Genomic DNA, 72,089 nt, shown 5'->3' on the forward strand with positions numbered 1-72,089 from the left:
CACCAAAACACCTGGTGGGGACCTTCCAGAGGAAAGAATTTCATCACTACTCAAAGAAAAGACTCCTCTTCGCCCCACCCCCAGAAAACAACCCAGCTCCCATCAGTCTCCTTTCCCCCAAATCCAGATTCCTGGTTCCATTGATAAAGCACATTCCATTAACAAAAAAAATTATTCATGTTTACAGTGTTATATAAACGTCTACAATGTTTCTTTAATGTTGTTTGACTTGTGGGTGACTTCAGAGCTCCTGATGGCATGGGGAATTAGTATCAGCTGGAGCAAAACCAGTGGCGGGCAGGTATTGTGCCAGCTTCCTCAGCATTTTGCCAGCTGACCTCACTCCTGACACACCAGTTGGCTGCTGTTCCCTTCCCGTGCCAAACTATGCAGTGGTTTTCAGATGCATACAAATAAACTATCCAACACACTGAATAAACCAATGTTTGAATTCAAGTTCCAGGATGAAGATATTTACACAAACCTTGAACTCTGTCGCAACTAAATTTGGGCATTTCAAGGACACTGGATATCACTCTCGTAGCTTTTATTACTTACCGTAGAGAAATAGCAGATGAAATACTGGGATGCAAACTGTAATGACAAAGCTGCAAATGGGCTCACAGAGCAGCTCACTGGAAAACCATGGAAAAGGGAGCAATGCTGCAGACTTGAAATAGGCATTTTTCTTTCACTTTCCAAGTACAACTTCAAGAAAAACATGGATGGTTTTGTCCTTCTCCTTGCACACAGCATTAAATGGTGCATTCTTACGTACAGAGACATAAAAGATGGACTCTGCTTGCAATCAACATGTGCATCTGGTCTCTCACAAAGCCTGTATGTGAACAGTAAAATGGAACCAAATCCAAGATGTGAAACCCACATCTGCCTCAGGTGAAACCAGATGTTAATTGATGCCTGCTTTTTCTCCTCTTTATGTATCCTGTCTCTTTACAACATATGTAATGTTCATATTTCATCTTCACTGTAGTAGTATGAACATGTTTCAAGTCTGTCAGAGATGGAGGACTAAGCAGCCATCAGTACAGCCTATGAACTCCTTTCTGTTAAAGCAAAAGGTAAGTCTTCAAAGTTAACGAGCGCCATTTTCTTTAAAAAGTCTTTTGATCAGATTTGTTCCACTGTCTGTGGAACAAATCTGATCAAAGCTGCCTGTGGAAGTTAACTCAGCACTATTTTCATAAAAAATACCTGGCCACATAATCTTGAGTAATAATTCTTTTTTTTAGTATTTACTGGAATATCATATGATGAACTGGATTATTCACTATAAACTTCTTCTGCCATATTGTCTTGCATACTATGAACTCATCTGTGTTTTAAAGAATGTGTAATGTTACATCTTCACTTTTTCAATCATTTTTATTAATTATTTTACTCTGGGTTTGGGACTTCTCCCCTAGTTCTAGTTCTTAATCCCATTTTCAGGAATACATTATGCCTAAAGAATATCAGCATGCAAAAGGTATTATTTCAAGGAACTGTCTTTTTTTTTTGGTGGAGAAATTAATCCAGAGTTTGTGTTTGGAGAAAAACCCCAAACCTGAGAGCAGCAGGTAGAGAAGGAGGAAGCAGGGCTTGTTATGCCTCATCCAGACAGACACTGGGATCTCTCCTTGCAAAGCATGACACACCAGATCCCAATCCATGGCTTTTTTGGCGCTGGGACGCACTGCACCTTTCACAAGCAGTGAAAGAAAGGTCGCTGTATGGTGCAAACGGGATTTTATCGCTATGTCAACAACTGTGTGGGCCCCAGCATTCAGCAAGAGATGTTTGCATTGGACCTGAGAAGTTTCTCATGAGCTGGGGCAGACAGCACACACCACCAGTTTCACCACAAGGCCCCTGTTTGTTTTGGTGTCCATACAGCAAGGTGCAGAAACACCATGTCCAGCTGCTGTATTTCTCAGCTGGAGAGTTCGGGTCAAGCTCTCGCTGCCCAGTTAGGCCCCATGGAGAGGGGACGGGGAAGAGGGGATGGCTGTGGGCTAGAGAGCACAAGGAGCTGCCTCCCATCCACACTGTTTGCCAATGTAGAAAGGAGTCTCACAAATAGGTCACTCATTAAAACTTTATATAGCTGAATTCAGGAAGCCTCCTCTCACTAGAACAAGAGCAAAAGGAAAAAAACCAACAAAGCAGGTTTTTATTGAGCCTTCTGGGTGGGCACAAACACCAGGGATGAAGACAAAGCTCAGGTGAAGCATTACATTCCAGATACCCATCCAGCCCCCCAAAGAGCAATTGGTTATCCTTTATGCTTGTGCCAACAGTTCTGCCATCCTTTCCGTACCTCATTACAGAAAACCAAAGGAGGAAAAACATGGCTAAAATATTAAACAAGTCACATTTTCTGTGCTTGTTCTTTAACCAGAAACATTGATTTTTAAAAAAAATCAGACGAAGCCTCAGTCCCACAAAGAAAAGCACCTCTTCTAAACTCCCCCAGTCTTCAAGAGCAGGGGGACCACTTACAAATGCAAAGCAAAGATTATGTGCTAATACTGGCAGGATTTGAGGCCTTACAGCTTGTGAAACTACCCCAAGTGTGGTCTCTCTGCCTGGGCAGGGCAAGTGTATTCCATAACACACCTTCCTTTCATAGTTGTTTGGACCTGAGGGTATTTTCAGAGCTCTCTGAAACTTCCTTCCTTTGTACGGAAAGTGTCCTGCCAGAAGATGGGATGCAGAGTGGAGGTGGGAGCGGGCAGGCACTCCTATGTCACACAGTATGGAAATTAAATATTAACGTGCTCCTTCTGCTACCTGCCTGGAAGTCACACAGTCACAGCATTTTAACTTGCATAGTGGTGGCAAGGGTAAGTCTGAGCTTAGAAGTGGTGTTAGACTCTCCCATTCCCCATTTTGGATGACTTCTCATTTCATGTAACAGATTAAAACATTCAGGCTTAACGTTGTAAATCACAAGAAAATCTTGCTTATTTTGGAGCAACTGAATCAGTTTTCCAGAGTTGAGAAGAGTCTCCACTACTTCTTAATATGGAGGTTTTTCTCAGGTTTTACCTGATTGAGCTTGCAGCAAAGTAAATTTGTGGTGTCATGAAAATAGGTTTTAAGGTTATGCCCGCATTGCTCAATGAAGGAATCATGGATTGAAAGCAAGCACCAGAGCCCAAATCTTCTGCACTGAGGAGCTGTTAGGTCATTCTCTGGTGCTATTTTGGACTGCTCTGAGTAAGTTCTCTCCCCGTTGACTGAACTTGGATGCAGTTCAGGCATGAAACTATTCTAGAGGAGGCTCCCAACAGGCAGTATGATTGAGACTGCAGCAGGTTTGACTCTCTTTCCTCTTCTATTGTCTCAGTCCTCCAAACACTGTCTCAGAAGTCCTGGGACAATTGAGCATTATACACATATTCAGCATGGATGCAGTCAGTCTGCTGCAGGTCTGCTGTATCTGCACAAATGCAAGCTGTTCTGCACCACTGGCCTGGGTGTCAAGGATCCCTGTCTGCAGCTGCACTGCACTGAGTGTCCCAGGCTGCCTCTGAAAATCAATTTAACTCATGTCAGTGCAAGTCCCTAAGCCCCATCTGGAAAGTGTTGCCTAGCTGCTGAGCAGCACTCCTGCAGCAGGATTGTTGTTCTTTGTGCCAAGTGTCTAAGTAAAACTCAGAACTGGGGGAGCTCTCACTGTTACAGGGGAAGGATTCAAGAATCAAATAGAGCTGTAGGCCTCAGAGCACTTGGGTGACCCCTCAAAATCTCAAAATTACTCAAGTAGCAGTTAATCCCAAAATAACATCTGGAAAGACTGTTCATAAACTAAGTAAATGAGGCAGGAACATGAAAATTTTTGACCAGCAGCTTGCTGTGTGGCACTCTTAACACACCTTGCCAGGTCTATCATGGAAACATACAGCCGCCACAAGCCATACCAAAAAGTAGCCTGGCCATGGAAACTGGTTGCTTTGGTCTTTGTAAAGAACTTGGCCACTTTAATCACAATAAATACCAAAATACTGGGGGAAGGAGTCCCACAGCTCAATGGTATGTTTTGTGAAAAAATTTTGACATCTGCATACTTGCTCCATTATGTCCTGACAATTCTTGGATCAGAAGGGAGCAAACAGCTGATCCTTATTTGCTTATGAAACAAAGTCTGTAGGAAAACAGGATTTCACAAACCCAAACCATTCCATTTGAAACACCACAGACTGAAGTCTATTGCCAAATACAAGGCAGGATCCAGGAGGCACCCAGGGGACTGGCAACTCTGGAAGTTGTGGTATCCTCAGCCACAGGACAGATGGTCCTGAAGGGCAGGAACACTGGAAACCGTGGAAAATTGCACAACTGAATTTCACAGAAAGAAAAGCAATTTTCCTATAAATGGGGAACTCTTCAGCAAGCTCCAGAGAGACCAAAAGCTATTGTTTTCTTAGACACATTTTTTGAAAGGTACATTTTTTGAAAGGTACTGAAAGGCACAGTTTGCAGTCCCAATATTTTAAATGCTGATTCCATTGACTCCATTTTGGACATATGGCTTCGGGTGGAAAAAAGCATCATTTGAAATTGCATTTCTTGATCTGGTGACAGAGTAAGCCCTGGTAACTAGCTTAGACTAGATGGGAAATTAATGCAAACTTTTAGGCAAATGAAATTAGATGACATGAGTCCTATGGCAAGTGATTCACACACTTAAACCTACAGCTAGTCTGAAGCAGGAATCACAGGAGAATACACAGCTGCCAGGTATTGAGGAAGAGGCCTCATGAGGGAGATAATTTCAGGAACAATCCAGTACCTTGAGTGCTACAATGCTTAAACAAGTTGGCAGGACATAGCAAAAGACCCACAATCTTTTTTCAGTGTTGGAAATGTGAGCAATTCATTAGAGTTTCCACTCTCTTTCCCTCCAAATGCCTTCTGCCCTTTGTCACTTGACAGCAGAGCAGTTTTCAGGGCTGCTGCTGCTCAGTAACCCAGAGACCTGGCTTACATTTCTCCTCATGGCAGGATTCCTCTGTCAAGAGAGAGCTCAGAGCTCCGGGGTGCTGTGGAAGGAGGCACTGAGCACATCCCTCATCAAAACTTCAGTGATGTCAGTGGGGTCAGTGATGACAACAAACGAGGATAATCAAGCACTGGGACAAGTCACCCACGGTGTGAGGAAAATCGTTGTGCTCTAGGGTTTTTAAGATCCATCTGACAAAGTCTTAAGCAATGTAGTCTGAATTCAGCACAGGTCCTGCTTTGAACAGGAGCTCACACCAGATTACCTCCTGTGGTTCCCTCCAACCTGAATGACTGGTTGTGTAGTGAGTGTGGAACCTAGTGGTCCAAAGAAAAGCAGGTAAGAAGCTGCCCAACCCTGTAACCTAGCTATAGGACTCAGATAGGAGCTGGTATTCTTGGGAAAGGTGATTTTTATTTATGTTAAATGTAGAAATACTCCTGAAAGCAGGAATTCAGGACAACCAAGCAATACACCCAAATCTGGCTTCATAAAGGAACTTAAATGTAATATACATCAGCATGATACTCATTTCTCACTATAATCAAAAAAGAACTGGTTAATATGGATACTCAAATGTGCTGAAGAGTGAGATGCTCATGCTCAGCCTGACAAAGGCAAGTGCTTCAGCCTCACCAAATCTGTTTTACAGATTGCAACCAGCCACATCAGACCCAAGCTGGCTCCATATCTAAATTTCTGCACCATAATTCCCAGTAGTCCTGATGATACTAGTCACAGTCTAAGAAACTAAAGATGGCTCAGGATGCAGCTAGATCAGTTGCAAAGGACTTATTAGCCCAGGATCAGGGACTTTGGGTGGCTGTGGTAACTTTTCCAAACTCAAACCTAAATCCAAAGCTCTTAGCTCTTAGAATGGTTGCTGTGACTAAACAGATCCAAGCACAGACTTGGGCACCAAACAAGACCAGTGCAGGTGTCAGTCCATGGGATTCACCATGCAGATAAGCTGCCTCTGGATAGCTGAGAGTTAATAGTATGGGGTCTATCATTTGAAGTGCAGAACAACCGTGTACTAATTAGGAGTACAAATAATACTGAACTGGATTCTATACATTTCACAAGGACCAAATCTGGATTAAATCACACACGTGATTTGTAATGTGAGCTGTTTAATCACTTTTGTAACACAGATGCTCTAGAATTAGAAGCTCTATAAAAGATGGGCAGTGGGATTGAGCTGAACACTTGCACAAGCATTAACACAGGCATCAAAAAAAGAATGAGAAAAATCCAATGAAATAAATATACAAAAATCACCATTACCAATCAATTAACAATTTAGGGCTGAGATGCAGAAGTAATAAACAGTGTGCTGAAACTTCTAAAGCAAAAAAAGCAATATTCACTAGACTTTTTATTAAAAAAAAAAACAAAAAAACAAACAAAAAACCCACACACCATCTTTTCTCTTGATAACTTAAATGTATACTGCCCACACATAAAATACAGTAGGTCAACTTTATAGACAGGGACCACAGACAGAGATCAAATTCTATATATAGTACTTATATAGCCCAAATACCATGAGTAAATCTTTACAAAAGCCACAGGGAAAAAACAAGAAGTACTAAAAATGCTGTGATACCATTTATGAAGTTTGTTGTAAGAAATCTTTAAAGGGCATCTAGTCCAACCACTCTGCAATAGGAAGGAACATCCTCCAACCCAGCCTTGAACGTTTCCATATATGATGCGTTCACCACCTCTCCAGACAACCTTTCCAGTGGTTCACCACCCTCATAAAAAAAAAAATTCTTCCTTAGATCTAGTTTAAACCTAACCTCTTTCAACTTAAAACCATTATCCCTTGTCCTGTCACAACAGACCTTGCCAAATATTTATACCCCATCTTTCCTGTAGGCCCCCTCTAGGCACTGGGAGGCTGCCATAAGAGCTCCCCAGAGACTTCTCCAGGCTGAACAATCCCAGTTCTCCCAGCCTTTCTTCATAGGATGAGGTGCTCCATCCCTTTCACCATCTTGGTGGCCTGTTGTGGTGTGTGAGACCGCACTGGTCAGGACCAGTGGGCCAGTTGGCCCAGGAACAAAACAGGTCTGCTGGTGGGACAGCCCCTAAGTCCTGAACCGCCCCCAAGGTTGTGGTGAGCACAAGGAGCTTTCCCACAATGCATTGTTTCATTGTGTTGATATATGCTGTTTCTGGATTCTGGATTGGCCCCTTGGCCCCCACCCCTTTATACCTTGTTTGGCCCCCATCTAGAAAGTTCCTCTCTCCTGGTTCTCCCATTGGTTTCTGTTCTCCTGCCCACCCCTCCTACTTTCCCCCTGGTTGTTGTACCTTTGTTCCACCATCACTCTGCCTTCTGGCCCTCAAACCATCGGTTCTGATGTTTCCCACCCCCGCCAGCCCCATATATAAACCTGCACCCTCATCCTCCATTTTGTCTTTTGCTCCTGGACCCTCCCCATGTGGAATAAACCCTCGTTGCTGGAACCCCATACAAAAGACCCTTCTCGCCTCTTTTCCACTGATCGCCGCCTTTGGACGTGTGACTGAGTGGTTGTACCACCTAGGGGGTGTGTGCCTGTGCCTCCATTTGGCCTCAGCGCCAAAGCAGCTCCCTCTATCTGGGGATGCTTTTGGGAAGGTCACGGCACCCAACACTTCAGACTCCAGGAGAAAGCTGGAAGTGGGCAGAACAGAACAGTAGTAGAAGTGGACGAACCAGCAACACTACTGCAAATATATTAAACTACCAGACCCAGTTAATGAATGCATCCAAGTGAAGCATGCTTTACAGTTATTTAACTCATAAACAATTTATAGCAGCAGGAGTCCACGTTCCATGTGTAACTGGGCAACTGAAAGTCACGGGACTACACCATCCTAGAAAATTAAGGATGGGCACCTGTGTAGCCATGTATAATGAAGAACCAATGAAGAATTTCTCGTATTACACTAAGCAGATCCACACACAAACACAGTGTTTCTTTGACCACAAGAAAAATTAGGAGTGAAGACTACAAGAACAAAAGTAAAAACATAAGGATAACTATGACCATCCCTCAGCATGAAAGAACCAAAACTTTTTAAACTTTTTTTGAATAGGCACCATTCTTGTTTACACAGTAAAAAAGGAACAAGAACTGGATGCTGTTTGCAATACTTTTAAGCCTCATTGCATTCCACTTACCTCAAACAGAAAATATACCACATTAAAAATCCAAGAAAGCTGACTATTTCATTTGAAAAGGGTTGACAGCGAAAGGCAATTACCTATCAGAAATAATAATAAAATATGGATGTATCGGGATACAAATCATCACTGCAAGAAATAAAAAACCCTTCAGAATTGCTAGGTGCTTTATTTATTAACTGCAGCCCACATGCAGTAGAGCAGTCTTCTGCCCATCCTTGCAGGAAGCATAGCCAGTGCACAGAAAAAGGAGAAGGGATGTGGAACTGGAAAGTATATGCTAGGTAGAGAACATACAGATGGTAAAAGTATACTCAGAATTACAAAGAAAAAAGAATCTCTGGATGGTGGAAAAGAACAACATACACTGGAGAAACAATACCCTGGACTCTGCTGTTTCTGGGTAGTTGTGCACATGTTGATCATGCTACAGCATGATTAGAATTTTTTTTTTTTGCCTTACTGAGATAGTTATTTCCATACCAGAGGTTATTCATCTTCTCTCCAAAAGTCCAGGAAGCTATCTATAATCATTTCATGAAATGAATGCATTTTGCTCAAGTGAACAATGCAAGCAACCACACAGGAGGGACTAATGCAGAGTATTACAGGAAAACATTCTCAAAAAGTGGAAGAGAGATTAAAAGGTTTCTGATGTTATGATAACACATGAACAAAGCCACTTTTCCTCACCTGCTGTCATCATTCAAAGGGAGGGAAGCGGACACAGAAAGAGTAGGGTGTTGAAAAGGTGTTGCAGGACGAGGACTGCATCCATACTTCAGGTGAGACAGCAAAGCAGAAGCTTGGAGACAACCTCTGCTCTGAAAGAGGACTGAAAGTGTGAGTGACAGATCATTTCTGAAATGTGTTAATAAGTCCCACAGGCTACCTGAATCACATTCAAGATGTCAATCTTCTTGTGGTGTCTACATCAATAGAAGTAGATGACAAAACTGGAAAAATTATGATAATGCCATCTGCTCAAATAAACCAAAATTTTCTCTCCCCACCTCCCCTCTTCGGCTGTTTTTGCCCCAAGCTTCAAAGCCTTATTTGCATTCATACAAAATCTGTTTACAGTCAACTTCACTGTGATACTGGAGCTTCTCCCCCTGCACCCCCAAGACACAAAGCAAAGCTGGCCAGGTGTCTCTAAACCACAGAGCCAGCTGCTCCAAACCAAGCTCACAGGAAATAGCAAGGAAAATATGCGGCATTTGACACATCTGGAATAGATTGCAGAGTCTTTGAAAATAGTGTCCCAGTTCCCTTCCTCCTGCTGATGAGATTTCAGGCTTCCAAAGTGATGCATCAACTATAGAGGATTAGATAACGTGTACATTTTTAACCCTACATATTCTTTCTGACCAAATAAGAATTTTTCCAAGGTAGTACACAAAGTATCTGCATGAAGCTTTCTATAAAATGCATGGATCAAACAGAAGTAATTCTACCAGAAGTTGCTACTTAATATGGGAAAATTGATATAGTTCAAAAATAGTACTAGTTGGTTGTGGTAAGCATAGAAAAAGCAGTATCGCCTGCTTTGCATGGTTGCATTAACTCCTTAAAATAAATGTCCTCACAGTTTGTTGCCATAAAACATGAGATGAAAAAGAGCAAGGATGATTAGTTAGTACCTATTTTGCCAAGTAATTTGTCTGTAATTCGATGTTGACAAAAATACTGCAGTGTGCATTTTTCGACACGAAGTACAAAAAAACCCCAAAAGCATTAAGTCTTAATTAGCAAAACAAAGCAATGCTTTATTATTCGCTTCTTTTTCATCTGGACAATGAATGCAAAAGAACACAGAAACAAACAGAAGTTTAGAAGGAAATCTCAGTAAGATATTGAACATAATACTTAACTTTCTTTTTTCCTTAAAATGCTGAGAAGTAGAGGTGCCCCTAAAATTTTAGTCACTATCAGTTATCTCTGAAAGATTAGGAAAATGAAAATGTTTACATATGTATATTTTAAACATTCATTATAGATACAAAACTCAATTCAGCACTAGCTTAACACAACATTAACCTCACTGTTTTTAATGTTAGTAATAAAAAAGCAGAATTCTAATTAAAAAGAAAAATGGAGGAAACTATTTGTACTTTTTTCCTCAAAGGTGCAACCAACAGCCAATGTAATTTTGCAACTGAGATTCCAGTTGTACAAAGAACTGAGAGATGTCTTCTTCTATTTAAAGAAGAAGGATAAATTTCACAAACTTTAAAAGAAACACACATGCATGAACAGTAGACAGTACCCCTTAAAGAGATGATATTTATAAGAACATAATTGTATACCTTAAATGAATAAAGGGAGAGGTAAAATATACATTTTCTACTTTCAGAGCTTTAAGATTTTTTTCCTTCACAGATTACTTCCAAAATTACCTTGCATTTAAACTAGTTTGTTCTTATGAAATGGCAAAGTATTTATTCTATACAAGCATTATAAAGTAGTTGAATGATTTTTATTGAGAAGCCTTCCATGTGGATGTTGTATTTATAGTGACCTCAAGAATGCAAACCTCCAAAATTACATCTACTACTAACTCAACCTTTAATAGCCAATTAACAAAAAATATGTATATAGCTCTAAGATGAAACAAAATTTAGAGAATATGCTGTTACAAAATATATTTTGACATATTTCCTAGGAAGCAATTAAAACAGTCATTTATGCAGAGTTATTTACAGGGGACTCAAAGTGTATCAGTTTTAGCACAAACCAGTATATTGGTTTGAATTTAATAAAATATTGGTGAATATATGTTTGTGACAAGGAACTTTGGGGTTTAGTAAACTTAAAAATGTTCTATACAATTATTAGATGAATCTAAATTATATAAAAAAGAAACCTGCCTGAACCGGTTAATCTGAATCATTTAATGCATTTCATTGTACTCATAAGTTCAGATCACCAAGTCAGTGGTACATACAAGCTGTGAAACAAGTTACCACTCAAATCTTTCAGATACAACAAGCACAGATTAACTGAGTCTGACTGTACCTAATCTATACTTACAGAGTTTGTTCTTATTTCAGTACTATCTTTTTAACAAGCACATATACAAATGTGCTAAAACAAAAGGCAGCAATTATAAATATTTACTGGAATGACCAGAACTGGTACTTGAGCATAACCATCCTGTCATTCATTTTTGGAGCCATATTTTCACTAATTTGTCTTCTGGTTTTAGTAGTCTTCTATTTTATTAACTTGGAGGGTTACAGATCATCTGGAAGTTTCACACCAGCATAGGAAAGGAATGTCTGTTCGATGCAGTCTGGAGATAAAGAAAAAGTTGTACTTCAGTTCATCACCGTGACTCACCAGAAGCAGCGTTGCCAAGTGACCAGCAAACCTGAACTGCAAGCAGAACAGCAGCCTCCCCACCCCCTATGTCAGGATGGGAGAAAAACCCCAAAAATTTACTGTTATTTTGTTATGATTTCAAAAGAACACCTGAGAATATTTTTTAACTGTAGGGGTGTTATTTGTTATTTATTAAAACTAATAATCAGTGTACAGGAGTCACTGTAACAAGGACATTTTAACGTGATAGCAATTAATTTGAACTTCTTGTTTCAGTACTTAAGATGCTTCAAAAACATAATATTTATGTGTTCATCTCTCTAAACACTACACAGACCTTATGAGCCCACAACCCATACATCTCATTGGTGCTTACAGGTAAAGAAAAAATTCAAAGCCACTGAACTTAAACAGGACAACTCATTAATTTCAGTAAATGCTGGGTTAAACAGTGTTTTGTCCCAATGCAGAATCAGAACTAAAGAAGAGCAAGGAATCCCAGAGTGCATTATCTTACACTCCCACTGTTCTCTTCAAACTACAGTTCTCAAATACCATTTAGTCCTAACAACTGTTTTTAAAATAGTATTTTTAAACAGAATTGTACTGAAAGCTAACAGATATTTTCAGTCTCACCTCAACAAATTTCAGTATTCTGAAGAGATTACCACAACACTAAGAAAAGAAGCCATAAAGGCAAAAAGGCAATGCTGCCATGTAGCTGCCAATTTAGATTGGTTACTAAAAGGCAGTATAGGCCTCAGTTAATTAACTCACTGCATAATTTGGAAAAAATGGCACATTTAAAAGAAATACTATGTCACAGCTAACAGATTTTTTTCATGATCAAGTGTATATTGTATACCACACATTCATCATTAGCTGTTTTTACATGTTTATCATTGTTTTATTAATCCTGTGACCGATCCTGGAGGAAATTTATAAAAAACTTTTCATTTTTTTGCGGCAAACATAGCTTCTCAGGTATGTGAAAATGTCAAAATGCAGTCTTTAAGCATTTTTAGTCAAGTGCAGAGAAATGAAAATGCTGCAATATTTGTTTCTAGGCTTAAATTTATCTTGTCATGCAATTTAAATAAAAGAAGTTGAATGCAAATAAAGACCCCTGGTTTAAGTTACATAGTGAAGTCCAATAAATCCACTTAACGGATAAATAGCATTAAAAAAACCCGAGTGGATATGTGCCAGATTGATTAGTCAGCTACCTGAAGGATACATAAAGCACATTGTTGCATACACAATAATCATACTTGTACATGACTGTCTTAATCCAGTCATGTAAAGAGAGACAATACTCAACTATTGTTTGCATGTTCAGATCCATGTCAATCAGATTTAATATGCAGGCAGATTAGTGCTTCCTAACTTGCTGACAACAGGTTGACTACTAAAGCCAGTTTTCCAACACAAAGGACAGTATCCTGACAGCAGCAGATACTGTTTCTTGGGGAAAAACAACATGTTCCTCTTAATTTTTGTTACTGAAAATGAGTTCCAGGGAAGACTGGAGGCAATGAGGATGCATTATTTACTTTCAAATAAGAGACTTCACACATCTCCAAGCCCATGAAGAATATATATACAATATTCATGACAGATGTTCAAAAACCATGCAACTTCTACTTTGTGACAAAGTTTGGTTATTTATTTTTAATATTTCATTCTTCTCCATTTTCCTGGGAAAGATAACCTCATCACTGAAAATTGCTTACCTTCAGTACAAGAAAAAAAATCTTGTTCTGTGAGCAGCTGCCATGCTTTCAGACATATTTCTGACTTTAAGATAATTAACAAAGCCTCGGAAGAACAGAAGGAGTCCTGAAAGTGTAGAAAATGCACAAAATTCAGTATATTAACATATATACATACTATCCCACATTATTCTTACTAGCATAATTTTTAAATTAGCCTAAAAAGTAAATTGAAGACTTTATTTATCATTCACAAATTCACCAAGCAAGTCAACTTTTATCTTGTGATACAAAGATTCAATTTTATGGAAGCCTTTTCAGAAATGTTTAGTTTTCAGAATTTTCAGTTCAAGTATCATCTGCTAAAAAGACTGCATGAAAATACTTATAAAGAAGAAAAAAAGTCCTGAAAATAGTCTGATTTGCAAATTCTTTTCAAGCAGAATTCTCAAAATAAATTACTAATGTGTTAGAAGACTACCTGGTTCACAAAATGTACATTTAGCAATGTTTACAGTAAATGTACTGCAAGTCAAAAGAGGAAAAAAAAAAAGACATAGTAAGGATTGCTGTAGCAAGAAGCCAATAATGAATTGTAGTAGATTATGACTTGGGATTTAACTATCTATGAAAAATCACCTGTCCAAGAGGAGGAAGAAAAACTGCCAAAGAAAATTACTCAACATATGTCAATATTACAGTTTTTGTCAACTCCACATTTCAAAATCTTTTAAAATATTTACATTTTACTCCATTTGAAAGAATATTTCAGCTAAGAGGAAAAAAGATGTACACAATAGTCACAGAGAAGTTACATTAGCAATAATGGTAGCTTGAAGATATATGCTTACGTGCATATACACATGTGCATTAAAACTCCAAAGGTTCAAATGAAAATCTACACCGAGATTTTACAAGTTCAGCAAAGGATTTAATTCCTTTCTTTCCTGCATTATGCATTTTTTCTTCCTGCTGTCCTGGATGAGCCCCTGATTTTTTCCAGTGATCATTTCTTCTCTAAATGATTTTTGTTTGTGGTTTTTTTAACTTTCCTTTTGCTTTTTTAAACCAAAGCTTCATCAGGATATGCATGCAAGCAAAAAAAAAAAAAAAGAGAAGACAACAGAGAATGCTCTGCTAACCAGTGGAACTTCAACTAAGCCGGACACACTTCTGTGATTAAGGTGAATTCTGCACAGAGAAGAAAGCAGTAAGTTCTTGACCACAAGTCTACTACAAAACCTGAGCTACCAAGAGGCTACGAGAGGTAGTCCCCCTTTCAACTGAAAAGCAGCTGAAACAGCAAATTAGGGTAGGCAGCTCTTTAGGTGCTTGATAGTATACCTTCTGCATTATACATGTTGGAAAAAAAGTCCAAGCTCAACCCATATTTTAAATTTCTCTGTTAAGGGAAGAAAAAAAACCCACCCCACTTTCCATTGTGTTCCTCAATAAGAAAAATTGGCTAGCATTTAAATTTAAAATTTAGAATTGTCTCTCTCCAATTTTTTCACTGTCCATGGCAGCTCTTTGGAATTAGACCACTTTGCTTTTCCGTGACGCAGAAGCAGATCTTTGCAGATGCTGAAAGAAGGACAGTGAGCAAAAACAGATCAGTGAACACCAGAAGAGAGAAGATAGCAGTAAGTGGGCTCAAGGATGTCAAAGCACTATGCAAAAGAAAGGCTCCAACTCATTCATTTCTGGAGAGATGCTGGACATCCTACTTTGTATGCTCTAAGGGAAGGTTATCGAAAACAACAAAATACAGATCTGGTTGGCAGTGTTCCTATGACATGATAATACTCCTCCATGTCCTGATAGTAGCTTTTTTGGGTTGAATCCTTCTGTGGTGTCCTAGCAATCCCATATAGCCACTTCATCAGTTTAGAAACATTGTTGGCATATTTCATGCAAAACATACATAAGGGAATGCTGAGTGTCAGATGCATACTGTATGCCTCAGAGTGACTTTTATTCCAAGGCATATTATAAACTTTGTAATTTAAAGTAAAAGCAAAAAATCCTCAGACACATCAGAGCAAAAATAAGGTTATCCCAAATTAAAGTGAGCTACTTCCTGAACATGTGCAAAAGACTAGTAAAAAGAAAAACTACAGCTTTTTCCATAGACATGTGGGGGTGGGGGGAGTGCTAGGGGAAGAACACTAATTTCATCCTAGTGAAAAAAGGTGTAAAACCTCAGTGTCGAGGCACCACAGGGCTTGGTTTTAATTAAAGACTTATCTGGAGATGTTTGTGCCTGCAAAGTCATTTCACTTCAATGTCTGTTTGTGCCTGCAGAGAGTCATTTCACCTACTTCAATACAGTAACCTCAAACAATACAAAAACATTCAAGGGACCAATGCTGTGATGCGTTAAACATTTGCAGTTTCTACATATTTCAAGCAACCAAGTGCACCACAGTAGAGCAAGGTGAGCATTAGAAAGTCTGATGAATGTCCTTGAACACTAAAACACAGATAAAGTTTTAGGTAATGTTATTTAAGACTTTTGGCATTTCTTGCAAGATAATTAGCAAGTCACAAACAGTCAAGATCTCAGAATTGGTGTTTTTTCTTAATTTACTCAACACTTCATTCTATCATTTGCTGTCAGCCACTTGCATCAATTGACTCAAAGGGAAGAGTGCCACCTACTGAACCAGCAACAGTTTAGCATGCTTCCAGAGCTGGAAACAGAAATTAAAATGCATAGCAGCATTCACTTCTGTAAAAGAAAAATCATTCCAGATTCCATATTCAAATTACAAAATCCACAGTTGGAAAAAAGGTATAGTGGTTGGGGTTTGGTATGCCTTCATTACAAACAAACAGAAGAGCAGAATTTGATGTGCATAAGACTTTGAACATGGGCACGCAGAGCTCTTAAGAGAAAGCTGACATCATGGGACCACTGTGATCAGCAAGCATGAAGCCATTCTCTCATCCTACTGAGCAACTGCTCATGCAGTTTGCATTTCAAAGGACTCAAAAAGGACGTTTTGTGACCTGTGCACAAGACAGCGGACTCCACCTTCCTGGGTTCAGTCCTATTTCTTAAAATTACAAGTCTCGGTTTTACACATAATCACTTATGCAGAAGAAAATTTTTTGAGCTGAAGTGTATTTGAATAGTCCATAGTTCACACAATAACACTACTATGGTAACCAATAACCTCATGAATACTGTGGAAATCAAAACAGCGCACAAAACTATCAGCAGCTAAACATGTGACAAAACTTACTTACAATAACATGATTCATCTTTGAGTACTTCCACATCAAAACAGAAATTAATTCAACTGCCACTTACCAAGTACGAGAAATATCCACCAAAGCCAGTACTGCCCATTGAAATATCCAGTAAAATAATCTGAAAACTGAAATTCATACATGAGGCTTAGCTGCAGTAAAGATAGATGACTAAGACATATTTAATGCAAATAGAGAAAGCACAGAGGAAAAACGCAAATTTAAATAAAAGTAATGTATCCTACTAAAATGCAAACCTAGTATTTGTGCAGCAGTTTAATACACAAAACACTTCTATTATCAGTTGGTTTGTGGCAAAGTCATTCAAAATATCTAAAAAATGTGTGTACCTACATAAAAATACATATATTAAAAAGGCACTTGTATTATTGCCAGTAATCCAATGTTTTTTATTACAATGAATCACCACTTGTCGATTTTCCTTTTTTCCCCCCCATGCCTGCCATCCCAAACACATTACAGCAGCCTGCTGCTTTAGATATTAACACGAAAAGCCACATTAGTTTAATCTTATCAGACAGGGATGTTCTGCTGACCCCACAAAAGAAGAGCTTTTGACCCTCTGTATACCCCCTACTGTTAATCGCTGCCACGAATACCAGCCCCATAAAGACCCCCAACTCATTAAAGTCTTTTCATTTTCAAACCAGCATTCAGTTCCCAGCAGCGAGCTGAACGCAACCAAATGAACCTTGAAGTGCCATTTCAACTGTTCCTGCGAGTGACCATGGCAGGCAGTTTTGTCCTCCCTGTGATGTGGGAGGCAGCTGGAGGGCAGGGTGTGATTGTACTGGAGACAGGTATCTGTGCCTTTACCAGACTCCAGACTTCATGCTTCACTGATAAAAAGGCTAATAAAATGTCTCTAAAACCCACACAAAAAGTAGAAATGGGGACATGTGTGAAGAGTTGCCAGAAGGAATAAAATAACCTACTTAGCAGCTCTGCACACTTTCCATACACTTCCACCCTGCTATCATTCATTATGTTTACTGCATCCTGACAGTACTTCCCGTTTGCCCTTTCTAGGATATTTCAGTATATCAACCAAGAAGTAGTGGGGGAGAAATAAAAAACCCTGCATGAACAAAAGAATGCCCACAAAACCAACAAAAACAACAGCAACAACCAAAAAAAAATAACAACCAAAAAAACCACCAAAATCAACCAAACAAAAGATACTGGGTCACATATGCAACGAGATAAAAATCCAATACATTTAAAGAACTCTAGGCATAGCTGGCTTTTTTTCTTCAATTAATCCACATGTTTTTTCCAGAATAAAGCCAGATCATGTGAATTCTTGGAGGGTTTAATCTTATATACTCTATTCATTTCTATCATCAAAGGAAAAAATAAAACAGAATTGCTAAGTTGAACTAAAGAATTGCTATTTACATTATCCCTATATTAATACTCTATTCATAGGATATTGACAACACATTGACAATGATCCCATCTCACTTGTTAGTCAGTATTTTCAACTCAACATCATATATGTGTGTGTATATATATACACACACACATCAATACACTTTTTGAAAAGTTACAATTTCATTTAACTGGAAAGAAGATTTATGAAAGCCAGTAATCAAATACTTCCCCATGTGCCTTACTCTCCTTGGGCAGAAACAGCCATGGGTGCAGAATTTCCCCAATAGTAAAACTGTGCTTTTGCTCCCCCTGCTCTTCCTTTTCCCCAGTAAAAACTGATACAGATCAACCATATGTGAATTCAGGCTGTTTAGACACTAAAAAGCTTTGTACTACTGAACCTGAGTGAAAAAGGGTGACACAGACCTTCGGAAGAGCTTGAAAGAAAGGAACAGAACAATTTGGTGCACGTAGGCCTGCTTGTGTGCCACCATTAAAATGGCTTTCAACACACACCTCACGAGCTTTCTGCTCTTGTCTCTTGGAAGGGAGACAACAGAGCAACAAGATGATCCTCACTATGAAAAAAACCCACCCCTGAGGTCCTGGAATTGGTCAGCTCTAATATTTTTGAATTAGTAGCAGATTACATACAATAATTTCATTATAGTCTAGAACACAGTAATTCTACAAGGAAGTTTATTACATATTAATTTTTATGTTTGTTTTGAGCACATTTTCCAGCAGAGAGGAATAATAAAGCTGACATAATGAGCAAGTTCTGCACTCTGTTTAGCATGCCTTAAGGGAAGCTGAAAATATCCCCAATGAATGCATAGTTGAAAAATTTATGTCTTTTCTCTCCATTAAGATAAATTCCATCTTAGCCCCTGAATTCCAACAAATACACCAGAATCACATCTGGTCCAGCAGCATTCCCTGCTCTGAATGAGCAAAAAGCAAATTAAAAAAAGCTCTAAGAAGGATGCAGTACATGTCCAGGAAGGACCATGCAACCTTTCTGCAACTTTTTTACAATTGTGCTAAAATCAAATCAAGTCACTAACACACACACAAACAGGAAAAAAAAAATTAAAAAAAGGTCATTGATGGCAGAACATAGAAGTTATCTAAGTTAGCCAAGATCTTTTTCTTCATCAAAAGGGATGAGGTTTTAAATGTTGTGTCTCACAGATATATAGAATTCAAGTTCAGAAAGCAGCGTTACATTTCATCTAGCATCCACTTAGCTAAGCAACTTGCATTGGGCTAATATAGCTTTTGGAAAAGTATCTAGTTTTGCAATGAAAACATCAAGAATCAAGCTTTTAAGATGGTAAAAATGTGACTAACTTAATATTCAAGTTGGATTTGATCCCATATGTATCTTACAAGGAATAAAAGAATCAAATACAAGGAAGTAATGCTTTCTCTTATATTTCCTTCCCAACAGACCAAGACATTTATAAATCTATTATACAGGACACTATAATACCAGTGATATTTTAGGTACTTGCTCCACTTTTTCTGTAGACTTTTAAATACCTGTTCAAGGAATGAGTCATTCTGCATTTATTTTAGTGGAAATGTGACCATCAAATGCTATGTCAGGTAAAAAAAAGAAAAAAATACTTATTTTTAATTCCCTTATTATATCCTTGAATAAATTGTTATGGGTTTGTTCTACAGAGTCTGTACAGTGTGAATCAAGAAACATACCCGTACAATGAGAATCCATTTGATCAGGGAGAGACCAAATCCACAGATTGCACCATACCTTCCAGCTATGGTATTTGTTATACAGAAGGATAAACAAAAGCCAATCCAGTTGAAAATAAACGCCACTATAAAATAAAAGAAACAGTAGCTTCTGTTAATCTGTATAGCTAAGCAAACAGACTTAACAGTAATTTCACTTTTAAACTACTGAGGACATGCTTACACAGTCAGTTAATTCCCTTCCAGTAATTCAGCCTTTCAGAAATTGACTTTGAACCCAGACATTCCCCATGGTATAGTCACTTAATGACAAAGCAAATGGTAAACAGGCTGGAACCTACTACTTTACGCAAGCGAAAATTCCAACATAAAAGAAAGTATTGCACTGCAATAGACACCTAACCAGATTATACTGGACATGAAGGGTAAATTCACAAAAAGGACTATAACATACGAGATTTGGATTAAAACAAAGAAGAGCCTTGGCTACACTTTTATAACCAAAAATACAGTTATATGCACACATATGTGCATGTATCAACTTTATCCAGTTTGGATCGAACAGAATAAAACTATCCACTCTTGCTCTGTAAACACAGGGTAGGAAGGAAGATAAGTTGAGAAGCTGATGTTTCATGGGTCTCCTTTAGATCTATATTCATTCTCTTTTAGATTTATATTCACAAGACATAAGAAGCCTTGGAAGTTTTACACAGAAGTTTAAGAAATCAATGAATAAAAAAAGGACATTGAGCATAACTACCACTGCTGCTGCAATTAACACTTTTACACAACCCCCAGTTTAACAACTTAAATTTTCATATCTGCAGATGTACTTGGCAATCAGCATCAGCATCATCTGTATTGACTTCAGGTTGCATACATTACATCAGAGTGTGAGCATTCACAATTAGGGGAATGTCCCAGCTTGGGAATCAGTGAGGGCATATAAAAAGAAAATCACCAAACAGAAAAGATGGAGGAGCTGGTAGAAGAAGGCACTCAGGAATTCTGGAGAGGACATGACAGTGGAAAATTGAAAACATTAGGGAACTTCACAGTAAACACAAGACTATCACAGAGGATGGAAACAGGAATGGAAATGGGGCAGAGGGGAACAAAACCCCTGCCCACAAATCCTTCATGTTTAAAATCCCAAACTTAGCTACATAAAATTCAGACATTAAATCATGACAGGAAAAATAAGTCTGTCTCTTCACTTAAAGTTTGAACAACAACTAGGAACAGAAAATTCCTCAATAGTTTTCTTTAATTAGAGCATTTTGAAGTATTATCTATAAAAAACAACTATTCTTATACTTTAAAGCATTCTAACAATTCTTCCAATAATCCACATGAAGATGCAATGATATGCTCACAAATGCAAAATTAGTCTTTAAAATTGCAGCAGGATTCCATGAACTGTAAAGAAACTGAAGTTCCAAGAGAAGTTTTGGAAGGCTTCACATCAACATAGTCATTTAGTACAAATGAGAAAACATCTTGCTTCGGTCAGAAACATGGGTAACAGACAGTGGCAACAAGAATTCTTACTTTTATACAAATTACTAATCTAAAAGGACCCCAAAAAAACAAAATGAAAAAAAATTTTTAAAAAAAAATTTAAAAAAAATGCACACAACTTTGAACAGATGCTGATCCAAATTGGCATATGCAGAGGAAAAAAACCAAAACCCTAAAAAAAAAACCCTAAAAAAACACCTGCAGAACAACATTGAGACCCTAACATTTATCTATCTTTCCAAGACACCTTTATATTTAAGGGAGCCTCTATAAACTGTTTTGATTTCCCTGTTTTAAGCAAGCTCTCCAAACCCACCATCTTTTAACAGTAACAGATTTCAAATGCTCCTTATTCAATGCATTCTCTGATCCTGTCTCAGCATAAGAGCTCAACGTTATTTCTCCCCACTACTCAAGCTACAAAGGGTGACTTTGATTATGGTTCCAAAGACAAGTTACCTATGTTAAAAAGGACACAGGATTGGCATGTTTCTAATGGTCTATGAGGACTAGAGGAATTCTCAGAATATGTACAATTTTAATAGCTATATATTTTTTTAAATTATCTCAACTCATTTGTACATGTATTATAAAAATTAGAGATTTCCCAATCATAAATATAGGAGGGGAAAAATTTGGGTTTTATAATTAAAGATGAACACTGACAATTTTACCCTACTTTCAATCTGAACTAAAGGAACACTCAAAATAGAATCCACAGTGACTGCATAGGTATTGATGGATATTTAACATCAAGGTAACTCTTGAAAGTAAAGGCATCAACATGTTCCAGTCTTGTTCACAGTAAGGGTTTTTTTCTCTTTAATAAGTCTGCTGTTCCATCAAGTTACATGAGCAGTTAATGCCAGCAGAAAAGACATACACATTATAAAAGTTGTAAACTATGCAAGTTCACACATCCCAATAAAACTGAGTTATATACAAAAGAAAAATCTTATTATTTAAGTTTTTATCTGCAACCATTTGCTAGAAAACTTCTACAGTGAGGACCTAATCAAAACTTTGTGTCTTCAGCAGCATAAGGAACATGTTACTCCCACCTCTCTAAAACTCAGGCAATGTATTAAGGAGATTTTCCCAACACTGCCTTGGTGTTGCATCATTTTAATAAACTTAAGATGGGCAACAATAATCTATTCGTGTTTTCCATCTTTCCCATTACTTCTCTCTCACAGCCCACGTCCTACTGCTACTCTGAAAATCATTCTCCTTGTCTCATTCTGGTCAAAATACATTATTTGCTTTCAGAATTGCACCTCCAGCTTCTGAGCAGACTACAATTCCTTCCAATTGCTTTTTTCTACACCAAGATCAGCCTCATTTGTTTATCTGTATATATCTTTTTTCTACCATGTGCACCCATGTGTATCTTCTGTCAGCCATGCAAGTTCTGAGCTTTACAGCTTACACTGCATCTGGTAGAAGTTACTGCAGTTAATTCCTGTCTCAACTTCTTATTGCAATGAAAGTTGTTCATAATTTTCATCCCTATGTGGCCACAGAGAAGCCACAGCACAAGTTCCCCCATCAAACTCAATGAGGGAGAAAATAGATTGGTGAGGGGAGTGACCAGTAAAAGGAATTATGTACTAATTTCTCTAGAATTACCAACTTCCTTCTCTATCTACTAGAGACAACTAACTCATTGTACAAGTTCCTTGTTGTAACAAATGCTATCCTCCACTATTTTTCTGCATCCACTCACTTTGTGAAATGTAAATGACACTGCTCAGCTGTTCAAGAGATGACTTCATCCTTCATACCATATTAGCTTCCATGACATTCCCACACAGACAGTGTACCTGCCTTGACACTAATACATGCTAATATAAGGAAAGCCATTCCTAAAAATGAGAGGAAAGCATCTAATGAGCTGCTACAAGCACATAATGACTTCCCCTCTAACTCTGAACTTCTGCTTGCCCATCCTCTTCATGCAGCCAGGTTCTGTGTGCATCCTGTAGATCTCCGCTGCAAATCAAACCAATGCAACAAGAATTGTTTTCTATCCCAAAAGTGATTACATTCCTACTTGAGCCCAGTTTTCAATTATCGTCAACTTTCTTTTAATAAATTCCAGACATTTAGATGAAACTCATGCTAACTGCACTGGCATAATGATTTTAGAGTCTACTTTTGGTACTCTAGCACCATTCAGACAAGTGGAACTGATAAAAAGTCTGGTTTTTGAATTTTATAACTCCTAAGGTGATTACAAGAGGAGAGAGTAAGTCTGTATTAATGTAATTCACATTAAAAACACAAACATTAGCATTGCTGCCTCATGACAACAAAACTCATAATGAAACACATAAGAAATTGCTTTTTGGGAGGAGGAGGGTTGGACTAAAGGTTTTTTTAAATAAAGAGTGTTCTTGATCCAATGCAGTGCCTACATTTATGCTGTATTTCTCCTTAAGGTTTTCAGTAAGATAATTCCAGCCAAAATACAAAGTACAAGACTTTTGAGTTGTATATACTGAAATACATCACATGAAATGATAATGACAAGCACACTACACTGTGATTTTTCCCCAGTTGCTCTAGCACTTCACCTGCTGATCTTTTTTGCTTAGCTTCCCATAGCTACACATTAATCACTTGTTTTAAGTTTATATTCAGTGTCATGAAAAGAAGCCAGCAAAACTGATCTGAAGCCTTATGTTCCAAATTTTAGCCATGGCTTAAGCCTGTAATAAGATTATAATGGCAACTACATATACAAAAAGCAACTATGCTCAGTTGTAGTCTTTATTCCACAATTTATTTGTTCATTTACTATTTTAATATATAGCAAACACCAAAGAGCTTAATGCTTTATACCTGGCCTAGACTTACTAAGCATACTGCAATAAATAATCCTCTCCAGATCTTCATGTGCCACTATGAACTGTTCTTCCCATTCCTGCATACAATTTGTTCCATTCATTAACTGGGACACATCTTTGCTCCAGCCTGACAATTCACCTATATACTGATGACGATCACTAAAATCATTGGCTACCAGTTTCCACAGAAAACAGGCAATTTTTTTCTCAGTGGTTAATGTTCAGAAACATTCCTTGGCAATTTATTCCTACTTCTTCATTACCCTTGTTGCTATGTTTGTCTTACTACCCAACTAGAAGCTTCCTCATTCCAATTGTTTTGTATTATATCTAATGCATATGGAAAAACTATGTAAGTCAAATTGTTTCTACAGTAAGAAAGAAGTTAGGTGATCTGCCTCCCCTAATAACCAGAGAGAAATAAGCACTCAAAACAGTTCCTCTATCTCCCTCCAACATTTAAAATCTTAATGAAGTGACTTCCCCTCAGCTTCTCTTGCATGACTAAGGGAAACCTGCATAACATTTCTGATGTAGGCATACAGAAGTCAGGTTTCCAAAAGTAACGCAGAGGAATCCTCCATAGGAAATTCAGCCATGCTTACCCCTCCTCAGGAAGCATACACCAGGAGGCTGTGCTCACCCTGAGCTTGTGCTACAACTCTGCCTTCCAACTTGGGCCCAACTGAAACCCCCAAAGTACGTATCCCCCAGCTTGTATGCAGTTTATGGACTGTTTGAGGCACCTAACAATTTGAAAACAATATGAACATTAATTTGCAAAACTTTGGTATGGTTATTTTCTGTTTAAATATAGTGTCTAGGACAACATTTACATTTCCCTGTAAAACAAGATTTTATTGCTGTGAGTTGTATAGAGTGCTTAAACAGGCCAGATGTTCAAAAAGAACTGTATGAGAATTTAAGATTCAGTTGTACTACTGAACACTTTTCTCCATTTTTTCCTCCTTATTAACCCATCTTTGAAGTTCAAATTCATTTTTCTGTGTTGTAAGGACAATCCAAAACTCCCCTACATGGTTTCAAAGAATCCAGACAAGCACCACAATTCCTCTTGGGGCCCACAGGAAAAAAAGTTGGGTCTAAAGCATTCCTTAAATATAAAGGAAAACCATATAAACCTTTTGTCAATGTCCAAAAGAACCTTCTTCAGATTAAGTACCAGGATGAGTTTATCATAAGTCAAAAGACTTCCACTAAAGGCAGATTAAGCATGAAAACCAAACCCTTTGGTCATGGCAGTTACTTGCTCTATCACAATTACAGCTGTGTTCAAAATGGAAAGAAACAGCTCAGAAATTCCTCCCTTTTTTGTGCATACAAAAAAATACTGAAAAACTCACCTACTAATAACTTCCTCTTGCATTCTGAAAACTTTCTACTATCCTGCATAAGGCAGAGATGACTTAAAAATACATAATAAAAAACACATGAAGTGGTCTGATAGCAATTTTTTTTCCATTTTGCATTCATAGCAAAATTAATATATTCATATATATATACACATATATATTCATTTCCCTCAAAATGAGAAGCTGATAGACATCAGCCCTGATCATTAGACAGATCACCAACACAATCACAGACTTCAAGAGCAACACCAATTTCTTGAAACACAATTTTCCCATTAGAAATAAAACAGGCTGTTTTCCAAATTTTTTCACCAAGTTTCTGCACCAAGCAAAAAAACTCCACCTCTACATGCAAAAGACTTCTCTTCTTTAGTGTGTATTGTCTCATTCTTTTAAGTCTGCTAAACAGAACAACACTCCATAGCTTAGATGGGAAACAGGCCTGTAACTGGCATGCACCAGACTCCTAGAACAACCAAAACTCCTCAACAAACAAGAAACAGATCTGGCCACTAGATGGCCTCGAGACAGCAATTTTATGCAACGTGGGCAGCTACCACTAGATGGTGGCTACATATCACTAAGTGATTACAATATGCAGGTAAGCTCAGTAAAAAGTTTATTTTACTACACTTCACTTGAATAAAATGAAATTAAAGAATGCTAACTTACTCTTAAAACAAAGCTATCTGTTCCCACTTCCATCCCCAAGATCTTCCAACGCTGTACTCGACAGTCAGGGGGAGGAGGTGGGAGAGCACAATTGGAACAAGCCTTTCGTTCCCTCTCCTTTCATAGAGAACAGTTCCTGATACAGTTCTCCTACATTTTAACTATTTGAGGGAATTTATTTGAGGCTTTCTGTGATCTGCCACCTCTACTTGTAGCATTTAAAGTTATCCCACCCTGGAAAAAAACCCAAAGATAACCTTACTGTAAATTTCATTTTAATTACAGCTCTCTTAAATCTACACACATTAGCTTTCTGGAGACTTTAATCTCCTTATTGGACAAACATGAATACACGACCCACTATATACAACATACCCTCATCATGTTAAGCTCTTTTTTCATTTAATTATCCAATTTCCTAAGAAAAACTACTAAAAACTAACATTATAAGTCTATTACTATCTAGGACTGTTTTTGTGAACTCCTCATACTCTGAGCACAAACAGCAAGTAAAGTTTATCAATTTCCCCATGTAACCAGTATCCATAATAACCAACACATCCCAATTAAACACACACTTGCATAAATACCTTACAATGTGTAAGCACTCATTTTATGCATTTCCTTCATAGGCAAGCAAAGTTTGCAATAAAATAGTCTCAGAACAATCAAGAAAAATTATGATCTACGGAGTATTTTTGTCCAATGTGGAAGAGTACTGCTCTGTGCAGTCAGACTCCACTAAATACATATTTGAAGAGAAAGTTGCCAGTTTATCCAAGTAAACACTTGCATTCTTGAAGGTGGACACAAGGTTCTGGAAACACAATTTTGGACAACTGTGACTTAAAGGACTGACATATTAAAGCCAACAATCCCCTTGACCTCCAGGTGCCGTGCCAATGAAGGCCTGAATCAGAATTTAAAAGCAAGAACAAGTTCACACAATAAAGGACCTAAATCGCTTAAACACAAAAAGTTACAGCACATAGAAAAGGGAGAGGAAAAAAAAGGGAAAAAGAAAAATGAAATCACACTTCCCTTTGCCCCCAAGAATATACTCTTTCCATGCTCCCACACAGAAAGAAGTCACACTACAAAACTCACTACCCTGTGTCTTTATAGATTTGCTATGTGAGGCAGACACATATTTTTACCCCAAGATGCAAACACCACATTGTCCCAGTACATCACACACCAACGTGAAAAAAACCTTCTGTGAAAGCATGGTAATCTGCATCTGTAACAGTTAAAGAGATTGCAAAAAAGATTACAGAAGAAAGAACTAGTATGAAACCTAGGTTGAAAGACATAATGGACATTTCAGTGGAAAATCAATCAGCTTTAATCCTGATGAATTCTCAGCAGAACAGGTATATATCCCCAATACCAAGCTTCCATCCAGGGTGCCAAACACGTTTATTTCAGAAAGGGAAAAAATCCTCAAAAATTAGAAAGAAATAAGTAATTGGTAAAACTAACACAGCTTTCTTGTAGAAACAGCTTCTAGTTGCTAAATCTAACTTTGCTTAATGCAGTACACAAGTTACAAGACGTGCACAGTGTGCACACAGGGTACATGATGAAGAGCTACAGGAGGGCTTGCAATCAGAGGTTACCTGAAGACAACACATTTTTATATGACAGTGGTTAGTTCAACCTGAAAATGAGTATGGTTGGATTTGTTCCAAAAATCCATCCATGGCTGTTTAATTCACTATGCTAACATTAGCAACTTTTACACAGCACACCTCTCTCAATTTTTTTCTAGTAAAAAATCAATTGCCAGATTACTGTGACCTGGCCTTTAATTCAAGCTGGTGGTCCAACTAGAAGATGATAGAATTTCCAGTGCTAGACCTTCAAGCATTTACTATGACTTTGCTTTATCCCCTTATCTGTGACAGATGCCACAAAAAAAAAAGGCAGGATATTTGCTGTATCTGGAACAGGAAGTGTTTATATCTGTGCACAGTCAGAAAAATCTGTTCATTACAGTACATTAATGCAATTTATCACAGCTCTCTTTTATAGTCCATAGAAAGAAGGTACAATTAATATATACCTCAGTAGGTCTGGGATACAAGATAACTTACTGAAAAATGCCAACATGAAGATGCCATCATTGCCAACTCTAAGCTGATCTGCATCACTGAAATCATCCCGTGGTGGATACTCTTCTTCCTGGATTTACAGGTTAGTGATAATTTAGTGAAAAGTTTAGAATAACTACCTATAGGATAAAGTATTAATCATGTTTCTACAGCTAGAAGAAAATTAACATTTCCGTAACATGTCCACATAAAGGAAGTTTTAAAAAAATAATTTATAACTATAAAACAAGTCTTATTTGTTGCTTATATTGACAGAGCCCAAATTTTCTGTAAAAGTTTCTGTAGAAGATATGTACATACTGTCTATTCATCTTAAATGAAGCTAGAATTATTTCAGATTAGTACTTCAACAATCAAAACCAACATAATTTTTTTTTTTTACTGTAACTATCTTGACATGTAGCCAAACTACTAAATATATTTTTTTGAAAAGTCATCACACAGTATGGTCTATAGTTTTCCTGCTGGAAAGGTCTTCTAATAATTCCCTAAATATAAAATAGGTGATAGAATAAGGTTAGTGTCTTAAAATCAAATGTTGATGCAACAGCATTGCACTAACAAATTTTATAACCCACAGCAAAACATAAGCAAGGCAAATAACACCTCCAGGGTCACTAGAGGGCGCGAGGACATTAAAAGTGTCTAAAAGGCTTCTAAACTCAAAAAGCACAGTACTTGAAGTCAAACAAAGCAAACAAATGTCAGTCAAAACGATCCAAAGACTTCTCCCATTGTGTCAAAATGCTGGACCTTAAAATACTGAAAGGGAGAGTTGCTTTGTTTCTCAGCACTCGATTTTCAACAGAACTTGGCAGATATTATATATGCAGTTCTATGCACAGGTGAAACATTGCTTCAGCTGTAGCCTGGCAAACACAAAAGTTTTCACAATGACAGCACTTCCTAAAGAGCCTAATGAAAACTAAGACCAATTAAACACCATTTTTATTCTTAAATGAGTAACATCAAAACAATGCAGGATAACACAAGTTAAATAATGCTGTCAGCAGCAGCAGTAATATGGTCTAAACAGAAGCACATGTAACGTTCTTTTCCTAATTTTTGCTCCTATTAACATAATATATTGGAACTGATATAAGAAATTACCTATAAAAACAAATGAAATCAAGAGAGATCAATTCAATTGAAATTTACTTGGCTGTTTCACCCACAAGCACTTACTACAGAAATAAAGTTTATGACTGAAAGGGCATTAAACAAGCACAGTGGTCTAAAGCTCGGTCACATGCTCCCCTTTGTCAACAGAGCAAAATAATTTACCAAGGTATGGCAATTAGGTTAAAAATGTGCTCGAATGACTGCTGCACCAACTCAGAGCGGACAGCATCACCCTGAGTAACATGGCTGTGAAATTCCAGCTGTGCTCTGTATTTCAGATTAATTAACCAAGACACTGTATCAGATAACTTACTTTAAAAACACTGCTATTCACAGACAATTCCAAGGAAAGCACAAAAAGCCAGTTGAACAACAATCTTAAGGGGCTATAATTCAACTCCACATAATTTCATGTGTCTCTAAATGGTTATCTTAAATGACTAAGAAAGCATTAATTTATTTAGCTCAACTTTGCTGCAGCTACAAGACTGATTGAGAGGAAGGGAATGGGAGGGAAGGAAGGGCTGAAAAGGCATTTAAAAAAGAGCTGCATTTGAATGCATTTATCTCTGAAATGCATGCCACAAAAGTTCCTTTTTCAAGTCAGGACAAAAAAAAAAAGTACTTTCGATTTTAATTTCGCAAGGTCTACAAAACCCCATACATAACAATTTTGGGCTTTTTTTAAACTGTCTGCTAACTACTGTACTTAATACTGGTATTTCCTAAACAATTAGTGAATTATGCTCCATGAAAAAGTTGCCTCAGAAAAAAGAAAATTTTGCTCAATGACAGTAACAAGTTTAGCAGAGGCTTCTCTGAAGCTTACACATGTGAGAAGCACAGGTCAGTAAGTACAGCTCAGGAACATGAGAGCAGATGTTTGCAAAAAGCACTGTTGTATTGAGTGTGAACAAGTAGTAATTTATCACACTCCACAGAAAAGAAGGGGAAACTGAGTTCTCTTTACTGTCTGTAAAAACTGGCATACAAAAATTATGAGAGTGTTTAAGAAATTAAATACTTAGAATACTAAGAAATTACACCAGCCTATATCTACATCATTTAGGATTATGAGGTTTTATGAGCAGTCCTGCAGACAGAAAACCCTAATTGACCACTCCTCAAGTCCCACTAATACTGGCTGTCTTTCAGTGCTCTCATTTGATCTGGTTGGTGTCAATTGCCCTAGTCTTCCTTCAAAATAAAATTGTTTGCCACTATGTACTGAGGAGTGAAAATGGGCAATGAAGAACAACTGTCCTCTACGCTGATGCTTAAACATATTTTCATCAAATACTTCTGTTAGTGACACTTATGAATGAGATATATATTTTATTTATATTTTTCTTTTTAATGAGAAGTATGTAACACAACACACACAAATCTGTTAAGATATTTAACACTGTTTCAGTATCTCATTGATTTCTGACCAATTTAGACAAGGAAGATGGACAGCATTTCTTGCTTTCTAAATAAGCTGACATCTGTAGGAACAGAAAATTTATTGCTCCTATGACCAGAGAAACATCTAAACAGCGAATTATATTATCAACATAAATGGCATGTCACAGAGTAATTTCTCTAAGCAAAAGAAGATCAGTGGTACACAGCATCTATTGAAGTTGAATCTATTAACTCCCCGTAAACTACAGTGCTCTCTGTAGTATTCCGCAAGAGGAGGATTGTTTTTTCTCCGTAATGTTTTTTAGCTTTTTTCAAACTGAAATCTAGCATGGCATACAACCACCTTTAATCAAGTAAAGAACCACTAAACTGATATAACTCTTCCCAATGCAGTGTTTACAGAGAAAAACTTCAGAGGAAAGGGTTAAATTACTTAATAAACCCCATAAATTATACCTTCAGTATACAAACCAATATGGAGAAATTAATAGTGGGGGGGAAAAGGCACAATTAACCCCAGAAGCATTTGTTTGCCAGCAGGAAAATTCATAGCAAAGTCTAAACTAGAGAGAACTATACCATACCTCTGGACGACTGAGGAATATTTCATCAAACAGACTCCTAGATTCCCTAAACTGGGCGTGCTAAGCATGTAAAAACAGAAAAACATAAGACAAATGCAACTGAAAAGCATTAAGTAAAAGCCATTCATTGCAACATACAAACAAGTCATTAAACTGTTAGCAGTATTTTTGTCCATTTTAATTGACCTTCCAAAACTGACCTTGAGAATTGGAAAGAAAAAGCCAGGATAACTAATGCTATCACTACTGATGACACAGGGCTAGTAGAATTTCTTCGTTGAAATGAGACATCTGGGAGCATTTGAAAGGCATGCATGTTTATACACATCTATTCCTATAAGACAAGCTACACAAAGAATTATAAAATTACTGAAAGTTTCAGTAAATATTAAGTTTAGATTGTTCATTTTATCTGTTAATACAGGGCCTATGATGAAGTATTTAATATGATCACATTAAGGATCCTTTTTTTTTTTTTTTAAGTGCCCTACATGATTTGGGGGGAAAAAAATATGAAAGCTGCTTATTAAGTGTCCTGCCCTTTCACGTCATTTTCCTCTCTTTTGCTTAATGAATAGATTTGTAACCTTCACTGCACACTTTGGAGAATACCATGAAAATTATCAGCTTCACACATCACTCAAAGTAACATTTAACTTCTTCCAACTGTTCACATTATTGCAGTAGAGGCAATATATCCTCAGTTTACAAGGAAGAGACCAGAAGCACAGAACACAGCAGAGTTCACATTTGTAAGAGCACTAATTTCATTAAGGCTGAAAATAAAAACTGAAAAATCTACATGTTACATCATTTGTCTATGTTTTGCAAAGTGTGTAACATGCAGGTCAGGTAATGTCTGCAGCTGTCACTTGTGAAAGTGAGAAAACAAACTTTGCACTACTGTTACATAATTAAGTTACTTATCTGTTCTTCCATGGGTATTCAGAGCTAAAGCCTTCCCCCAAAGATGGGAAACCACCACTGAAACTGTAACAAGACTCTTCTTTCTTATTCCAACCATCTGCCACATTAAGACAGTTTTATTACACAGTCTTAGTCTATCTCAGTGTAAGTCCAGAGGTAATAAATAAGGTAGAGATTTTGTGGCAGCATCACATGGTAAGATAATTAAAATGGCAGTAATTAAAACTGCACTGGCACATTATTTTAATATCATCTACAAAACTGAAACTCGGCTTCAGCATTTCTTACTTTTTCCCCAAATCCCAACTTTGCAACCTTAATGCTGTTCCTCTAATACAGCTTGTGTGTGTGCATGCATTTGCTTAAAAAAAAAAAGAAAAAAAACCACAGAAGCAAACTGAGCAGAATTACTGCCAAACTTGAGCTCTTCGGCAGTCAGCAAGAATGTGACTTTCAGATACACTGTGCAGACTTCTGATACTAACTTAGTACTGCCATAAGTCTAGAACCTTTTAGTCAATCTCTGCATTGGGGGAATGATAGTATGTTCCTACTGATTTTTCGTAAGTAAGTGAAATTCTTGTGGTGTCAGCATGTAGTTCTTGAATGTCAAGTTCTCTGGTATGTTCTAGCAAAGCAGAATGTGAAAAAGTTTATTTTTCACTTCATCACTGTATCCAGCTCTCTTGCCTCTTAACTCCAGATTCCTTTTCCCTCCCTGCTCTTCTTTTCTCACACGCCAGCTTGAGCTCCTTTCCCAGTACTACATTTTGTCCCCACTTGGGTTCCTTTCTCCACCAATTCCAGTTTATCCTTTTCCCTTCTGTTTATCATTTAAGTCTTTCTACTCTGTCCATACCATTGCTCTCCATTCATCCTTGCCTTTTCTTGTTCTGACTTACACCCATCCTCTCTGATCTCTGCCAGAGCCAGTTACCTGCTTGCTCAGTCAAAACCAGACTTCCCACAACATGTAAGGTTCAGAAGCTCAGCCGCTGTCCTTCCCTCCACCCATCACTGAAGACAGCTGAATCTAGTGGCTTTCCCCTTCCAACTGAAGGCTAAGAATAATAAAACAGCTTCAGGGCACACCAGAAATTGCTATTTCTTAGGTTCAATGATTTCACCGAAAGCAGTGAAGAGCAGCCATAAGGTGTATCTACTCTTAGTTCTGTAATTCTGCTCTGATACAGAACATTTGAGAATGTTCTCTGGGAACAGCACATCTTACATCCCATCCCCTTCAGAGCTACAAGCAGCCTAAACATTTTCATGGAAGACCATTTCCATGCATTTACAAAATTTGAAGCTATATGTATCAACTGAGGAAACTAATTTTTCAAAAATCTGTGGTTTGACCAAAACCGGGCAGACTGTTTGAGGAAGGGCAAAAGAAGTTTCTGTCACAGTGACCTGAACTTGTAAGAAGGAGTAAATAAAAGCTTAAAATGACAAGACAAAAAATACTTGTTGTTTAGGTTTGGGGTTTTGTTTGTTTGTTTTGCTAGGTTTATTCTTGCAATTGGCTGAACCCCAGACTGAGTTGTCAAGGGAGATTGCTTGTATGTCTGAAGTTTGCACTTCATAGGGTTCTAGATGTAAGAACAAGAATCTTGCAAGAGCTGCACATCCTGCCTTCAGCGTCACAGATACTCTAAAAGTTAGGGTTTGGGTTGTTAATGCTCCAAGTTTGTAATTTCAGAATAAGGGTTTCATTCAGACCAGTATTTCAGCAAAAGTTTTACTTATGTGACAAGCAGTAAGGACAGACTACAGAGAATCCATGCTCCTGTTAGAGTAGATAAAATATTACAATGGAGATATCCCCTCACTGCTAAAATTTGGCCATTCAAAAACCATGGTTTCCTCCTAAATTCAGCAAAACAGATTTGTGTGACACTGTCACTGGTGATGTTACACAAATCCACTTTAAGTTTAGCTGTGCATACCTTAAAGTGAGTGTTGTGCACTGTGAGCACTGTGCAGCAGTCCAAGAAGGACCTCCCTCCTGCGGGGTGAGTAAAGGGTTTTTTTCCAGCCACAAGCACACTGCAGCCAGTAAGGTTTTAAATGTATATCAAATGTAATCACATTTGGTCTCAAGGAGGAGATTTTTAGTGAAAGAACTGGAAGCCTTTTTTGGGAATAGTATATTATGGTCAATACTACCAAGCAGAACTCCCACATTCCAAAACTTGAGAGAAAATAACAAACTTGCTTACAAAACTAACATTTATCACTAACTGCAGACATTAATCTTCTGTTTTGAAGACTGTATTCTTCTTAAGGTTAATTCTTACAAAACTAGAAACATTGAATATATGCCTATTTACTGTTTACCACAACTTGTGTAGGGGCTTTTTTGTTTTAAGTACTTGGAACATTTCTTTGAACATCAGTGTTTAAGTTTCCATAGATCAAACAACAGGAACCTTTCCTTTTAAAAACTATCTACATGATTTGGGGTCATGACACTTCCAGACTGTTGGAATTCTCCCTTTCTCTCTAAAGGTCTATGGTAATTCTTTTGTTTCTACCATCCAAAACAGTAAACAACAGCAATAACTCTACAAACATGAGTAGGGAATACCTAATTAAAAGTCAACAAAATACTAGATAAACTATTAAAACAGGGCAACATTCGGCTTTTAAAGCTGTTTAGACAGCTATGTCTCTCCAAAGACTAAATATGATGTGCTTCTCATAGTATTTTACAACTAACTTACACTATCTTTATAAGCCTAAACATCCAAAATACTTATATTATCCACCCACCATTATTACAGTAATGGGTCATAATATGGGCCCAATTGTTATAAATAATTAGCCTAACACATTCCACAAAACTGAAATACAGCAGAACTGTATCACTTACTCGCTGGGCAACTTCAGCTGCAGCAGCTGCCATGGCTGCAGCTTTGGCCTTCTCTGCTTCATCGTACGTAGGAAGAGAGGTAGCTACACTGTATGGAGGTGGTACAGGATAAAACTCATTGTGTGTGTCTGTTCAAAATAAAAAAGTTATTTATTTTCAAACCAGAAAGATGTCAAGAATATTAACTTCCACATGCACATAATTATCTACCTTTAAAGTATATTTTTTTACAGAGACTGAAACTGAAGATATTTGCATTTTAAAGTTTGTAAAAATATTTTTAAAAGAAAAACTTTTAACAGCTTGATGGTGCCTGTCCATGGGCAGCGTGGACAATCCCCTGTCCTTGTGCCTGGTGGGGATACCCCTATCTCCGAGTGAATATCCCCTACGGGGAAGAGACCTAGCCTGTGTGACACCTGGGACGTGTGGGCAAAGACATTAAAAGATGCACCAGAGGAGCCCCAGGAATTGGATCTGCTGGGGTCCTCCGAAGCTCCCTATTGCATCCATTTCTTTTATAAGGGAATTGGAAAACAGAATGTGACAAATCCTGTACAAAAGGCTTATAACTCAGAAGAGTGGTGCAATCATACCACTAAAACATTTTCAGCATCCACCAATAAACCCAAGGTGCTCCAATGGGGCTTGTTCTTAATTTGTGGAGATAGGGCATGGGCAGGGCTTCCATCCCACCTTCAAGGAGGACTGTGCATGCTTGGCCAGCTTTCCCTACTAGCTCCAAACAAAACTCAAATTCTTAATTGGTGACATCAAAGTGAATTGGGCCTCCAAAAGAGAGACCTAAGACAATTAGATCCAAACTGCAATGATGCAACTGAGGACTGGTCCAGGGTAAAGAAAGTGGCAGTCACCCTTTTTCTGCCATGGGTGGCCACTGCGAAAGCATTAGAGGAGATTTCCCACCTGGAATGCTGGTTAGGCAAGCAGGCCAACCTGACATCCAATGCATTAAGTCAGCTCCTTGAAGACAAAGAGACCACCAGGCACACGACCCTCCAAAATCAGGCCACAATCGATTCTTTGCTACTGGCCCATGGACGTGGCTGCAAAGATTTTGAAGGGCTTTGCTGCTTCAACCTGTCATCGCATAGTAAGGGCATCCATGCGACAACTCAAGAAATGCAGGACCATATTAAAACACTGCAGGTGGAAAAGGAACCAGAGTGGTTCGAAGAGCTCTTTGGACCTTGGGGGCTGAAAGGGTGGCTGAATTCTTTGCTCTGACTTGCTCTGTGGGTTCTTTTGATAATTTTTATTTTTGTATGTTTGTTTGGTTGCTTCAAGAGGCTACTTTACAAATAATTGGAATAGGCCCTGTCTTTAAATAAAGAAGGGGGAGATGTTGCAGTGTGTGAGACCGCACTGGTCAGGACCAGTGGACCAGTTGGCCCAGGAACAAAACAGGTCTGCTGGTGGGACAGCCCCTAAGTCCTGAACCGCCCCCAAGGTTGTGGTGAGCACAAGGAGCTTTCCCACAATGCATTGTTTCATTGTGTTGATATATGCTGTTTCTGGATTCTGGATTGGCCCCTTGGCCCCCACCCCTTTATACCTTGTTTGGCCCCCATCTAGAAAGTTCCTCTCTCCTGGTTCTCCCATTGGTTTCTGTTCTCCTGCCCACCCCTCCTACTTTCCCCCTGGTTGTTGTACCTTTGTTCCACCATCACTCTGCCTTCTGGCCCTCAAACCATCGGTTCTGATGTTTCCCCACCCCCGCCAGCCCCATATATAAACCTGCACCCTCATCCTCCATTTTGTCTTTTGCTCCTGGACCCTCCCCATGTGGAATAAACCCTCGTTGCTGGAACCCCATACAAAAGACCCTTCTCGCCTCTTTTCCACTGATCGCCGCCTTTGGACGTGTGACTGAGTGGTTGTACCACCTAGGGGGTGTGTGCCTGTGCCTCCATTTGGCCTCAGCGCCAAAGCAGCTCCCTCTATCTGGGGATGCTTTTGGGAAGGTCGCGGCACTTCAGCACCTCTGCATGCTGCAGCGGCTACCCAAGGCAGAAACCTTAACACAGATGCTGGCAAGGAGTCAACAAACTTATGAACAAAAAAAATCATATTTGTTTAGTTATATCCCTAGTCATTCCAACCAAATGCTTTTTATCCAATCATACAAAAGACATACACACAAAAATATTAAAAAAAAAAAAAGCTTTTAAATATCATTATCAATCTGTTACTTCAGTCTGGTAACAGCCATGCTGCATTCTTATTAGTGTGGCCTGGTTGCCAACTCCAGGTGTTCTCTGAAAATCAGTTTTTCCAAGATTTCAATCTCAACACATTCTTTTAAAAATATTCCTTCCACCAAAATGGAGCACAGACTTCATTCTTCTGTGTTGTAACAGTAAAACATCACTATATAGAATATATTTATTAACAGCATTTAATTAAAAGTACTTAAAATATGCCTTGAGCTTCCTCCTACAGCAAGCAGTAGTTCATTACAAGGCTGCTTACATGGTAAAGATTTGTCAGCACAGATCACATGGTCAACAGATTTGTCAGCACACCAACACAAGTATGTTATATATAGGGATAATTCCACACAGCTATGTATTATACTTGCAAACACTGTCTCGAAGAACAGGGAGAGGAAACTGTTCTTTTAACCAACATTAAAAAAATTAGGTTGGTAGTTACTCCTAAAGTATTTATTTGGCACATGGGAGACCGAAATCCATGCAACTTTACTTAAACAGGAACTTCGATGTTGCCTGCTGTTAAGTCTCCCGTATCCGCAAGAAAAGTCACAATCTCCTAAGAAAGGGAGCACTGAATAAATGGATAAGAGACCCATTACTCATTTTTCATGAGAAGTTTTATCAAGAGCCTTTAAAGTAGAATTAACCTTTCCATGGCAGTATTGTCACCAAACCATGTCACACACTAAAGAAGTCTGAGGGGGTTTTTATAAAGAGGCAATGAAAATTGCTAATGAGGTCTAATAATGGAGCACTACTCAAAGATGTAGATTAAATGTGGAAATGAACTACAAGCAGACTTAAATAAAACCTATTAAACTAATTAATGACTATCCATTTAGTCTAGCAATTTGGAACAATCAGCGTAATTTACAAGCGTGCTTCTTCTGAACAAACCAAAGGGCTGCACATCAAAGGACAGCTTTTTACTGCAATTGTGTGCATGGAAAAAAAAAAATACACGGCAGCAGCAGACCACTTTGAACCAAGGGCTGATTCATACACACTCGTCCCTGACAACCTGCTGTGCAAGAAAAATACCTGAGGTTGCAGCTGCTTCCACAGCTATGCTACAGTAAGGTGGAGGGGAAGTATCTGCCTCAGGTAAGGCTGCTGTCTGCGGAGGCTGCGGAGTCTCTGCAGACGTCGAAGGCTGCTCAGCTGCTGAAGGCTCTGGGGAGTCATCCTCATTGTGAAGCTTAGGAGAGAAACACACACATTTCAGAGGCATTCAGGGAATACTTCCCATGACAACCTAATACTTGCAGAGACATGCTCAAAGAGAGACAAGATTACTGCCATCAACAAAAGAAATTATTTACAAAACAGCACGTGACCACTTCAAGTAGTCCAGCTAAATTCTTTTAAGTAATCAGCTAAAGATTAACTTAACTGCCTTGCCTTTTTTTTTTCCCTGGGAATGGTTTTCTTCTCAGTGATGTTCAGGGAGTCTTCCATGTTTACGGAAATCTGGAGTTTTCCATGTCTACTATATGGCAAAATACTACTATATTCATATTTTAATACCATTATATTTTTGTTCTTATATACAGTCATAAAATGTATTAATCTATTTTAAAACCCATCAGGTGAGAAATATTATTGTTTATTGTATTTATCTAGAAGAGAAAGAATTAACACACATTTCTACTTCTGTAACTGGGACTTTCATTCTCCTGCATCTTGTCAAAGAGCTTCTCCATGCAAATTCTAAGACTTCTCAAAATATTCTGCTTTTCTTTACACTCTGGAAACAAACCTTTCCCAACAAAACTTCATGTTGCTGGTTGTTTGGCTTTTTTTCTTCATTAAGATATAGTTTTGAAAAAGACATGTCCAGTAAAGCATATACAGAAATAAGAATTTAGATAAGAAAGAATGTTGATTAAAACTGTCAGATCCAGCAGCTAATATCTTTTCTTAGAGAAGATATTTTTGACTCTTTTAGCTAACTTGATAGTGCTAGAATGTATAAAGCTTTTAAAAAGAAAGAGTACTGGAATTTAAAAATGCTAGTTCCAGTAGTGTGAACTACAAGATTATATGCTTAGAAGGCAACAACTGAAGCACCACATGCAAAACCCAGACCAAAAAATAAGATTAAGTTACATATCTAAAAGAAGAATTCTATAATTTCAAATTGGTACTTGTTACAAACACCCTACAGAAAAAATATTACTTCAGTAAGAAATATTAAGAATAGAACTACAATTATTTCCTATTAGGCAAAGTACAATCAGGTTACTGGAAAAAGTACATTCTGAGAAGAAAGAATGCTAAACTTCTTATTAAGCAGTGTAACACTCAAAATTGTTTTCATATGCAGATTATATCAAAGTTCACAGAACGGTTGAGGTTGAAAGGGACCTCTGAGCCCATCTAGTTCAACCTCTCTGCTCAAGGAGAGACACCTACAGCTGGATGTATGAGACCACATCCAAATGCCTTTTGAATACCTTCAAGGATAGAGACTACATAGGCTGTGCAGAAAGGCTGTTTCAGTGCTCAGTCACCTTCACATTACTAAAAATAAGGGGGGAAAAAAAAAAAAAAAGAAAAAAATGTTTGCTGACGCTCAGAGGTCACCTTCTACAGAAATGATAGGCGCTTTTGAGGGTTTCTGGGTCCTGAGCAATCAGGTCATTTAATGCCTAATCAGTAATCCAGAAGTAGCAGTAATATGAGAAGTATTTTTATCCATTTAGAGTAGTTAAAGCCAAAGAAAACAAAAACACTTCAAAATAACCTAATATATGCTGGGATACAGAAAGCAAGTGAGAATACAAACCACTCAACTCTAAAAAGGTTGAACAGACCAGAAAAGCAAGCTGAGAGCTACAAATGTTATGGTTCTAAATTAAGTACAATCATTCACAAGAAAAATCAAATATTGCAATGGACATAGCCAAAATAAGCCCATTTTTCAATAAAACTGTCATTTGATTAGCTAAGATACAAAAAATACACTACTGGCATAGTTCTTACACTAATAGCTCTTACACTGACCCTCATTTTGGATGTGTATGTAGTTCTGACTGCCCCACCACAACAACCTGGTCTTTGGGTAGGGGAAAAATTAAATCCAACTTAAATGGATCTTTGTTACTTTCATTATTCCTCTCCTGTCCTCCTCCTCTTCAATCACTGCAACTTTTTTTCCCTACCATGCCACAGTAAGTGCTATCACTATTCTGAAGATACAGAGATTACTCCTAAAAGAAACCAAACAAAAAACTTTGCCATTCCCCAGAAATTTAATTTTACATCTCCTACATGCTTTCTTGAAAGCTGTTTTACTGCAAATTATCTGCAATATACTAATTGTGGAGTAATTAGTAGATGATGGAGTTAACATGAAAATCAGACAGGAGCATGTACATGAGACTTCTTGCCTTCAAAGACAAAGCTAACAGGTCATTCAATGGTTAAAGCAACTGCAATTAAGAAATGGGAAAATTCCATCCGAAGGGCTCCATACAATAGAGAGACCTGTTATACCCTTTAGTTCACTCAAAGTGTCTTTATTTTGTAAGACTTATACTCAGGAACCAAATATTTCTGTTTATCCTCACTTCTATTATAAAGGCCTCTCAGAAATTCTGAAAAGCACCAAGGTTATCCCAATGCTGCAGCAACTTAAAGAAAAATCCTGAACCCTTTAATTAAAAAAAAAAAAAAGAAAGAAAAAAAATCACAAGAATTGGATTAAGTAGCTTGAGTGTTTACAGCTAGAATAATAAACACAAGTTGTTCCACAAACACAAACCAGCTTTTGTTAGTTCTTGTTCAAGTGTCCTGTATTCTACTCTCTCCTCAAGGCAGTAACTTCAGCTCCTTCCAGAGGACAACTTTGCTGGGTTAAAAAACACAAAACAAAACCCCACAGCTGCAGCAGAACTTGCCCCAGTAAAGTGGAAATTTTGCCCACACCAGCAGGGTAGACAGCACTAGTTATATCATTTTTGTCTTGTAGCAACTCTGTCTTGTCTTCACAGAGCACTCTCCTCTCTGGAATCACCAGCCTCCCTGAAACCAGGAGGAATCTGACTACCTCTGAGCCTCCCCCTTCACGTTTAATTTTGGCTTCTACTGGCAGTAAATTTAGAAGTTATTTTTGGAGACAGGGGAAGAAGAGGCCTGACACTCTGCATAGACTTCATTGCCATAGAAACCAAGCTAAAAACACCCAGAAAGGAACAGAAAATGTCTGCTTCAAGGCATTACTTATGCTATGTACTTGAATGTCACCTGAAGCAGCATTTAACATTGAAAGTATATAAACAGTATAGAAGATTTTGTTTTTCTAATACAGAAGAATATTTTGCCTACTTTTTAATTAAAGGACTAAGGAAAACTCACAGTTCATCATCTCAGCCCCTCCCAAGCCCTCAATGAACCATTATTTATTTGGTAGTAAGCAATATAGCTGCTTTTGCCAAGATCATGGTCAAAACAATTATCAAGACCTATTAAACCACAGACAACTGTAAATTGGTACCTTCCCCTATTCCCTCCCTCACATTTTAAAAGCTGGTGACACTGAAATCTTTTCCTTCATGTTTTAGTCTGTACTTGGGGTATCTGACTGACTGTATGGAGCTTTACTGAAAAAAAGAAATGAGTACTTTGCTATTAGACACATTGCTCTTAAATTGTCAATGCCAGTATTTCAATCCCTGCTTTTGCAACCCTCAAACTACAGTACATTGCATGCTTGTATTCTCAAAATGTATCTGTGTTAGAACATGTAAAATTCAAAGTTCAATTGAGGAGCAATGGCTGTTCTACTGACAACAACTCAATCTCGTGGTAACAACTAAAGGGTGAACAGCACAGGAAAACATAATTGTTTCCTTCATATGATTTTTGCCCAACACTATCTTCAGTTTCTTTCCCAGAAAAGATCTACAGAACAGTGATTCACTATTTCATTTCCGAAGAAGTTAAAATCAATGCCAGACCTTTCAGCACCAAAATATTGTATAAAATACAGCTACCTTTATTTTCTACTTTTACATTAATTATTTCTTTAAAAAAAGAAATTATTCTTTCAAAATGTACACAATTATTCCTTCTACAATTGATTTCCTTAAGTCTGTTATTTTGTGTAATTATTTCCAAAGTAATCAGATGCAACATATGAAATCAGCTGACAGCTTACAAAGAAACATGACCCATGAGAAAGTTCTTAGAACAGAAGCTTTTACTGAGGGAACTGATGCAGATACTTTAAATGTTTAGGCTTATCAAAATAAAAACTAAAAGATCTCATTCTCTACAGAACACTTTTCATCTATCTGCAGGTAGTAACTATCTGACCTACAGATGTTTGCTTTCCTGGCTAAACAGTTTGCTTCATTTCTGATGAACTGACTGGTTGTACAAGAGTGGCAAAACAGGCAAGTTATTCAATTATGCCACTTAAAAAAAAATCAGGAGAAAAGGATATAATAACATGTCTTATATCACCTGTACCACACGTACACAAGATTAGAATGATGCTCTCTGATAAAGTGCACTGAAGTAGAACATGCTAATTCTAGTCAGTGTAAAAACACCACTCATTTTCTGTTACCTGATTTTACATTTCAAAAGCTGCTCTTTACTCCTTTCACAAAATATGATTTATTGAAACCAGTACATTATAAAATTACTACAACACAACTTCAATAGCATATTGCAGATATTTTAAAAATCCTTTTTTTATAAACATATGCTTTTTTCGCTCTGCGTACATAATTTCTTTAGTGTAGCACAAAATTATGCAGGGGATACTGCCACATAAGTTAAAAACAAAACCCCAAACAACTAGCCAGCTTTCTTTTCCTGTTTCTTCTAATACCTTTATTACAAGCTCATCTTGTCAAAATGTGACTTTTAGGTAAATTTTGGTAGTGATGGTTCTGTCTGGGGCACCACAGAGCTACACAAAATTCTCATTAGCAATCATAAATTACAAAGCACTTTTAACATATCCTTCTTTCTACCTTTCAAATGAAATTATGTTTTTGAAGAAGCTTTGACTCCTCCAGTTTTGACCTCATAATGACAGGTCATGGGTATGTGAACCCTCATGGGTTCTTCCAAACTGTATTAAAACTAATAACATTACAATACACAGAAATTCCACAATGCTGGACCTAATACTTTGTTTTAAGTAAAACTGTAGAGGCAATCAAGTAGATCATCCAAGTTCAACCTCTGTATGCAAAACAGTCCATTGATACACTTCCTTCACAAAAAGCAACTCTTGGCATCTGAGATTTATCTTCTTCATTTGGTAGAAGTTACTTTGGCTTTCTATTATCAATTTTTCAGATTATGACAAGAGGTCAACAAAAAATATCCGTTTATTGTAGCTTCTAGCATTGAAGGGAAAGGCATGACAGACTCAAGATTGCCAGTGCAGTGCATAAAAAGAACTCTGACAATTCTGCATTAGATTCATGACATCTTCCATACTGGTACACACGTATTTATTCCACAGAATATTCCACAGAAATCATAACATTGTAAATATGATAGGTGGGTAAATACAGTAAATATAACAATGGTTTAGGAAAAAAGCTATCATCTTCATTAAGGTTACAGGGAGCTTCTCACATCTGTGTTTCACCTGATGCTCTCATTTTGCTGAAAAATTCAGATCCCTTTACACTTGCCTACTGGTAGTGATTTGTAAGTCTGCACTAAACTGCTCACCACAAATGAGGCATGAAAGCAGACATCTCTTGCTACATAAAAATAACTTCACTTGAACAAATAGAGGCTGCAAATTTAATGCTTGTTTTGTAACCACATACTGCATTTTTCAGCTTTGCTAGTCTAAAAATAAGATTTATTTATCTGTTAATGGCAAAATCTTAATCTTGGGATTTTCAAGAAAAAAAAATCTTGAAAGAAAATTTGATTCTGAATTGGTTAGAAAAATACTTCATGTTGTTTCTTGTTTCTGAATGCCACCTAATAGTATCAACAGCTCATATTATCATTTTTTTATTTTTAGAAAAACACATAAAACATATATCGTTAAACCATAATCACCACTCATAGAATCACAGACTGGTCTGGGTTGGAAGGGAGCTTAAAGATAACGGAATTGCAACCCCCTTGCCATGGACAGGGACACCTTCCAATAGACCAGACTCCTCAGAGCTCCATCCAGCCTGGCCTTGAACACTTCCATGGATGGGGTGCCCACAGCTTTGCTGGCCAACCTCTTCCAGCGTCTCTCCACCCTCACAGTAAACAATTTCTTCCAAACACCTAACATAAACCTTCCCTCCCCTCCAGTCTGAAGCCATTCTCCCTTGTCCTGTCACTGCATGCACTTGTAAGAAGACTCTCTCTGGCCTTCTTTTAGCCCCCTTTAGGCACTGGAAATCTGCCATAAGGTACCCCCAGAGCCTTCTCTTCTCCAGGCTGAACAACCCAAACTCTCCCAGCCTTTCCTCATAGGAGAGGTGCTCCATCTCTCTAAACATCTTGGTGGCCTCCTCTGGACTCGCTCCAACAGCTCCCTGTCCTTCCTGTGCTGGGACCCCAGAGCTGGATGCAGCACTGCAGGTGGGGTCTCACCAGAGCAGAGGGACAGAATCCCCTCCCTGGCCCTGCTGCCCACACTGCTTTGGATGCAGCCCAGGACATGTTTGGCTCTCTGGGCTGCAAGTGCCCATGGCTGGGTCATGTCCAGCCTCTCATCCACCAGCACCCCCAAGTCCTTCTCAGCAGGGCTGCTCTCCATCTGTTCACCCCCAGTCTGTGTTTGTGCTTGGGATTACCCCAGCCCAGGCACAGGACCTTATACACTTGGCCTTGTTGAAATTCATGATGTTTGCACACCCACCCATCTCTCAAGCTTGTCAAGGTCCTTCTGGATGGCATTCCTTCCCTCTAGCACGTCAACCACACCACACAGCTTGGTGTCATCAGCAAACTTGCTGCAGGCAAGTGCTAAGATCAATTGGCTCTGATTTAGGTCACTGGTAGCCACTGAAAAATCAAAACTAAAACCAATAATCTGTAGTTACACTTCAAGAATAACTTTAAGAGCAGAAGAGATAAATAAATTCTTCTGCAAAATAAATGTTTATATTTTCTTGTTTATTTAGAAAAAAATATATCCACAACAGCTATTTGAAAGAAGTATTTCACAAATTTCTAGAATAGAAGAATTCTTGAGAAAATAAACAAACCACATTGTACTTTAACTTATTAGCTTTCTCCTCAGTATCTGTTTTTTAACCTCCACAAATAAGGTAGTTTACAACATGCCTTTTTCTTCAAATGCATGTTTTAACACCAATCTACCATGAACCCATGCAGACCAGCTATCAGGAAGGCAACTATTTGCAGTTCACTACCAAATGCATGCTCTGCTGAAATATAGTCCTGGCCACAGCCACAGCACTCCAGAGAAACCACATCCTCTAAAGACTAGTGAGCCCTCAGATTAATAAACACTGAAGTACTACGAAATTTTCAGCTACTTTTCACTTTTATGTATTCAAAACTAAGTGATCAAATCTGATTAGAATTCCTGCACAGAACAGATGCATATCATTTTCTTTTCCTCACCATCCCATCACTTGGCAAGCATCAACCATCCAACACCCAGATCTAACAATATCCTTTCATGAAAGTGAAGTGGGTTGGTTTGTTGTTGTTGGTTTTTTTTTCATGAGGCATCTCTGCAGAATGTTTACAACAGCAGTTAATATGTCAGAAGGTCAAACGTGTAAAATCTGAACTAGAAGCAGGAAAGCTGAACAGAAGTCCATTGCTGCCATTCCACAGCTGTGTAGAAATACCAAGTGTGTCTGTCAAACAGGGATTAGGTACCATGGAAACCCAGAACCTCTGGAGGCAAACTTCAACTGAAAAGAATCCAGAGATTTATACTGAATGCTGTTGAAAAATAAGTTGCCAGAGAATGGCTTTTCTACCACAGTGAATTTCCTTGTGCAAAAATAATCTGTAGCAAGTGAAAGTGTTTCACACACATGTAAGTGATACTTAAATTATCTTAGTTATCTTTTAACTAGGGATCTTTAGGCTATTGAATTTTTCAAGGTTTTTTAAAAGAATCTTGTAAGTCCAATTAAAAAAAAAAAAAACATAAACCAAGTAAAACAATGGTGATCAGGACTTCATGAAGGAAAAGAAAATAAAAACTTTATAATGTGTGTGTAGATATATCTATATAGATATGTCTCTCTTTCCATGTCAGTGACTACCTCACATATAACATTTTACTTGCTCTTTCATTTTACATGGATTATAACCCAGATTTAACCAATTAATTACACATTTAGTACCGCAACATACACATCTGCATTCATTCCCTATGGCTTCTATTGAGATGTATTCCTTCCAATCCCTCCCATTAACAGTAAAAGTAGAGCTATTAGTGGATATGAGAACGTACCTGGTGTGAATATGTGAACTCCCCCAGAAAAGTACATGTTCTAAGACTAATGATATTAGAATTATGATCTTATTCTTTAAAGCATATCAATTTCTCTCCACCTTTTTTGAAGGTTTCTTGTCTATTTAAGAATTATGCCACAATAATTTTGAATACTGGAATTTTGGTATGATCCAGATACATGCTTCATATTTATTGTAAAGCTACGAATTGGGCATTGTTTCCTAGTGTTCTTCCTATTGCATAATTATAGGAATAGATAAATTTACCAACAAAAAACTGATATCTCTAAATATTAACAACAATGGCTGGGACCAACATTTTCGAATCTTCACACATGAGTATAAAAAAATTCTAGGAAAAAAAAAGTTGTTAAAAGATTACTCTAAAACTTGTACACATGAGGTATTGCAGTTATGATCTACTCCAGAATGCAGACGTTACTAAAAACATTACCACGTATCATGTAGCCTTCTGTTTGTCAAATAGTAACTTGAGAACAGCTTGAGGAACTGGTTTAAATTCGGTAAACAAAGTATAAAATGAGGTTTTCCTCCTTGAACACTTTCTGGATAGAAGAAACTTAGTAGCAAAACAGAAGCATGTTACCAAGACCAGAGGTCAGTCTAAGGGCATGTTCTGTCTCCAACACAATCACCAGCACACGAGCCTTAATCACTTATTTGACATCCATTTTCCTCAGACTCCCCAGTATTCACAGCAGTTCCATTACAGCTGGTAAAGTGTACATCTCTGCCTATTCCGCTTGCGTCTGTTACAGATTGGATGCATGTGAGTTTGTTTTCTTGAATCTGCTAGTATAATCTGCCTGTATAATCTTGTGTATTAACAAACTGCACATGTTTGCTTCTCCTTGTGTAGTTTCTTTTCTAAATCAAATCTCAATGAGCACTCTACAATTTTCATATTGCACAATTTGGTGAATAACAGCTCCACAACCGCTTTACCTCACTGCCTTGGTGGGTAAGCGTTGGTCACTTCCAACTCCCACCACTTATTTCAGACCACTTTTAAGAAGCCTGCTTCCCCTTCCTTTCTGTAGCTCCCCTCGTGAGCAACCAAAACTGCGTACAGTACCCAACACACAGACAGATCCTGTGTTTCATACAATGACACTTCCTCTTCATTCTCACTATATTCCCTAATGATGGACAGTGTTGCATCGGGATTTGTTGGCAGCTGCCACTAACCAACAGCTTCAGCAAACCATCAGTCACAGGTCACGTCTTTAGGTAGCAGCAGCTTTATAGAATCAGTACAGAAAGTAGATCCTGGTCACTCTTAAGTCACACAGAACAGACACAACAAGTAAACAGTAAAAGTAGAGGGAACAGGAAAGCCTGTAAAATTAGGAAATGTCATCAAGAGCAGACTCACTATTCAACAATTAGTTTCAGCTTCCATTTTAGCCTACATGCATTTGGGCTGCAAAATTCAACATAGATTGAAAAAGCTGAGTATTAAAAGAAAAATTTTATTAAATTAAATAAAATTTAATTAAATAAAAGCTCTAAATTTGTTATACATATTTCACTTAAAGTACAATGGGAAAACTCAAGCACAAAAGCTTCTTAAAGACAGGGCAGAAGGATGCTGTAGCGATAAATTTATTTTACAAGGGAGTAACAAAGATGAAGGGGAGTTTCTTCCTGGAGATGTATTATGGAAACTGAACTGCTAAAGCAGCATACAGTTTCACCTCAAGGCCATGATTTGTAAGAAGGAGGAAAAAAAGGACTCAAGTTTGTGTCTCCTGTCCCCTGAGTAAGTGTCATTGAAAATCCTTCAGAAAAACTATAAAAAAACTTTAAAAGACTCAAGTTTATCGACAACCCAGGAATTTTATTGCATGTGTACTTAAATAAAGCCAGCCAAGCAGAACAGTTTCCTACTCAACAATATGACTCAGTAGCCCAAAATTAAATCATTAATTAAATAAAATATAAATCAGAGGATACTATTAATCAATAAGAGCAAACTCTAGTCTTCTTAGCAGGTCAATCATGCTTGACTTTTTCAGTATAACTCATTTTCTTAGTAACTGGAAATGGAGTAGTTGAGCTCCTCAACTAACAGAGATAATACAAATTTCAACAGCTTAAAAAAAACTCACACATACACAACACCAGCTGAACCCACTTACTGTGAATTGCAAGAACAGGCTCTACTGAAAAGATTTTCATTTTGATTTGCAACTCACATAACACTAATAAACACTCAAGGTCTTTCCTTTAAAAACAGCACATTTATGTCACAACAGGTAGTTGAGAATTTTTTCAACCCTACTGTTAAAGAGTGCTGACTGAGCACTTTAAAGCAATCCTACAAAATATATGGCACAAAGGACAATTCTCTGGACCTCTCAATTGCCGGAGAGGTGACTCACATATCTGAAAGCAGGCACTTTCCAGGAGGTTGGTTGATTATAAGGCAGCTAAACAAAACAAAAAAGCAGCAGTCCAGGAAGTTCACCTCTTTGGAAGACAGCAGAACACAACCAAATCAGTGCTATCACTAAATCACAGAAAGTATTTTCAGGAGGAAATTGAAAAAAAAAAAAAAAATAGTAGACATTGAGGCATGTGAGAAAGGAACGCAAGCCACATCGTTCAACATCAGCTGTGGCCCAGCACTGCAGGGCTTTAGTGGCCAGCTCATTTATTTGAATTATGCACCCATCCTAGAATTCGGAACAGATTTTAAAGAGCAAACAGTTTGTGCAAGTTTTTTTCCTAACCATTTATTCCATGTATTTGATGCAAGTCAATTTTATGACCACAACTCTGGAGATTCAATTAAGAGCCTTAATGCTTCAGTACATTCCTTGAAAGATACTTTAAGGACTGTTTCTGTTAAATTCAAAAAAAACCCCAACTGATTCTTAAGTACCATGATCAAAATGGACAATTGGCCTCAGTATCAGCCAAGATCCCTATCCCAATTGTTTCATGTTTTACCAAAGGTGCCACTTATTCCTCAAAGATGACAAGTGTTAATTACACTAACCATTACCAAAGCAATGTTTAACCATGTGCTTGTGCCACTTTAAAAGAACCCTAAATTTCTTCCCTGCAGTAAGGAAACAACTGCTACTGTAAGTATCTTCTTTTCAATAACCTCTCCTTAGGGCTGCTCTACATAACCTTTTCAGATAAATCAGGGAAAAGCAAAAAGCATGTTCAATAGATCAAGCTACATATACATCTTTACAGAGGACATGATTCTGACCTCCCCTACAAGAACAATCAGTGAACATTTGTAGGATTACTTTCAATAGGTAGAATATTGTTCAAAGCTAAAATAGACAACCTATGTTTGTGCATATGTTAAATTACCCTGCAATAGTAGGGAGACCAACTTTTTCTTCACTTTTTTACAGGAAACCCACTTTTTACAAGTAAGAAGGTGACAAATCACTGCCCAGCACCTAGTAACTAAAGAAAAAGAAAGATGGGTTTACAAACAAAAATAAAGCAATATACAGCTTATTGACCAGATTTTAATGTGTCGACACCACTCAGAGATTGGAGGATTTTTTTCTAAATTGTTCTGTGCATTCCAAACACAGCTGGAGGCACAGCCATGGATGAGGTTGTGGGGGGATGACTCAATATCTAATGTTTTGGCTACGGAGTGGTTGAAGAGTAAGTCAGACTATCTCAGGTTTAAGCTAATCTTCGCCTACAATAATGGAAACAATACTTAAGTGGAATAAACAGGTAAATGTTAAAAAGGAAACATATTTTTTACTTTCACTGTAAATCAGACATGCTCTGAGTGCCTGACAAGACTTAAGCACAAACCAGAAAAAGTTAGTCATTCTCATTAAAAAACACAGCTGGTGAAGGGGGTGCCCAATTTACTAAAATCAGCTACTTGTGACAGTACTTGCCCAGGAAGTGGGAGACCTAAGCCTGAGGCAGCTCAAACCCACAGTTTTGGCTCTGCAGTAGTTCAGTTTCAGTAGGAAAAGTTGGCAGTGCCTCTCCAACCTAACAAGTTGCCAATTTTTTTTTTCATTCTTTTTTTACTCAATCTCTTAGAATTATTTTTCTTCTTCATTTGAAAATGGTTTCCCTGATTTGAGTGTACTGGTATATGTCTATTTGTTCATTTCCCTTTCCAAAACAGCTAGAAATCTAGAGGGAGGTTTGAGGCTATGAAACTTTAGAAAATACTGAAACCTATTACTGTAAACTGAACACTGAGGTCTCACAAAGTTAGGTGTGATGACATTACTCGTTGCCAAATCTTCCTTGTTTTGTCAACACTGTCGCTGGGAAGAGAGTTTCAAAATACACCTATAATTAGACATTTGTCAAAAGTAACTCATTTTCTCCATCTACTAACATTTTGTATTAATGTACTGCTTGATTTCTGACATTATCCTGATGTGGTCCCTACCACATTTTTCAGATACAAACAAGCTGAGAAAGGGCTTACAGTTTCTCCTTTTTAAAATACCATGGAAAGAACATCTAGTTTGGCCACAACACAGCTGACTCCTACTCAGAACCTTGCTATTTGAAATCATTTTATTCATGTTACTGAACTTTCCTACTAGGATTAGAAGACTTACTAGATGTGACATGCATGCCACAGCCTGAAGCTGCCTTTTTACATTACATGACTTCATGTCACTGCACAGATCAGGTACCCCTTTCTTTGGGCTTTCACGCATCTTTCAAGAACCTAAAAATCCCCCAGTTTCACAAGATAGGCTCAGCCACACCAAGATCTTGCTGCAACTAAAAAGGCCAGTTTTGCTCCCAGCCTTTCCTCCTGTACTACCTTTGCACAGATCCAACCTTAGATTCTGGCCTACCAAGACCTTTGGTGAAAAACCTGAGTGGAGCAACCCAGGTACATTTTGCTGGTTCTACATACTCTTCTTTATTTTGTTGTTCAGTATGGTAAAACTGGTACCTTATAAAACTAAGCCAATTTGTGTGCAAAATTGCTTAGGTCATTCTATGCCCACACCTAAAAGAAATGAAACTGCCCACATGAAAACCCAGAAAGTTACTGTAACCACTGATATTCCTGGTGTACCTGTAAGCCAGGGTTTCCTCCCATGAATCAGCTGCAGAGCAGGGTATTATGTCAGTGGCCCTCTAAGAGATTCAGAAATCAGATAGTAATGGCAATACACAGTTAAATCACCCTGCTTTAAATTTATACAAAAAGTATTGTACCTGTCCAGTACCTCAGCACCTTTACTTAGGAGCAATGGATACAGAGATTTGAAGCTTATTTCCTTGGTTGTATAAAATGAGAAAGTATTTAGAAACTTAACTAAAAAGTGAAAAAAAAAAAAAGCCAACAAAAAAAGTAAAATGCAGTCCTTTAAGTATTAACTGCATCCCTACTGCATCTGCAAATTTCTCAACATTTATAATTTTTTTCTTTGTTTGTGGCAAAATTCTTCATTAAAAAATAGAGAAAAAATGTTTACGAAAAAGTAAAGCTATTCCTTCAAGAAAAAGACTACTGTTTAATAGAGAAATTTGTCACAGGTAAGGGCTACAAAAATAAATTAAAAATTTAAAATGTCTATTACTACATTCCAAAAAACAACTGATGCAAGGACAGATCGCTGTCTGAAAGCATCATTTACCTCATTTCAGGAGACTCTCATTTGCTTTTCTAAGCTATTAAAAGTCTGTACTAGGTGTGTCATGCAAAAAGTCAGTGCAATGAAAAATTTTATCTTCTTGCAATTGAGGCTCATATCACTAAAAATATCACTGCAACTGTCACAAGAAAACAACTGCAACACTTATCAGTTAATGCATCTTTCCTCAGTACTTTTCAGTATTATAGATTTAGCCCTCCAGATGCAGAATTTTATTTTCAAGTTACAACATCACCTCATATCTGTGGAAAGCAACAGAATTTCCCTAAGCTAGCTTGAGCTGCTCAGTAACACCCATTACATAAGATTTTTCCTAAGACAATAAATACTGTAGAAAATACAGTAGATATATAGATATAAGCTAGTGGTCTTACATCAAAGCCATAGCATTACCTATATTTGGGAGTTTATTTGCCAATCATTATTAGACTCAATCCCCTGAAAAGAAAGAAGGTATGCATTTTTCTTTCTTCATATTTCCTGTGTAGATTGACTTTCATGAGAGTTACAAAGACAACTTGACTTTGATCAAGGTTTATAACCAAGTAACACTGGGAGAGTAAAGAGTCAGCAACAATGCAAGTAACAGATACAGAAATTAAAGCCTTATCCGAGTCTGTGTTTTCCTATAGTGTTTACAGTACAAATTTTCATCTCTTAGCCCCATTTCTATAAGCACACACAACTCACACTCATACAAGATTGGCATCCCTTTTAAAAACCACAATTTCTTTACCCCTGTATAGTGCCAGCAGGCTGCCATCAGTCTTGCCTCACACATCACTTAGAAACCCCACCAAACCCAAGTGCTACAGTGGCATGGCAAGTCCAGGAACTGACATCCCTGTGGACAGCTGCCTTTGGCTCCACCCGAATCAGTTTGTTACTTACCCATTTTACCACTTACCTATTTAGCTCTGACCAAACCCTAAGTCAAAGACTCAAGACTACCTGACCCCAAATTGGTTACCCAAAACTTTAATCAACAAAGACTGGTTATTGTAACTTGTGAGCAGTACAGCTGGTAAGTCCTGCAGCCTTCAATACAATTTCTGTGCTTACATCACTCACCTGCACGTGAAGCCTTCCATCATGACTCACTTAGCTGGAAAACCACATTTCTAAGTAAAACAGGCAATCTCAAGCTTTAATGCTGAGTTGCTCTCTCAGCTTTATGTGCTGCAGAAAACAGCTACATTTCCTTTTCTTTGTTTCAGTACAGATTCACAAAGCATCATTCCAATCACTTTTTCTGCAAACAGTCTGGACTAGAAGCAGATGTTTCAGACAAGATAGTAATGCTATTGAGGTCATATGACAAAAAGCTAGAAGGTAGAAACAATCAGGATAATGATTACTGAAGAATTTTTATTATAATTTTCCTAAAGTTGATGCCTTATCCAGCAAAGAGCAGAATAGGGGAAGAAATAGAAAAAATACAGCAATAAGTACATGATACAGCTGAACTGACTTATACCTGCAAGGAATGTCAAATGTAAAATTTAAGACACATTTACCAACAGGAATGCAGTCATGCAAGTGACTAAGGAAAAGAAAAAAGGAAGTAAAGCAAGACAACAAAGGTTGGCTAATTTACTTCTAATGTCATACTCCTGCAGGGAAGCATGACAAATTCTTACCCATCAATTACTTGTCTTTTTGCCCTACGAAGAGAGACAAAACAGGAGGGGCAGAAAGCAATACAAATCACACATGCCCGCGGCAGATAGTTACGTAATGCTGACGTACTGCCTGCTCTTTGCTCACTACACTTACTTTGCTGCAATTCCAAGTACCAGCTTTTAACAGCTGCCCAGTTTGAACAGTTTTAAACTGCTTTGTAAATAAAATGCATGCACACAAAGAAGAACAAGATAGCTCTAAGGCTTCATAATGTATCTCCAACAGAGATAAAAATAAGAAAAACTGACAGTTAGCTTTATGATGAGACATTTTCTGTTTCATAAGAAGTCATAAAATTGGCTTTTTGAGATAAAACTCTAAACTAAATTGCCTGTCAATCTAAAGTCTGATTTAGTTTAACTTACTTGAAGAAACCACAAATAAAAAAGAGAAAGATAGCTCCTTCAACTTCACTGAAGTGCTACTGCTAGGAACAGAAACACAAGTCAGTAATTCTTTTGATAATAAGATACACCTAGAAATCTTTCTATTTAGAAGAGAACTTGCCCTGAATAGAGTCAAACAGATCAGCTAGAAGTAAAGGTAGAATGGATACAAGCCGGGCCAAAAAGTGTTTATTATTAATCATGGGAGAAAGAAAAAAAAGAAAAAAAAAATACAGTGAACACAGCAGAACCGGCCAGATTTCATAAAAGTAAATTCACAACACATTCATAAAATGTGATATTAGCCATATTTAGTCTTTTTTTTTTCTATATTTTGTCTTTAAAAACTAGGACACAACCATAAAATCTGCAATGATCTACTGCTTAGTACCTATCACAGTCATTATGTAAGCAAATACATCACAACACTTAAGATCACATGCTTGAATAATCAGCTGCTAATTAGGTATATCTGCAATTGCCTTGTTCCTTCCTTTCTCTGACCCAAAACAGCAAGTAAACAACACTACAAAAATGTCTATCTCCAGCAGTCAGATATAACAAAGAAACTAAAACATATACCCCTTCCTATGGAACAGTAATCAGTAAGGCTGTATTTTAAACTCTAGAGCACATCAGACTGATTTCCAACAAATGACTACACAGATTAATATACACAGCAAACTGAGGAGGCCAACTTAAGCAGTCAAACATTAAGATAAGCCCTTTTGGAAGGCCACACCAAAGAGTGTTTACCCAAAGCTGGGCATCAGCACCATCACTGGAAGTTCCTAACAAGCATAAGATAAAAATTTACAGAGACAAATTATTTCTTCACGTGGTTTTTTTTGTACTCCTCTGAGTAACTAAATTAAAGTTTCCCTTCTACCTGTCTGGCCTTTAATAACATATGCTTTCAAGGCCTTTTAAAACATGGCCAGGTTACCTCAGGCCTCAGGGAAGATATTGTTTGTAGGCTCTCGAGAAAATGCTCTGCCAGCATTTTCCTTCTCTGTTGCAGGGAAGGAGGAATGACTTTAGGACTTCTACTGATTTCAAGTTATGGAAGCACAGTGCAAGAAAAGAAGTGTGCTAGAAAGCACTGACCCACAAAGCAGTTGGTGACCAACTACCATCCTAAAGGCATACGTCACAGGGTGCGTGGTGTGTTCATCAGCTCTATGACAATCCTTGTATCTAAGTGCCCAAAAGCATACAGAAATCCACAATGCTGTAAGACTATCCAAACAAATATTCCAAATACAAGAAAGGTGTTTCCTATTATTTTTTTCTTAAATCATAAGCTAGGAACAATCTGAATCTAAGTACCAGTATTCACATATGCACAGAAGTGTGATTACTTCTGTGGACATTCTTTTCCCTGCTCAAGCTGTAAAACACAAACACTAAGATAAATAATTCAGGATTTAGCTGGAAGATTGCAGTAGAAATTAGAATCACAGAGAGTAACAAAAATTTCAGACCTCCTTATCTTTACATTCATAGCAAAGCCATAAAGTACAAGGAACTTAAGGATAAAACTGAAACTTTAAGGAGATTGACTGCACCTAAGTCATTTTTGCACCCAATAACTAGAAAAGCTTATATATTTTGAGTATAATTGACATTAAGCTAATGATTGCAAGATTTATGTAACTGACATTAAACAAACGAATGCGAGAAACAAACAGGACAATAACTCGGGCAGGACAATCAATTCGGGCAGGATGAAAATCTTTGTATTCTAAATGATTACTTCTGTGGTTAAGTTCAGGAACGAAAGAAAAAATGGTCCCAGTGACCCACAATGCTGCAGACTGTTCTTGAGAAGAGTGTGCTCGTGCATGTGCGTACACAGACACAAACACACTGAAGGTCAGACTCCCCCCTGCATTTTACACTTCCTTCCCTCACTCCCTCTAATCTTCACGCAGGCCTTGCATTCTATCCCTGTGCCAGACAGCTACGGGCTATTAGAAATCACAAGGTTTCAGAGGTTCGCTCCGCGGCACGTACTCAGCAGAGACAAGGACCCCTGCCCCTTCCTCCCCCGGCTGCTCCGCACCAGCGCGGCGCACCCCGCTCTCCTCCTCGGCCGCGCTCTCCCAGGAGCCGCCACCCGCTCCCGGCACGGGAGGCGCCCGGGAAAGCTCACCGAGCCCGGGCCGGGACCGGCCGCACGGGAGCCGGCGGGAGGGGAGAGGGAGGCGGGCAAAGGCGGCTTCCCGAGCAGGCCGAGCAGCCGCCCCCTCCGAGGCCGGGCCCGCCGGGGGGGCCAGGAGGCAGCCCCCGCCGCCCGAGCGAGGCCCGGCTGTCAGAGCCCCTCCGTGGGACGGGCCACGCTTGGCCCCGGCCCCTGGCAGACCCCCGCGCGAGGGAGCAGAGGCGGCGGCGGGGGGAAGGGTGCCCCGGTCGCACCGTGCCCCGCCGCGCCGGCCCGAGGGGGCGGGGGAGGAGAGCGGGGCCTCGCCGGGGACGCCGCACTCACCACTTGGTAGCGGCTGACGGGCTGGTGGTGATCCATCCTGGCCGCCCGCCGACACGCACGGGCGCGGCCGCAGCTCCTCCGACCTGGTGCCGCGTCGCTCGGTCCGTCCTTGCTTGCTTGCTTCCTTGCTTGCTTCCTTGCTTCCTTCCGTCCTTCCCCCGCCCGTTCGCCCGGCGCTGCCGCCGCCCCGGCCCTGCCCCGCTACGGCCGCCCCCCGCCCGCCCCCGCGGCGGCGGAGCCGGCCCAGGCCCCGCCCCGCCGGGAGCCGCGCTCGCTCTGCCCCCGGCTGGGCGTGTGCGCCCGCCGCCCCCGCCCGCTGCTCGGCCGCGCTCCGCTCGGGGCGGTTCCGCCGGGGCTGCCGAGAATGGGTTTTTCCCGGCTCTTCGCTCGGCAGCTCTGTTCTGTGAGATTGTTAGTCCTAAGCCCAGAGCCTTGCCTAGATATTTGTCGCTATTGATCACCATGGGGCAAGAAGAAGCAGAGCATGGCACAGAAGACGTCTTGGGGATCCGGAGAGTGATTTTGAATAGGCATCTACCTAAAGTAATTAAGAGTCCTAAGCCCGTTTGCCTGCTGTTCCTGTGAAGGCAAAGCACCGTTCTATGGCAAGACATTATTGCGATTTTCCTCTTCTTTCTTCCTCCTAAAACTAAATGTTCAGATGTTTATGACCTCCTGGAGTAAAACCAGTTAAAAACGCCTGCACCCATATAAAGGTGTATTGGATGAGGCTGACTCATTTCTAGGTTCCGGAACTGCCAGATGTGTAGCTGTGGCACACAACAATTTCAAATAGTCATAGATGCATCTCTTGGCTGCACTGGAGAGGAGTGTTCGCTTGTGCTGCTGTATAGCTGATCTGCAAGGCAAATGCTCTCACAAAAGTGGCTATCGCTAATGGCCGGCACGCAGAACTTTATCCTGCAGCTCAGGTCATCACCTTTCCGTAGCTGCTTGCTGACCTGAGCAGCAGGGTAAGTGCTTTTGTGCAGGCAGTCATCACTGGCGAGCTGGGTGAGGGCTTGCGGGAGTGAAGTGCCAGTACGTGCGCGTGGGAGGGCAGAGAAGTGGAGAGCGAGCTCTATTATTGGAGTTATGTCTCTAGACGGGGGTGGGAGCAGAGACAGGCAGAATTATAAGGGAGGAGGTGGAAGCGTGAGACTTTGTGTGTGTGCCTGGGACCTTGCTTGCAGCCCATACCTGGCTAATGCAGCAGTTACTAAAGCTACCCAAATGAAAAGAAAAACATGTTTGGAAAGTTCGGGCCTATTCTGTTTGTTGTGCTTGTTCTTGTACAACTCTGTTGCACATCAAAAGCCCCAGCAGTTAGGAAACAAAGTTTGCAGGGAAATATAGGTTAGAAATGGATTAATATTGTTTTCCTAATAGGATTTTCTCCTTTTTCATCTTTATACATAATGAATGTTTAATTATTCTGTCCTAAAAGTAACAGTTATTAGTTAAGGTCATCTTGACTTTAAAAAAGTTTGCACAGAGTATTGCAGTGTGTTTCAGTTACCAAAAGCTCTTAATTATATTTCCAGATTTCATGGGACATGGAAATTAGACCATCTGTGTAATCAGTTTAATATCTTCTGTATCGTTAGCAACAATTATCTCCAAAGTAAACTCTTTCTGAAGTGTTTCACATGACATCTCAGCTCAGGAAGTTGTCACCTGATCTCCATAGCTTTTTAAGTGTTGTATCTCAGCTCTGCAATACACTGTCCTAGAAACTCCAACTAGTTAAGAGCTGCCAAATGGAATTTGAGCCTGAAAGTGTAGGAATATAATTGAGTAAGTATTTATTAAGATGTAACCTTCAGTTTTAAACTCATGCAATTCATGTCTTTTAAAGGAGGAAAGGACAATAGGCAAGAACCAAAGTGTATTTAATAGGAAAACTGGAAAATATTCCATAGCACTTGGGAGAAGAATCAGTAGAGGCAGGAGAAGATTGAGCAGACATAACACAGTTGTGTGTGGAGAGGTAGTTTCATATTTAGGGGCAAATTTTGGATGGGTGATATAGCTTACATACAAGACCAAACTTCTTTTACTTCCATAAAATCAGTGTACTTATGGGACTTGTATCAAAGCAGACCACATGACTAATTTAGGCTTTAAATATGCCCTTCTTTTAATTCCTATTCTTTCTGGAACATCAAAATATATATTTTAAAGCTATGTAACTGGATAGGAAGTTATGTCATTGTATTGGTAAAAGGCTAAAAATGGAAGATCATGCATTTCTTTCAGACCTTTGTATTTTCTAAAGAATGTTATCTGTATATTTGACCATGGCATAATATTAATCTATAAGGCAAAGCAATTGGCAAGCACTAAGGTTCCTTCAAATCACAGAATCACAGAATGGTTGAGGTTGGAAGGGACTTCTGGAGGCCATCTGGCCCACCTCCCTGCTCAAGCAGGGATACCTAGAGCAGGCTGCCCAGGACCAGAGGGTTTTTGAATATCTCCAAGGAGGGAGATTCCACAAGTTTTCAGGGCAACTTAAGTCAATGCTTAGTCACTGTGACAGTAAAAAAATTTTCCGGATGTTCAGAGAGAGCCTCTGGTGTTTCTGTGTGGGCCTATTCTCCTGGTTCTGTCACTGAGCATCGCTGAGAAGAGCCTGGCTCCATCCACTCTGCACCTTTCCTTCAGGTATTTATAGACATTGATGGGATCCCCTCTGAGCCATTTCTCCTCCAGGCTGAAGGGTCCCAGATCTCGAAGACTTTCTTCACAGGAAAGATGTTCCTATCCCTTCATCACCCTGGTGGCCCTTTGTTGGATTCTCTCCAGTGAGTTCATATTTCTCTTGTACTCTCTTGTACAGAATATGTATTGAATGTAGGAAATGTGTCTTTCAGAAGTGCTAGGACTTTATTACTTAGATGAACAAATCATGCAGATCGTCCTGTTGACTAAAACACTTGAATGCTAGTTTTAAGATTTACTTTTTCAGTTTAACCTTCTTAAACCTTAAGGGCCTACAACGACAGTAATGGTTTAGGACTATTTTCTGGATATTTACAATTTTACTGAATATTGTTTTTTGTCAAAGAGCTGTATTTAAAGAAACAGAAATAGTGCTTCAAATAGCATGTCATCAAAATAGTTTCAAGTTTACATTTAAAAGGAAGTATTGCCTCAGATTTTTTTTTTTTAGGAAAAAAGAAATTTAATTGCTGTTAATCAGAAAATTTACAACAGTTTAAACTTTGTTCCACCATGAAAACAAGCCAAGAAAAGATTCTTCTCGGTAGCAACAGCTCTTGCAAGCCCAGTTCTGTGAAAAGTTGTCTTGAAGGATGGCATCTGAATTCAGACAAGTCTGAACTTAGTTGCACAAAGGCAAGCAGTACAGGACTGGTAGCAATATTAATCTTGTTTTTCATTCATTATTCAATCAATGGCCAGCAAATAAGAAAGCACAGTATTTATCTTTACATTTCTTCTCCTGTATAAGCCTATCCAAATTTTTAAGGTTTCTTATGGAACTTACAGAGAAGGTAGAATTCAGAACTAAGTTAATTTTATCTTAATAAAAATACATAAACCAAATACCACATATTTATATTATTCTATAATTTTGTACTATTTTAAGTAAATATAGCAGTTACTATAATATTTTACTTTCTGTATTGTATAAATAATTTAAAAATTTAGAAGCTGTACATTCCTATTCAAAGCCTGGGAAACAAAGTAAAATTTCAGGTTTTATAGCTTTGTTTTACATCTTTAACATGTGTTTTTACACCTCTAATACAGATAATGTCAGTGAGAAATAAAGGGTTTTTTTCCAAATGTAAATCTAATGAAATTAATATACCTAATTTACTTATGGACCAATCCTAAAGCAGGTTGTGAATTTATTGACTGTATTTATTTTCATCTTTATTTTCAAACTCCTTTTATAAACTATTTGCTTCTAAATCTATGTTCCTGGTTATGTAAACTGCACAAAATTTGCAATCTCTATATCAGCTTAGATACTTACTTTAAGCAGGAAGCTGGCATAAACAAACCACTGGAACTGAATTTCTTAGAAAGAAGCAGCAGGACTTTGGCTTGGTTTACTTCATCTTTTCTTCTCCTTTTTAGGCAACATAGGCAATACAAGAGCCATAGTTAGTAGGAAAACTGGGCTACTTTAAATATTTTTTAGCCAAATGTAGATTTTCAATTACACTGTCATCATTTGTGTTTAGTGTGTATATACATGTGTACAGTCTTGTAAATCTGGCCTTGGGATATGCCCAAATACCATGCAAATGTGTCTGAACCAGGTTTAAAAGTCATTACTGCAACACAAAGCTCAGGTTGGGAAACATCTCAAATATTTGCCTTGGTGTAGGACAGATTTGGCAGCCTGCATGGATCTCCTTACTGCCACAGCTATTTCCTGCTAACTCACAGAGACAGTTCTGAACTAGCTCAGGTATATTCTGACAAGCTCCTCCTACTTTGTCTAAGCTGGTAGCACGGTTAGATCCCTACATCTCTGTTGTCTCTCTTACAATCTACATTAATTACCTTTGCTGACTACAAGCGCAGTTAAAGCAGGAGACCACAGAAGTGAAGGAACATCATCTTTCAAAAAGGGTTCAGACAAGTTCAGGGAGCCAATGCTCACATTAGCAGCAGCACAGCTTTTTCAGTACAGCTCAATGGTTTGGCAAGGAGAAAAAAAGGAGCATAATGAGCTGCCACTGCAAGATGATTGCTTAGCCAGTTCTGTGCAGTAAGCTATGAGCCTAGAGGAAATGGTAGAGAGTCCATAAATAAAGGCTGAGGCAGTGTGTGCTTGAATCTCAGAGTAGATTCTTCTTAAGAAGTCGTATTTCTATGTAATGTGACACATTGAGAATGAAGAATGAATGCAAAGGCTGCTGGTGTTTCACACAGGTGGCAGAGGAGGGTCTAACACTGAGTAAAAAGGATCTGCCAAGTCTCACCTATTTGGAGAGGCACATGAACTTGAAAGAAGTCAGTTTAAAGCAGAAGAATCACAGGGGTGAACACGTGAATGTGTGCTAATTTGAAGTTGTTCACTTAAAAAAAATTTGTCTCGTAAAAATCTGTGAGTTTATAACTCTTTTTTTTAAATCCCTTGTAATAAAATATAATAATTTAAATATTTGTGTGTTATGAACACTGATGGTAGACAGTACCTAAACACACTACAAATGTCAAAACCTGAGAAGTAACTAGAATTTTCTAAAATTTATATGGCCTAGCTTTTCAGTTTGTTTTTAGCTACAGATCTGATGTTAAAAACCTGATGTTGACAGTTGCCAACATGTGCTGTTATGTAAATACACAATGTTTAACAAACAAAACAATCTCCCTATGGCTTTGAAGTTTTCATTTAACAAGTGATGTTGAATGGAATGTGCAGAAGTCAGTCAGAGCCGATAAAACTGATGACAGTAAAACTGAAATACAGAATAGAGAATGTAAATATACACCAAACTGTGAAAGAATGTGGGAAATATGTGAGAAAATACCTCCAGCTGGAAGACAAAGAACAACAAAACAATCCCCAAACCCTTGAGCTCTGTTCGGGAAAAAATGGAGGAAATGGTAGAAAATAAAGACATCTGTAGGCTTAGTGCATTGAAAGTCAATGCAGATGCATGGTACAAGAATAAATCCAATGCTGTTATGAAGTCTTATTCGGACAAGATATTTCTATTCTGATCTTGGCAATACTTGTCATTTTTGTAATATCAATAAGGCATGATTAGTTAAAAAACAGTTTTAGCATGTATTGCTCAGGAAAAAGATTATCAAACATTTGGTAATCCATTTATCTGAAAGCTATTTTGATATTAAATTGTCTGTATGCAAAACAAAATCTAACCAGTTAAGGCCTTGATGTTATCTGAAAATCATTTTGTTATACAACTAGAAGAGGAAAGACCAAGCAATAGGTACACAAGTAACTCTATGCTCTTGTAGTGCCAGTGTTGCTGTAAGTATTAACTGCAAAGCATGCTCTCTGTCCTAAAGGAACAGAAGGAAGCTGGATACGTATTCACAGTAATTTACTGCTAGGTCAGTAAGTCCGACGAGTTGGCATTTCTCCTAATGCTTATAACACAATATAAAAATCTATTTGAAAAAGCTATAAAATGAAAATGATCTTTTCAGTATCCAAATGATGCTGATCATTCAAATCAGATGTGTTGTGACACTGCCCTGCACAGTACTAATAGTGGTTTTTTTCTAAATAACTCTCAGTCTTTTCATCATTGTATATGTTCCCCATATACACAGCTCTTGAGTAGGCTTTATGCCCAAATTGATTTTCTTCTACATAAAGTTCCGCATAAATTATAAACCTCTTTTATTATGAACCCCCCTTTTCTTCTGTGTTTGTAACATAACTGCATTAAAAATCACACAGTGGTTACACAGCTGTTGAGCTGTTACAGTGGCTCCTTGTAGTGCCAGCTTAGTCTCCTTTGAACATAAGTCAGAATACAAACAGGAATAGAGCAGAATATAACAGAAATTTTGTTAACCACCAGATCATCAACCAGACCTAGCCAGCTGCAATGCAAACTCAGCCTAAATTCTGGCTAAGGCCCCATGCCTCTAGTTTCCTGTTGACTAAGCATTCTGTTTCTTGGCTCTAATGACTCTTCAAATGACTTTCAGAGGGTTTCTGATGTACGTAGATTTTACCTACTAGCTAGCCACATAAGCTTAGGTAGCATGTGAATATGACCACTTACCTCAACAGATAATTTGTTAAACATGGAGAAAAATGTTCTTTTTCACTGGTCCAGCACACTAACAGTCAAAGAACATTGTGCCCCAATGTCAGAATATACTGTGCTATTTCAGATAGAGGCAGTTGCTTAAATTTTACCCGGTAGCTGCTCAGGAACTAGTAATATGCAAACACATAAAAGTTTCTCGGGTCTTTTGCATACTCTTGTTTTGAAAAGTATGTAGCTCTCTGGAAAAAATGCCTAGTTCAGTGAATGTGAGTGGAAGTGTCCATCAACATCTGAGCTGACCTAGGGCTGCAGTGGTAGAAAGGAATAAATTTTGAGAAATAATCTTCAGTGGAGATTTCCACTTGAAGCTAGCTTTTGTTCCATTGTGTGGTATGTGTAGGTAGCTTCAGGCATGGTATTTCAGCATTCCTGTCAGTTTGGAGGGAAAGAAGGCAGTGCTATGCTTGAAAGTCTTAAATGCTGCTGGTTATATGCAGAAGGGCTCTAAAACAAGCAGCTCAGTAAGGGTTTGATCCTGCATATGCTTATGTGAGTTCAGCTAATCAAAAAGAAGAATGCTAATCTTGAAGTATTTGTCAGACGTGTTGCCCCGATTTATTCTACTATAGAGCAGAATATTAGCTCACCTAAATTTAGATGTTTCTGTCACAGATGTCTACATTGGATCCAGATAATTGGGTATTTTTTATAGTGAGTGGAGGAAAAAAGGCACTTCCGTGATGCAATTCATCTCATTCTGAGATACATGCTCCTGGTCCTGTCACTGGGCACCACTGAAAAATGTGTGACCACCTTTTCTTCATTCCTTCCCTGCAGGTATTTATACACATGGATGGGAGCCCCCTCAGCCTCTCTTCTCCATGCCCAACTCTCTCAGCCTCCTCAAGGAGCCAACAATGAAAGGTGCTTCCCTAGACTTGGTACTTACAAACAAGGAAGAATTGGTCAGGGATATGAAAGTTGGAGCAGCCTTGGCTGCAGTGGCCATATGACCACGGGGGTAACAGAAGGACACAGAGAGAACACCATCCAAAGAGGAGGAAGCAGAGCAAAAATCAGGACCACAAGCCTGCATTTTGGGAGCTCAGACTCCAACTTCTTCATAAAATTTCTTGGAATAATCCCATAGGATATAACTCTAGATAGGAAAAGGATCCAGGAGAGCTGGTTTATATTAAAATATCATCTCCTTCAAGCTTAAGAAAGCTCCATCCCAACGAGTAAGAGATCAAAAAAAGGCAGCAGGAATCCTGCATAGATGAGCAAGGAGCTCCTAAACTAGTTCAGATATAAAAAAGAAGTGCATGAGATGAGGGAAATGACAGGTGACCCACAGGGTGTGCAGAATGTATCTTTATTAAGGGTATGTTTTGCAAAAAAAATAGCAGAAGATACTTCATCTCAGTGTTTGAGCTTATTTTATTTTATTTTAATATCTCATTTGATTAGCCCTTTCTACCTGGAAAGTTGAGGAAAATGACCTTCAAGGGCTAATTTTTTTCACCATGTGATAAGGGAGGAAAGATGAAAGAGGGAAAGGATATTCAAGAGTTTGAATAGGAGACATGTCTCCTGTACTTCTGGAACTGTGTTCACATGCCAGACATATTTTCTTGAGATGAAAACCTTGTGGGCATCAACCACCATGCTAGTTCTGTGGCCAAATCAGAAATAAATTTTAAAAAACCACAAACCAGGTGCATATCTCAGAAAAGAGAATGAGTGACTGGGAATCAGGACCATGGCATGTTCCAGCCATAAGTCTATAAGGACACTGAGTGACAATTAAGTGAGCTTATTTCCATGCAATTTAGAAAGCTCTTCAGTGAGAGCTTCAAGAAGTGCTGGATCATGTGCTGACAATACTGCTATTAAGATGGTGGGAACTGAAAATGGAGCCTCTATGAAATCTGCAGGCAATATTGAGTCTCAGAAGCAGGAGTAGGGACCAGACAAGGGGAAACAGGTGAAAAATAATTTGCAACATCTTTGGAAACTTGGAAATGGGAGAAACCATATTGCCTAAGATGCTGGCTGATACTTTGAGAGAGTTTGATTATAACTAAGAAATAGTCCTTTGTTCCCAATACTTAGAGACCTGAGACTGCTTTCCTAGGTCCAGTTTCCCTTGACCATATCCCAACTCCATTTGAGGGACATACTCAGGCATGCATTATGTCAAATTCCCTAGCCTTTGATATTTAACATACCATGTTCCAATAGAAACAAAGTCAGGACTTGTGGGCTGAATAGGACCCATAGCATTTTACAGCATCTTCTTCTGTTATTTCCAACTGGAATTGTGCCAGAATCCCAGTAAAAGTGAATCTGCATGTAGCAGCTGTAGTTAGAAGTGCTACAGGAACAAGGCTTCAACTCAGGTGCCAACAAGTAACACAGAATGTTGCTCAACTCAGCACACAAATATCCACTTGGTAGGACGTGCTGGTCTCAACTACTTTCACTCATTGTCAGATGTCCCAGTCATGAAGGAAGTGTGGTATTTGTTGGGCTCATTGGGACATCAGACTTACAAGTGATAGAAAACCTGTTTCTAAATGTGTCATATACCAGTTGTTCTGATGTATGAGCTCTTGCTGAGGTAAAACATCTGAGATAAGACCGTGGTATTTGCATTTCAAAACAGTTTCGCCAAGCGTGTGCCTTTCAGAATGACTTTTAGAAACATTATTCGATCTGAGCACTATCAGAGCTAGGTAAAGTAAATGTTAATAATTCACTCTCCTTGAAGATCAAGGAATGCATCGCCAGGATTCAAAACATTTTCAGGACACTGTAGACAGGACTGGGTGCCTCAAATGGAGGCATCTGTTACAAGGTGAGCTATCTGTCCAGATTCTTCAACCTTACAGCCCAACACATACAGTACCAATATGAGTAGCAGGCTGCAGGCTCTGTGTGTTTTAAGTTGACAAGACAATTATTAAGACATATCAGGATTCATCTGGACTTGTATTGGCCTGCCTGAAGGTTGAGGTTAATTTGTTAAGCTGTAACAGCAGTTGTATGATAACCGGGTGACAGTTGCCTGATTTGTTTCAGCCTTTGCTTAGCTTCATACAGCTGAATGGTATAAGGCTTATTGCAATATATAGCTTATAAGTAGTAAATACAACATGTAGTTTTTCTTTCTCTAGTGATGATGCTAAAATAAAAATACAGGGTAGAAATGTACAGGCATAGGATGATAACTGGAGGCTTAACAGTGGAGACACAGGTTGATAGCAGAGGCCCCTGGTTGTAAACAACTTGGGAGCAGCCAGTTACTGGCTGCCAAAGGAATACAACCTGGGCAGACAGGTAAAAGAATTTAAGGGTGACAAAAAGAGGAAAAAACAGGTATCTGATATAAGTAAAACATGCTGTACATAGTAGATTTTGCTGTAATATGGAATTGTGAACTAATGAATAAGGAGCAAGTAAATTGTATTAGGAAGTACATTATAATGACACTGGGAAGACCCAAGAGTGAGGAGGAGGAAACCATCAATACCAACACCATATTTTCAGTAAAGAGAAGTAAGAAGCCCCCCACATCACAAGTCTTCCATGGATATCTTGCTATGGCACACCCAGACCCCCTAGATAGAAGCCATCAACTTTAGGACAGGATCTCTATGTCACCAGAGTGACACTGGAAGGGTGAGCATAATACCAGAGAAAGGGACAATTACTATAAAGTTTGAGTATTTTGATTTTCACACTATGATTATAGGGATGAACCATAATGTTTGTATAATTGGAATTATAATTGAGAGTATCATTATGTTCAGACTAATAAAAATTCTTTGATTAGACTATCAAGACTTTAATTAGACTAGCAGTAAATTCCCAGTTCTGCATAAAATGTATGTGACCCACATAAACTGCATAAGTTATATTGCACCAAATTGGCAGGGATGACCTAAGCTGTAATTTAAATGCAACAAATCAGTACTAAGTTTGTGGAGAACCTAGTTTGTGGGCCTAGATTCTTAAATCTTGATCTAACGACCAACCCTATTGAATTGATTTCCACGGACTGTAATGGGAGGTGGGGTGTCAAGCTCATATATAGGCATCTAGCTATACCCTGTGTGCCTTCAGAAAGACACTGAAATGTGTTTTGACATTCTCATTGTATAACTGAAGAGATGCCAGGTACTAGCAGTCGATTCATGGATGCTAAATACAACAACCAGAGTCACAGAATCCTGTAGCTTATATGGAACATGCGAAGGTCAACTAGGCCAATTCTGCTCAAAGCAGGCCCAATAAGATCAGTTTGCTCAGGCCTTGCCCAGTCAAATTTTGGATATCTCCCAGGATGGAGAATCTGTTTCAACTGGAAAACATTAATTCTTGTTCTCTCTGTTGACTATAAGAAGGGCTTTTCTGCTAACTTTAGACAGGATTAACGAAACATTGAGGAACTTGATGTAAAATCACTGTCAAATGTATAATTGTGGATTGGTGTCATGGAGAGGATGCTGATCTAAATGTTTGTGGGGTTTTTTTTGTCTGACAGTCTAGTTAAAAATGCTTTTTTACAACCTCAATTTTCTTCCTCTTTCAGTAGTTTTTGGAGATACAGTCATAACTCTGAGCAAGCATTCAGATGGAGGAAAGTTCCTCTCATATAAACTCCTCATATATTTTTTAGTGAAAGAAGCCAATGGACACAAAAAAATTGGAATCATACCAAGACATGAATATTTTTAGCACCAGATGTCTGAAAGAACTAGAAGACCCTTAACTCTATCTGAACCAGATGTCCATAAGACCAGAGCTAAGAGGGGAAAAAATACAGCTTTTCAGGCTTTTTTCTTTTTTTTTTCCCCCCTGAAAGAAAGGTACTACTTAAATAGGAAATATTTTTGTCATGGGAGTTTAGGGATCTGTCACAGTATTAACTTCTACTAGCTCTGAGAAGGCTGCTTATCACCAGGATACAAAATTCAGATATAACAAAGGACAAAGTAGTATGGATCTTTGCTGTAACTTGTTACTCTGCTGTTTCTAAACATTATACCTGACATATATTACTGAAAAGCGTAGTGATTCATGTGTCAGAGAGAATAATATTGAAGCAATACAGGAAATCAATGCCAGTATCCTCTATTTTTCAAGATAAAGAGGCTATTTTGTCCAAATCTGGCTGGAAAATTAATATATCCAATAGATCAAGTTGCTAATTCATTTCACTAGTAGTACTGTTGCCACTAAAAATATGTAATTATTTTTAGTGCTTCTATTTGTAAACCCCATTAGAATTGGTTTACATTATCCTAATCTCACATCCTGGCTATAAGAGCTCTTAAATCTGAAGAACTTAGATTAAATACCTCTATCAGGAAAAAAATACTGTCTATACAAAAACAAATTACTAAGGCAAAAACGGCAATGAGACAGTCCATCGACGGCCTCAGTAGTTAGTGACTGGCTTACTTCCCAACAGCATGAGTAGGGAAAAAACCCAGACCACTATGTGGTGATTAGGCATCTTTCTTTCTTCAGATTTTCAGTACAGAAGTCTGTCAACATTCAGGACACAAACACAATCCCCATGGATGTTGCTAACTAGAATATGTCTTGAATATGTCTTAAATATGTGCACTATATACACCACAACTGGAATATTCATAGATGAGTGCTCCAACTTGGTTCTCCAGAAAAATAAACAACTGTATGTTGACTTTGTATTTAATGTCATGCAGAGTTCAAGATTTGAAGCACCTGCCTCTAAATCTGTAACTTATTTAAGTCCACAATAACCAGGAAAGCTGCAGATCTTAAACAGCTGTCTGCTGTTTTCACAAAATGAAGCCTGAAAGAGTGAGTGTAATGATTGCTTGCGACTTTTGAATAATCTCTTTGTGATTCAATATCTCTTGTAGACTCTAAAATCTGCCATTATTTCCTCTTATTACTTCAAAGTTCAGGGTGCAATCTAATTTTCTTTCACAGTAACACACACTCAATGGTACAAACTAACCTATTTCCCATTATAAGAGCAAAACATAAGCAGCATCTGATGTGCAGCCCCTCAGCACCGGTTATCTCCTCAAGAGGGTAGCAATGGATGCAAAAAGACATAAATATAAGTTGTTTGGTGTTTTGTGAAAACACATAGTTAGTTTACTGAGGCCACAGGAGGATCTTAAATGTCTGTCATGATTTAAAGACAAATAAACTTGTAGCTGACAGCAAAGAGAGTTTAAGGTTATTTCTGAATTGCAGGTAAATGTAGTGAAATTGCTGTTGCTGTAAACCTTGCTATAGAAAATTCATAAATTTATAATTCAAAAGAGTTCAGGAATGAACTCTTCCTGAAAGACCACTTCCTTCCTGTAAATTCTATGGAACAAGAGCAGATTTCCTGCAAAAACACTGATTCACCTGAATGAGAGCAGAACTGGTTACTTAAAAAGGGAGATGATAAAAACAAGGTTACGCCGGCAGCTAACTGTAAGGGAAAGTATGTTTTCCCTGGCTACCTCAGAGAGCTACTACACTGTCTGGCATTCCCCTGAAGCAGTGTCTTTTTCTTTACAGAGGCTGGATGAAAGGTCTTGCATTGTACTTTATCAGAGGGAGGCACAAATGCTGAAGATGTTGTGCCAAAGTACACATTAGTATTTGATTTTTTAAAAATACCATTGAGTCCCAAGCTAAGAAACAAATACAATTTTATATTTTCCTGTGTCTTAGTACAGTAACAAGTTGTCACTTCAGCAAAGGATGAATAATTGATTCAGTGAGTCATTATAATTTCTTTTAAAATAAGTCTAGAATAAAATGAGTGGCTTTTGCACTAACAGTAAGTACCACAATAGTAGAACTTCCTATGTTTAAAGTAAGCAAGGCTAAACTAAACATCTTTGAACTGTGAGGGCCAGATACTTTGCATGTCCTTAACTACTTTCATATGCTCAAAGAAAGGAAGCAGCTTTATAAACAGGATTCATAAATCCCAGTGAAATAAACTCAGGTGTCATCAAAATGCTATATTGCTCCAAAACTTTTTTTTTCCTTAAATATTATTTTCTGGAATTGAGTTGCTATCCCATAGACCACTGCATTTTAAAAAAGCAAAGCCGTGAAATAACTTGTGGCAGTGATTAGATTTGCCCCAGTTCCTGGGAAAGTAAGGCTGGATGACTGCAATTATTTCCTTTCATTGTCTCCCTCTGCTTAGTTGTGCTACACAAGTTACCAAATCAACTGGAAATGCTAGATAAAAACCACACAAACAAACAAGCAAACAACACTCCCACCCCCACCCTTTTCCCATCATTCGAGACTCTAGGTGAGGGTCATCTGAAATTTCCTGGGATAATCAAGACATCCTTATAGGGCTGGCCGAACCTAGGAGGTACCTCAGCTTTTTTGAGGTGCCTGAAGGCATCTGTCTGGGAAACCAGAAGGCCTTTGAAACAGCAACTGAAAGTTAAAGCAACTGTATCAAACTTTTGTATTTTTTCTGCCTAATTATTTTCCTTCTCCCCACTCAGCTCAGGAAACCCACACTGCAGTCTCATAAGAAATCCTCATAAGAAATGAAGAAGGAGCTCACAGTAGCAATTCATTTTTTTTAATTGATAACATTGTCTTTCTGAAATATTTTTTTTTAAGTTCTCAGTTTAAAAACAAACAGATTGGCTTAAATTTTCACAGAAACAAATCATTAGTGAGACAGAAGCATGATGACAACAAAGGCACAGCAAATGAGTAAAATATTGTATAGATCCATAACTATATCCATTAACAATGTGCTATTATTACAAGAAAAATGCCCAGACAAATCATTTTAAATTATGCAGCTATTAGATAAAGGAAGAAAAATGTGTAGAGACAAAAAATATCCTGAAAAAAACCAGTTATGCCTGTCTTTTTCCCAGATCTAGCAGTTATCTAGTAAATTAAAATCTCTCTCCCACAGGTCTTGGCTCATTTCTATTATTGGATGGACTGCCATGAAATTCTTAATACTATTTCTACACATATTTTATATATGAAGCAAAGAGTAAACTCTAGAGAAGGCAGAGCAAGAGATCAAGAATACTGAGAACAGCCAGGACTTGAGATGTCAGAATCTCTTTTCTAGCCATTATCTGACTGTGTTGGAAAATAGGGTTTACTTATTATCCAAGTTTTCGATAATAAAGTGTTGGGGTTTCAGTTTAGTCCTAGTTTTTTTTCTGTTAAAGGAATTTTTTCCCATAGCATGTTGCTAGGAGATAAATGGCCATACTTGAGAGGAGATAGCCATACTTAAGAAAGACAAAAAGGGCCCGGCCAGGCTTTTGTTCTCCCCTGGCGGGCAGTTCAGTTCGCTCTCAGCGTCTGGAGAGAGAAGCCGCGGAGAGAAGAGCTGCTGGTTCCCGTTTTCGGCGTCTTTCCTTTCTGCTGG

The 72,089-nt window shown here is 38.4% G+C and overlaps 1 protein-coding gene across 2 annotated transcripts; it reads right to left on the reverse strand.

Annotated features, from left to right (window-relative positions):
• Positions 1–9,937: 9,937 nt before the first annotated feature.
• On the reverse strand, positions 9,938–57,091 carry NDFIP2 (Nedd4 family interacting protein 2). Of its 2 annotated transcripts, XM_069008514.1 has the most exons (9): positions 56,919–57,091; positions 38,320–38,476; positions 35,042–35,169; positions 31,240–31,299; positions 28,109–28,196; positions 19,595–19,719; positions 16,542–16,608; positions 13,247–13,352; positions 9,938–11,484 (listed from the first exon to the last, which is right to left on the reverse strand). In XM_069008514.1, the coding sequence occupies exons 1-8, from the start codon at positions 56,952–56,954 to the stop codon at positions 13,249–13,251; spliced, it is 765 nt and encodes a 254-aa protein (XP_068864615.1). In that variant the 5' UTR covers positions 56,955–57,091; the 3' UTR covers positions 9,938–11,484; positions 13,247–13,248. The 2 variants fall into 2 exon arrangements, with proteins under 2 accessions (XP_068864615.1, XP_068864620.1); XM_069008519.1 differs by lacking the exon at positions 31,240–31,299 and having other exon boundaries at positions 56,919–57,090.
• Positions 57,092–72,089: the final 14,998 nt, after the last annotated feature.

Source organism: Aphelocoma coerulescens, chromosome 1 (assembly GCF_041296385.1).
Source record: "Aphelocoma coerulescens isolate FSJ_1873_10779 chromosome 1, UR_Acoe_1.0, whole genome shotgun sequence".
NCBI classification, from domain to species: Eukaryota; Metazoa; Chordata; class Aves; order Passeriformes; family Corvidae; genus Aphelocoma; species Aphelocoma coerulescens.

What these genes read in the sequence shown, in the direction of transcription:
- NDFIP2 (XM_069008514.1), bottom strand. Translation starts at nt 56,954, where the DNA reads ATGGATCACCACCAGCCCGTCAGCCGCTACCAAGTG. An exon ending in CCGTCAGCCGCTACCAAGTG is followed by an intron (nt 38,477 to 56,918) that starts GTGAGTGCGGCG and finishes TTCTCTCCTAAG; the next exon opens with CTTCACAATGAGGATGACTC. An exon ending in GTGGATATTTCTCGTACTTG is followed by an intron (nt 13,353 to 16,541) that starts GTAAGTGGCAGT and finishes CTACACTTTCAG; the next exon opens with GACTCCTTCTGTTCTTCCGA.